The sequence below is a fragment of the Bos indicus x Bos taurus genome, chromosome 3 (assembly GCF_003369695.1).
Source record: "Bos indicus x Bos taurus breed Angus x Brahman F1 hybrid chromosome 3, Bos_hybrid_MaternalHap_v2.0, whole genome shotgun sequence".
Lineage (NCBI taxonomy): Eukaryota > Metazoa > Chordata > Mammalia > Artiodactyla > Bovidae > Bos > Bos indicus x Bos taurus.
In genome coordinates this window covers 8,886,891-8,958,979 of record NC_040078.1, presented here as the reverse complement: position 1 = coordinate 8,958,979, position 72,089 = coordinate 8,886,891, and the positions used below count along the sequence as shown (strand labels likewise).

Here is a 72,089-nt window from a genome sequence, read left to right as displayed (position 1 = left end):
TAGACTATAATCTGCATGAAGACTAGGGATGTGTCTGTCTTTTTATGTGCTATATCAGGATGGTGTTTGAATCATAGCAGCTGCTAAATAAATACACATAACCACTTTTTAAAATAGTCTGAACTTGATTGGTTGGGAGCTAACATCTAAGACTGAGTACCCTTTACATCAGGACTATGTCAAACTGCCTTCTGTCACTTAAGGATGTTTTAGAAAAATCCCTCAGTTTCATTTTTATCACTTCTAGTAACTTAACAGTACAGTTCAATGTAAAACTCCCCTTTAACCTCTTCCTGTCACTCCAGCTCAGGCTTATCTCATGGTCCAAAAATCTATAATAGGGAGGTGGATATGGTTTGAACACCCCCACATCCTCCTAGTTTGCCTCATCCATTTCCAGCTTCTGACGTGGTTTCAAGTCAGGGAAGAATGGGCCAAACTCTATCTTAGTTACTTGGCTTCTTCGTTATCTCTGTTTCTCTGGTAGGGATGATGCTGAGGGGCCTGGGCAAGGGACCGTGCTGCATAGCTTACCCAGCCAGAGCACGGGAGAACGGGCAGAGCAGCTGGTGAAAGACAGTAACACTGATCCACTATAGACGGCTTCTCTGACACATGCCTGAATGCTGGCTGTTGTGTGGAGCATGAGTTGGAGAGCCTTGGCAGTGGTGGGGGTGAGGCGCCTTCCACTGAAGAGTGCCGATGTGGGAGATGTCCTCTGGCGTGGCTGCTTCCTGCCTTCTCCCAACTCAGCTCCCACTGATGGTGTACTATACACCCTCTCGGTGCTGAGATCTGCCTTCCTGGTGGCCAAGGTGGCAAAACAACTAAGACCAGGTACTGTCTGCCAAGTCCATTGTGGAAACTCCTACATATCAAGCTGTGAGTATATAGGCTGCTTTTTCATCTAGCTGCAATGAAGCCCATCCGCACTAGAGGCCATGCTCCACGACAAGAGAAGCCACTGCAATGGGAAGCCCACACACTGAAGCTAGAGAGTAGCCCCACACTCTCCGCAACTAGAGAATGCCCATGTGCAATAGTGAAGGACCAGCATAGCTAAAAATAAACAAAATTTAAAAAGAAGTGGGGTGAAGAGTGCTGGGGTGATTGCTGAGGCAGCAAAGTCAGTTCACAGTCATCCCTGACTAAGCCTAGACATTTGCTGTCCCTGACTTATTTGTAGCTCTCTTTATTTTTTTTAAATTTTTTTTAAATTTTATTTTTAAACTTAACGTAATTGTATTAGTTTTGCCAAATATCAAAATGTAGCTCTCTTTAGAATGTGAGATCTCTTTCTGTTTCTAAATCTGAGACATTTGGAAAAATTCTGCCAGGATATCACCCTCCTTTCCTTCTCAAGTTAAATTTTCCAGATATCAGTTGAGAGGATAAGCCAATGTGTTTGTTGTGCTGTCTGTTCCATCCTCTGCCCCAGCTGGGCTCCCACGCACAGAGGTCACTGTGGTGGGAAGCATTTATGGGGGGGGGGTCACATTTCTTATTTCATTAAGGAGGAAAAGAATCCATCCAAGGCACTGACTATCAGGAGATGTACAGACTCTCATCAGCAGATGGAACATCAGAGGCAGAAATGTCTGGGTAAAAGGCAGGAGTGATGACAGAAACAATCAGTAGGGTGAGGTAGAACAGAGGAATGAAAAATTAAGAGATGGGAAAATGGAATAGAAAATGAGGGTGACAGAAATTTGGAAAGAGAGAAGATAACAGAGGAGAGAGGAGGGAAGACTAAGAGATGGGGTGATGCTGAGGGGCCTGGGCAAAGGGGCTGTGCTAAATCGCTTACCCAGCTGGAGCATGGGAGGATGGGCAGAGCAGCTGGTGAAAGACTGTAAGGGCCTGTGGTTGCCACTTTCCAGCTGGTGCAGGTGATTATGGGCTAAATTTTCCCCTGCCCACCATGCAATCTGCTGAGAAGCTGCAGGGAGTAAGGGAGAAAAGCAGGAGGTTGAGGGAGGGGAGAGCACACCTCTCCAGGTGGAGGGTCTGCCACCTTAACAAATGCACTTAAACATAACCCAGAGGCACTGGAGGAGGTTGATACTGTTGTTTCTGGACAAGAAGTAAAGATAAAAGATGGAACCTTTCTAAGACCACTTTGGTCTCAGCAAGAGTCATGTAAGTACACATGGTCAAGGAAGTTATTTAAATCCAAAACCCAGTGAAGAATTTTGGAAAGACTTCTCCCAACTCCCAGCACTGCCCCCTAAAGGAGAGTGTTCAAGAGAAGAACTCATCACAGAGCTGGGCACATAGATGACCTCCATCAATGTTAGTTCTTATTAAGCAGCTACCAACATGGAGCTTCAGCAACAAGCATGGCCAAGCACTCACTAAATATGGGCAGGGAATGAATGAACTCACTCATCCAAGAGTCCTGGTTTAGTTTGCCTGGTCCCACCGCCAGGGCCTTGTGCAGAGCCAGATATGAAAACCATATCCTCTCAGTTCATAGGAGCTCTTGGCCTTGCAAACCTTCCTTGTGCTGCCTGTTGGGACTAACTGGTCTCTAGTGGTATAGGTGATGCGCCTGAGGACACTAGGAACCTGGGAAGGACCACTGGAAAATTTAACTTGAGAAGGAAAGGAGGGTGATATCCAGGAGCAGAGCAGGGCAGGCAGTGGAAGACAGAACAAAGTCCCATGGACAGGCCTAGAACCATGAAGCTACGTTCAAAGCAAGGAAGCTTATAGACGTCTTCTTGCACCTTATGGCTCAGAAAGTGGTCCATGTACAGCAACATTAGCATCCCATAGGGGTCTTGTTAGAAATACAGAATCTTGATCTCCACCCTAGGCCTGCTGATCCAGAGTTTGCATTTTAACAAGATCCCAAGGTGATTTGCTACCGTTAAAGTGAAGGTTTGAGGAGTACTGATCTAATCCAAGGCTTTTTAAATTTAAACTTGCTTCGGTGGAGCCACCAGACAGCACTGCTTGAGACGTTGATAATCATCCCACTAAGTTTTGAAACATAGAAACATATGAGGGTCTGGGGAATACATGCTAATCTGGTTTCAGCCCTGTACTGGAACTACCAGAGAAGCAATCCCTTTGGGATAGGCTATCAGGCATCCTTGAGGCAAACTGAGCTTCATGGGCATGAAACCTAAGCAATCAAACAGGGCCCTGTGCTCAGAAGGGCTCTGCACTTCATTTAGTACTCTGTTGTCATCATCTTGAAATTCTTTTTTCCTCCCCTTTTAAAATATAATTTTTATTTTATATTAGAATATCCATACATGCTAAGTCACTTCAGTCATGTCTGACTATTTTTGACTCTATGGACTATAGCCTGCCAAGCTCCTCTGTCCATGGGATTCTCCAGGCAAGAATACTGGAGTGGGTTGCCAGTCCCTTCTCCAAGGGATCTTTCCAACCCAGAGATTGAACCCATAACTCCAATGCCTCCTGCATTGGCTTTACCACTAGCCACATGGGAAACCCATATTGAAGTATAGTTGATTTACACTGTTGTTAGTTTCAGATGTACAGCTAAGCGATTCAGTTATACCTATACATATATCCATTCTTTTTCAGATTCTTTTCCCACATAGATTGTTACAGAATACTGAATAGAATTCCATGTACTATATGGTAGGTCCCTGTTGATTATCTATTTTATATATAGTAGTGTGTATATGGCATTCCCAAACTCCTAATTTATCCCTCGCCCTATACTTCCCTACTAGCAACCACAAGTCTGCTTTCAAGGTCTGTTTCTGTTTTGCAAATAAGATTATTTGTATAGTTTTTTAAGATTCTGCTGCTGATGCTGCTAAGTCACTTCAGTCGTGTCCAACTCTGTGTGACCCCAGAGACGGAGGCCCACCAGGCTCCCCTGTCCCCGTGATTCTCTGGGCAAGAACATTGGAGTGGGTTGCCATTTCCTGATCCAATGCATGAAAGTGAAAAGTGAAAGTGAAGTCTCTCAGTCGTGTCCAATTCTTAGTGACCCCATGGACTGCAGCCTACCAGGCTCCTCCGTCCATGGGATTTTCCAGGCAAGAGTACTGGAGTGGGGTGCCATTGCCTTCTCCGAGGCAAGAGTACTACATGTAAATAATATCCTGTAATATTTGGAGTTGAAATTCCTAATAATTTTATCTTTCCATTTGTATTGTAAGTGAAGTTCACTGGAACAAGGGGGCACACTCTTCAGCAGTTCTGTACAGTATGTGTCAATAACTGTTCCTTATGGCCTCATTCATGGTACCCCATGGGTATAGGAGTTAAGTGAGACTCAAATGAGTACAAAGGAGACTCAAATTGAGTATGCATGTATGAGCTATTAAACATGAATTGAGTAATTTCAGTGATTCTACATACAAATTAAATGTTCTTATATTTCTTTCTAAGCTGACATTGCACAATACAAACAGTAAAACTCATAGTAATAATTTAAAATTTTAATTTTCCTTTACTTACAACAACATTAAATAGCAAGTTTAAAAGTACCATCCCAAGAAGAGAGCCTGAGGAAGGAAAAGACTTTATTTTGTACATTTAATGGCTTAAAGCTCAACATTCAGAAAACTAAGATCTTGGTATCCAGTCCCATCACTTCATGGCAAATAGATGGGGAAACAGTGGCTGACTATTTTTTTGAGCTCCAAAATCACTGCAGATGGTGATTGCGGCCATGAAATTAAAAGACACTTACTCCTTGGAAAAGAAGTTATGACCAACCTAGATAGCATATTAAAAAGCAGAGACATTACTTTGTCAACAAAGGTCTGTCTAGTCAAAGCTATGGTTTTTCCAGTAGTCATGTATGGATGTGAGAGTTGGACTATAAAGAAAGCTGAGCCCCAAAGAATTGATGCTTTTAAACTGTGGTGTTGGAGAAGACTCTTGAAAGTCCCTCGAACTACAAGGAGATCCAACCAGTCCATCCTAAAGGAGGCCAGTCCTGAGTGTTCATTGGAAGGACTGATGCTGAAGCTGAAACTCCAGTACTTTGGCCACCTCATGCGAAGAGTTGACTCATTGGAAAAGACCCTGATGCTGGGAGGGATTGGGGGCAGGAGGAGAAGGGGAGGACAGAGGATGCGATGGCTGGATGGCATCACCAACTCGATGGATGTGGGTTTAGGTGGACTCTGGGAGTTGGTGATGGACAGGGAGGCCTGGCGTGCCGAGGTTCATGGGTCACAAAGAGTCAGACACGACTGAGTGACTGACCTGAACTGAATGGCACTCTTTTTCTGCTTTTTGATGGTTGAATGGCATCACTGAGCCAATGAACATGAGTTTGAGCAAGCTCCAGGAAACAATGAAGGACAGGGAAACCTGGCGTGCTGCAGTTCATGGCGTTGCAAAGAGTCGAATATGACTTAGCAGCTGAAAAACAATGGCACTCTTTTTCTACTTTTTGAACAAGTATTCCCAAGTTTTCACTTTTCACTGAGCCCCATGTGTGTGTACCTGACACTGCCTCAGAGATGGGAGAGGCAGAGAAGAGTTGCTGCAGGGGCACCTAAGCTGTCTCAGGTGGGATTTGCTGCAAGTTTTAAGTAACTAGAATCAGTAGAAACATGATGCCTGGAGAAACGTGCCTGTTTCTTAGCAGCCCAGGAACATGCTAATTTATATTATAAAATGGCTTCTCTTTCTTTTTACTCTTCCTCCAAGAATTGCTCTTTTATTCCATTCATCTATATGTATGCATGCATGCCCATATGTGTGTGTGTGTATGTGTGTGTCTTTCTCCCAACAAAACTTCCTCCTCTGCCAAAATAATAGAAGGAAAAGGGGATGATGCTGCATACAGAAAGGAGAACCAGACAGTCTGATTGGAGGATGCGAGATGATTGGAGGTGAGTTTGGGATGGGTGTGCAAGCTGGTCTGAAGGAAAGAGAGGGATGTCTTAGGGAGCCCAGGCCATCTTCTTGTAACAAACAAACCCAAACTTTCTTACCATGCATGTCCAATGCAGATCAGACAGCCAGCTTCCAAACAATTGCTTGGATCCAGGTTCATTGCATTATGTGGTTCCACTTCTGAGTCCCTCACTTCTTGTTACATCAATTCCACCCACTTTCTATTGGCTAAAACCAGGCACGTGGCCCCAGTTAAATGAAAAGGGAGCTTGGAAAAAGTTTTTCTATTGATTGATGTATTAGTTAGTGTTCTCCAGAGAAATGGAACCAATAACATACCACATACACACACAAATACATACACATGCACACACATATACAGAGATTTATTATGAGGAATTGGCTCATGTAATTATGGAGGTTTACAAGTCTCAAGACCTGAGTCGGCAAGCTGGAGACCCAGGAGAGCTGATAGTGTCAGGAAAACCCAAATATCCTAGCTTGAAGACAGTCAAGAGGAGTTCTAAACTTGTGGGAGGATAAGCCTTTTTGTTCTTTTTTTGTCCTATTTTTTTTTTAAAAATTGTTTAATCGGGGGATAATTACTTTAAATATTGTGTTGGTTTCTGTCATGCATCAACATGAATCAGCCATAGGTATACATATATCCCCTTTGTCTTGAATCTCCCTCCCACCTCTCATCCCATCCAGCTCTCTGCTACTGCTGCTGCTGCTGCTGCTAAGTCGCTTCAGTCGTGTCCGACTCTGTGCAACCCCATAGATGGCAGCCCACCAGGCTCCCCCGTCCCTGGGATTCTCCAGGCAAGAACATTGGAGTGGGTTGCCATTTCCTTCTCCAATGCATGAAAGTGAAAAGTGAAAGTGAAGTCGTTCAGTCGTGTCCGACTCTTAGCGACCCCATGGACTGCAGCCCACCAGGCTCCTCCGTCCATGGGATTTTCCAGGCAAGAGTACTGGAGTGGGTTGCCATTGCCTTCTCCAATCCAACTCTCTAGGTCACCACAAAGCACTGGATTTGGGTTTCTTGCATCATACAGCAAATTCCCACTGGCTATCTATCTTACATATGGTAATATATATGTTTCAATGCTCTCACAAATAATCCTACCCTCTCCTTTCCTCACTGTGTCCAAAAGTATGTTCTTTATGTCTGTGTCTCTTTTGCTATCCTGCAAATAGGATAATCAGTATCATCTTTCCATATATATGTGTTAATATATGGTAATTGTTTTTCTCTTTCTGACTTCATCTGTATAATAGACTCTAAGTGCACCCACTTCATTAGAAATGACTCAGATGCGTCCCTTTTTATAGCTGAGTAATATTCCATTGTTTATATGTACCACATTTTCTTTATCTATTCATTTGTTGATGGACATCTAGGTTGCTTCCGTGTACTAGCTATTATAAATAGTGCTGTGATGAACACTGGGATACATGTTTGTTTGCTTTTTTAATTACGATTTCCATCAGATATATGCCCAGTAGTGGGACTGTTGAGTCATATGATAGTTTTATTCCTAGTTTTCTAAGGAATCTCCATACTGTTCTCCATAGTGGCTGTATCAATTTGCATTCCCACCAACAATGCAAGAGGGTTCCATTTTCTCCACACCCTCTCCAGCATTCATTGTTTGCAGATTTGTGAGAATGGCAATTCTGACTGGTGTGAGGTGATACCTCACTGTAGTTTGGATTTTCTTGTGCTTTTTGTTTTTCAGTTGCTAAGTCATGTCCTAATCTTTGTGACCTCATGGACTGCAGCACACCAGCCTCCCCTGTCCTTCACTATCTCCTGGAATTTGCCCAAACTCATGGCCATTGTGGAGAAGGAAATGGCAACCCACTCCAGTGTTCTTGCCTGGAGAATCTCAGAGTGGGAGGAGCCTGGTGGGCTGCCGTCTATGGGGTCGCACAGAGTCGGACATGACTGAAGCGACTTACAGCATGGCCACTGAGTCGGTGATCCTATCTAACCACCTCATCCTCTGCCACCCTCTTCTCTTTTCGCTTTCACTCTTTTCCAGCATCAGAGTCTTTTCCAATGATCTGAAGTTGGATCTCTATATCAGGCGACCGTAGTATTGGAATTTCAGCAGTCCTTTGAATGAATATTCAGGGTTGACTTCCTTTAGAATTTACTGGTTTGATCTCCTTGCTGTCAAAGGGGCTCTTGAGAGTATTCTCAAGCACCTCAATTCAAAGGCATTAATTCTTCAGCACTCAGCCTTCTTTATGATCCAAATCTCACATCCATACATGACTACTGGAAAACCTTGGCTTTGACTATGCAAACTTTTGTTGGCAAGGTGATGTCTTTGCTTTTTAATATGCTGTCTAGGTCTGTCATAGCTTTCCTTTCAAGGAGCAAGCATCTTTTAATTTCATGGATGCAATCACTGTCCAGTGATTTTGGAGCCCAGGAAAAAAAAATCTGTCACTGTTTCCCCCTTTTTCCCTTCAATTTTCCATAAAGTGATGGGACCAGATGCCATGATCTTAGTTTTTTGAATGTTGAGTTTTAAGCCAGCTTTGAATTTCTCTAATAATGTGTGATTTTGAGCATATTTTCAGTCATCTGTATGTTTTCTTTAGAGAAATATCTGTTTAGGTCTTCTGCCTACTTTTTGATTGAGCTGTTTGTTTTTCTGGTATTGAGCAGAATGAACTGTTTGTATATTTTAGAAACTAATCCTTTGTTAGTTGTTTCATTTGCCATTATTTTCTCCCATTCTGAGGGTTGTCTCTTGCTTATATTTTTCTTCACTATGCAAAAGTTTTTAGGTTTAATTAGGTTCAGTTCAGTTCAGTTCAGTCGTTCAGTCGCGTCCGACTCTTTGCGACCCCATGAATCGAAGCATGCCAGGCCTCCCTGTCCATCACCAACTCCCAGAGTTCACCCAGACTCACGTCCATCGAGTCAGTGATGCCATTCAGCCATCTCATCCTCTGTCGTCCCTTTCTCCTCCTGCCCCCAATCCCTCCCAGCATCAGGGTCTTTTCCAATAAGTCAACTCTTCACATGAGGTGGCCAAAGTACTGGAGCTTCAGCTTTAGCATCATTCCTTCCAAAGAAATCCCAGGGCTGATCTCCTTCAGAATGGACTGGTTGGATCTCCTTGCAGTCCAAGGGACTCTCAAGAGTCTTCTCCAACACCACAGTTCAAAAGCATCAATTCATTGGTGCTCAGCCTTCTTCACAGTCCAACTCTCACATCCATACATGACCACAGGAAAAACCATAGCCTTGACTAGATGGACCTTTGTTGGCAAAGTAATGTCTCTGCTTTTGAATATGCTATTTAGGTTGGTCATAACTTTCCTTCCAAGGAGTAAGCATCTTTTAATTTCATGGCTGCAGTCACCATCTGCAGTGATTTTGGAGCCCCCCCAAATAAAGTCTGACACTGTTTCCACTGTTTCCCCAGCTATTTGCCATGAAGTGATGGGACCGGATGCCATAATCTTCATTTTCTGAATGTTGAGCTTTAAGCCAACTTTTTCACTCTCCACTTTCACTTTCATCAAGAGGCTTTTTAGTTCCTCTTCACTTTCTGCCATAAGGTTACATTTGTTTATTTTTGTTTTTATTTACATTACTCTAGGAGGTGTGGTTTTTCCAGTGGTATGGATGTGAGAGTTGGACTGTGAAGAAAGCTGAGCACCAAAGAATTGATGCTTTTGAACTGTGGTGTTGAAGAAGACTCTTGAGAGTCCCTTGGACTGCAAGGAGATCTAACCAGTCCATCCTAAAGGAGACCAGTCCTGGGTGTTCATTGGAAGGACTGATGCTGAAGCTGAAACTCCAGTACTTTGGCCACCTCATGCAAAGAGTTGACTCATTGAAAAAGACCCTGATGCTGGGAAGGATTGAGGGCAGGAGGAGAAGGGGACGACAGAGGATGAAATGGCTGGATGGCATCACCAACTCTATGCACGTGAGTGTGGGTGAACTCCAGGAGTTGGTGATGTACAGGGAGGCCTGGCATGCTTCGATTCATGGTGTCACAAAGAGTCGGAGACGACTGAACTGACTGAGGAGGTGGGTCATAGAGGATCTTGCTGTAATTTGTGTCAAATAGTGTTCTGCTTATGTTTTCCTCTAAGAGGTTTATAGTTTCTGGTCTTTTACATCTATAATCCATTTTGAGTTCACTTTTGTGTATGATGTTAAGAATTGTTCTAATTTTATTATTTTACACATAGGTGACCAGTTTTCCCAGCACCAGTTATTGACGAGACTGTCTTTTCTCCATTTTATTAATATATTTTTGCCTCATATGTCAAAGATAAGGTGCTCATAAGTGCATGGATTTATCTCTGGATTTTCCATCTGGTTCCATTGATCTATATTTCTGTATTTGTGTCAGTACCATATTGTCTTGATGACTTTAGCTTTGTAACATTGTCTGAAGTCAGGAGGGTTGATTCCTCTAGCTCCACTCTTCTTTCTCAAGATTGCTTTGGCGTCTTTTGTGTTTCCGTACAAGTTGTGAAATTAATTCTTTTAGTTCCATGAAAAATATACCATTGGTAGTTTGATAGGGATTGTCTTGAATGTATAGATTGCTTTGGCTAGTATTTTCACTTTCACAGTATTGATTCTTCCAATCCAAGAACATGGTATATCTCTCTATCTCTTTGTGTCATCTTTGACTTCTTTCATCAATGTCTTATAGTTTTCTGTCTTTTGCCTCTTTAGACAGATTTATTCCTAAGTATTTTATTATTTTTGTTGCAGTGGTGAATGGGATTGTTTCTTTAATTTTTATTTTTGATTTTTCATTGTTAGTGTATAGGAATGCAGGAGATTTCTGTGTATTAATTTTATACCCTGCAAATTTACTGTATTCATTGATTAGCTCTAGTAATTTTCTGGTGGCATCTTTAGGGGTTTATATGTATAGTATCACGTCATCTGCAAACAGTGAAAGTTTTAATTTTTCTTTTCCAATCTCAATTTCTTTTATTTCTTTTCCTTTTCTGATTGCTGTGGCTAGGATTTTTAAAACTCTGTTGAATAATAGTGGTCATAGTTGGTACCTTGTCTTGTTCCAGATTTTAAATGAAATGCTTTCAGTTTTTCACCATTGAGAAGAATGTTTGCTGTAGGTTTGTCACATATGGTCTTTATTCTGTTGAGGTATGGTCCTTCTGTGCCTGCTTCTGGAGAATGTTTATCTTAAATGATTGTTGAAGTTTGTCAAAAGCTTTCTCTGCATCTATTGAGATTATCATATGGTTTTTATCTTTCAATTTGTTAATATGGTATATCACATTGATTGATTTCCATATATTAAAGAATCTTTACATCCCTGGGATAAAACTGACTTGATTATGATATGTAATTCTTTTTATGTTGTGTTGGATTCTGATTTCTAAACTTTTGTTGGGGATTTTTGCATCTATGTTCATCAGTGATATTGTTCTGTAATTTTCTATTCTTGTGGCATCTTTGGTTTTGGGATCAGTGTGATGGTGGCCTCATAGAATGGATTTGGGAGTTTTCCTTCCTCTGCGATTTTCCTGAAGGGTTTGAGCATGAAACCTGTTAGGTCTTCTCTAACCTTTTGGTAGAATTTGCCTGAAGCCATCTGGCCCTGGGCTTTTGTTTTCTGAAAGACTTTTTATTATAGTTTCAATTTCCATGTTTGTGATTGGTCTGTTCATATTTTCTATTTCTTCCTGGTTCAGTTTTTGAAGGTTACATTTTTCTAAGAATCTGTCCATTTCTGCCAGTTTGTCTATTTTATTAGTATATAAGAGTCTTATGATCTCATAAGAGTCTTATCTTTTATCTTTTGAATTTCTGTGTTGTTCATTGTAACTTCTCCTTTTTCATTTCTAGTCTTATTGATTTGAATCTTACCCTTTTTTTCTTAATGAGTCTGGCTAATGGTTTGTCAATTTTGTTCATCTTTTCAAAGAACCATCTTTTAGTTTTATTTATCTTTGTTATTGTCTCCTTCACTTCTTTTTCACTTATTTAAGCTCTGATCTTTATGATTTATTTCTTCTACTGACTTTGGGGTTTTTTAATCTTCTTTTACTAGTTGCTTTAGGTGTGAAGTTAGGTTCTTTAGTTGTTGTTTCTCTTGTTTCTTGAGGTAGGCTTGTATTCTTGTTAACTTCCCTCTTAGCATTGCTTTTATTCATCCCACAGGTTTTGAGTTGTCATGTTTTCATTGTCATTTGTTTCTAGGCATATCTTCATTTCCTTTTTTATTTCTTCAGTGATCTGTTGGTTATTCAGAATAGTATGGTTTAGGCTCCACGTGTTTGTGTTTTTTTACAGGTTTTTTTTTTTTTTTTTTCCTGTAGTTGGTATCTAATCTTATAAATACCATTGTGGTCAGAAATGATGCTTGAAATGATTTCAGTTTTTAAAAATTTACCAAGATGTGATAAACCCTGGAGAATGTTCCAAATGCACTTAAGAAAGAAAGGAAATCTATCATTTTGGGGTTAAATGTCCTGTAGATATCTACCAGGTCTAACTGGTTCAATGTATCATTTAAAGCTTGTGCTTATTAATTTTCTGTCTGGCTGATCTGTCCATTGGTGTAAGTGGGGTGTTAAAGTCCCCTACTATTATTGTGTTACTATCAATTTCCATTTTAATAGTTGCTAGCATTTGCCTTATATATTGAGGTGCTCGTATGTTGGGTGCATATATATTTATAATTGCTATATCTTCTTCTTGGATTGACCCCTTGATCATTTTGTAGTGTTCTCTGTTGTCTCTTGTATTGGTCTTTATTTTAAAGTCTATTTTATCTGGTGTGAGTAGTCCTCCCATTTTCTTTTGATTTCCATTTGCATGGAATATCTTTTTCCAACCCCTTACTTTCAGTTTTTATGTGTCCCTAGGTCTGAGGTGGGTCTCTTATTGACAGTATATATAGTTCAGTTCAGTTAAATTCAGTCATTCAATTGTGTCCAACTGAGACTCCATGGACTGAAGCACACCAGGCTTCCCTGTCCTTCACCAACTCCCAGAGTTTCCTCAAACTCATGTCCATTGAATTGGTGATGCCATCCAACCATCTCATCCTCTGTCATCCCCTTCTTCTCCTGCCTTCAATCTTTCCCAGCATCAGGGTCTTTTCCAGTGACTCAGTTCTTCATATCAGGTGGCCAAAGTATTGGAGTTTCAGCTTCAGCATTAGTCCTTCCAATGAATATTCAGGGCTGATTTCCTTTTGGATGAACTGATTTGATCTCCTTGCAGTCCAAGGGACTCTCAAGAGTCTTCTCCAGCACCACAGTTTAAAAGCATCAATTCTTCGGTGCTCAGCTTTCTTTATGGTCCAACTCTCACATCCATACATGACTACTGGAAAAACCATAGCTTATAGGTTTTTTTTTGTTTTTGTTTTTGTTTTTTTCTTTTCATCACTTTAAGTATATCCTGCTACTCTATTCTGGACTACAAAGTTTCTGTTGAAAAATCAACTATTGGCCTTATGGAGATCCCCTTGTATGTTATTTGTTGTTTTCACTTGCTGCTTTTAATATTTGCTCTTTGTGTTTAATTTTTGTTCATTTGATTAATATGTGTCTTCGTGTATCTCTCCTTGGGTTTATTCTGTGTGGGATTCTCTGGTCTTCCTGGACTTGGGTGGCCATTTTCTTTCCCATTTTAGGGAAGCTTTTGACTATAATCTTCTCAAAGATTTTCTTATACCTTTTCTTTTTGTCCTCTTCTTCTGGGACCCCTGTGATTCAAATATTGGGCCACTTAATGTTGTCCCAAAAGTCTCTGAGACTGTCCTCATTTCTTTTTATCCTGTTTTCTTCATGTTGCTCTGTTTCAGTTATTTTTGCTATTCTATCTTCCAGCTCACTTCTATGGCCTGCTGCTTCTCTCATTCTGCTATTGGTTCCCTCTAATGCTTTTCATCTCAGTTATTGTGTTCATTTCTGATTGTCTGTTCTTTAAATCTTCTGGGTCCTTGGTAAACATTTCTTGTATATTCTCAATCTGTGCCTCCAACCTGTTTATCTGTGCCTCTATTTTATTTCCAAGATTTTAGGTCATCTTTACTATCATTATTCTGGATTTATTTTCATGTAGACTGCTTATTTCTTCATTTGTTTGGTCTTTTGGGTTTTCACCATGTCCCTTCAGCTGCTGCATGCTTCTATGTCATTTCATTTTGCTTACTTTACTGTGTTTGGGGGTCTCCTGGCTATAGGTTGGAAGTTGTAGTTCCTTTTAATTATGGTGTCTTCCCCCTGCCCCTTGGGGTAGCTGTGATTCCTGGGGTTGGTCCGGTGCCTAATGAAGTTTTCCTGATAGGGGGACTTGTGTCTGTGTTCTGGTGGATGGAGCTGGATCTTGTCTCTCTGAAAGGTAGTGCTGTGTTCAGTGGTGTGTTTTGGAGTGTCTATGAGCTTGGTGTGTTTGGGGGCAGCCTTTCTGCAAATGGGCAGGTTTGTGTTCCTACTTTGCTAAAGATTTGGCATGAGGCATCTGGAACTAGAGCTTGCAGGCCTTTGAGTGGGGCTTGGTCTTAGATTTGATACAAAGACTTTTGAGAGGGCTCTCACCTATTAATATTCCATGGTGTCGGGAGTTCTCTGGTGATCCAAAGTCCTAAACTTGGGTATCCAACCTCTGGGGTTCAGGCCCATCCCCTTACTGTAGCACCAAGATTTCACAGGCCACACAGCACAGAAAACAAAATCCCAAGACTAATGGTGAAATAACAGTCAGCAGCCAAGAACACCCAAAGAGACACACACTTGCAAAGAGAAGAGAGAAGGAGAAAATAAAGGAAGTCAAAAAAGAAGAGAGCAATCAAGCCAATAATCAAGCCCCTAAGTGAAAATGGATACTAAAAATTAGAATCTCAAAAATACAAAATAAAAAACATGGAAAAAATTGCAGTGTAACTAAGCAGTACTAAGGAGTAGAAATAGGAAAAAATAAAATGAATTTATTTAAAAATAAGGTGTTTTTAAAAAAGGAAAAAGTAAGTTATAAAAAATTAAAATTAAAGGAGTAATAAAGAACATTATTAGAACAATATAAAAAAGGGGGGAGGGAAAATATATAGAATGGTAGTGATAAAAATGTCCATGTGCTTCCTCTGTTTTCCTGCTCCAGTCAATTTTCCTACTGAGAAACCCCTCCAGTATTTCTAGGAACATCTGTGGACCTGTTGCGGGCAGTGTGGGGTTAGTTCAGACTAGATCTTGCCTTGCTCTAGCTTGTATTTGCTCTAAAATTCTATGTGTGTGCATGCATGCTAAGTTGCTTCAGTTGTGTCTGACTCTTTGCAGCCCTATGTACCGTAGTCTGCCAGGCTCCTCCGTCCATGGGATTCTCCAGGCAAGAACATTGGAGTGGGTTGCCATGCCCTCTATAGAGAAAGAGCAAATGAGCCAAGATGGCATGGTCAGGCTTTCTTGTCCCACATTTTGTAAACAATGATTATGTAACAGCTGAGGTCAATACAAGCTAGAGCAAGGCAAGATCTGAGTCTCAACTAATATCTGTGTTGCATTAGTGCCATCAGAGTATCTTCATGGCAGTTAACCCTGGTTCTTTCCCTGAGGTCCAACTCTCAAAACCTGAGCCTCTGCAACCCAGCCCCCACTCTCCACAGCGGGCATGAGCATGTGAGCCTATTCTCAGCTGGAAAGTGCTGCTCCGCATGATCTCTGTGGTGAACTCTCTCCGTTTTGCCTTTTGAGCATGTGCTGTTTCGCTGCCCTCTGAAGTTCCAAAGCTGAACCCACCTGTGAGAGGGTTTCCTAGTGTACGGACTTCTCTTCTTCACTACTCACTCCCTGGGGGTGCAGGTCCCCAATCTGATATTCCTTGTCTCCCTTTTCATCTTTAACTTTTCCCCTACCTCATTCTGAGGGGACTGGTTTGCCTTTTTGGAAGTCTAGGATCCTCTGCCAGCATCCAGAAGATGTTCTGTATAAGCTGTTTCACATGCACATGAGTTTTTGATGTATTTGTTGGGGGGAAGGTGGTCTCTGTTTTATTCCTCCATCAACTTGAAAGTGTCCCCTGCCTTTTTGTGCTTTTCAAGACTTCAACTGATAGGGTGAGACTACCCCACCCCCCACCCCCACTCCCCAAACTGGAAAGGATAATCTACTTTACTAAGCCTATTAATTCAAATGTTAATCTCACCCAGAAACACCCTCAGGGACACCCAGAATAAGGTTTGACCAATGATCGGGTACCTCTGTGGCCCAGTCAAATTTACACGTAAAATTAACCATCAAAGTCCAGGAAGAAAATGAAAGGGTTTGATGAACACATAGTATTGTCTCTGCCACAGAAGTGATAAGGGGAGGGAAAGATAAGCTTGGTTTGATGTTAAGAGGAAGTGATCTGTGATAGGACAGTTTGTTGAAAGGGAAACTTATCTTTTAGTGACCCTATCAGCTCCAGGCCCATGAAGAACCACAGAGGAGGCAAACAAAGAGCAAAAATTCCCATTGTTATGCTAGTGGTGGGCCTGGGAGCTCTTGCCATCCTGTGATGAAAGACCATGGTGAGAGAGCTTAGTCGATTTGTTGGGTTTTTTGGATCCTAGGATTCAACAATCAATTTTGACAATTATAGCATTGTTTACTGAAACAAAAAAACATTGCAGAATACATTCTTGCCCACTTTTTATGGGAAAGTACATATGTACATATATGCTACAAAAACAATTAGAAAATACAAAATAAAATATTACTGAGATTATACAAATTTTATTTGAATCTCCTTTTAAACATCTCAGTCCTTTCCCCTATTCCATATAGCCAGAGCTTCGGTCCTGGTTAATAGCCGATTGCCAATGAGGGAAAAATCTTGCATTCTTGAAGTTTCACTCTAGTTAGCTCTTCTCAGATCCATAGGAGATTGAGAAGAGTGGTTACAATGATCACTAGCCAAGTTGCTGTCCGAGCTACTTCAGAGGAGGAGGCTGAAAGAGTAAGAAAATGCAAGACATTTAGGTGTCCTGATTAATTTGTTGAGAAGGGGAAGGGGTGCTGGACATTGGCATGGGAGCTTCTATAGCAAGGGAATGTATTTCCTTTCTGAATCCAGACACAGTGTCCCCTGCACATCCTTTTTCCCAGATGAGCAAGAGCTCAACCTCCCAGATGTAAAGTAGAAAGAACACAGAAATCCTTTCAATATTACTGGTTTAGCTGAGTCCTGTACATGAAGATTATCTTGGCATGTCTGTGGGCCTAGAAAAGAATCATTCTCCTACACTGGACAGCAGTTAAGTAGGGCAGACCTTCAAGTGCAGTAGTTCATATGTATGCTAAGTTTAGGGGAGAAAGGTTTGCCTGTTTATCCACACTACCAACCATCAGTACCAACTCAGTGGGGAAGGAAAAAAAAAAAAGGAAACTAAGAGATATAGAAGTATAAAGCAAGGGAGAGGAGGAGAGGAGAGTGATAAATATGGAAGGGCAATTAAGGATGCTCTTCTAGGATAATTTGGGTAGCTGAAAAGTAACAAGATGGGCTTAGACCTTCAAAAAAGAAATGTATTATTGCTTTCATCCTCTCTGTGAATGGGCAGTCACTTTCATTCTATAAAGAACAAGGACTGTGTCTCTTCCTTTTTCTGGATCTCAGGATATGGTGTTGATGTAAAGGTGATTTTAGAACCACTCAGCCAACTGGTGGTCTCATGGTCAGACACCAAAGTCTTATATTGGATCTTCGGTGGTGGAAAAGCAGGGTGTATCATGAAAGACTAGAAGAGACATGACCACTTGGTTGGGAAGAACACAGAACTTATAGTTTCTATAGTTCATGTATGGGAGCAGAGGCAAAGAAATCAGTGTAGGTGAGCAGAGTAGACTGGGTCCAGGAAGACCATGGAAGAGCCATGTTCCCAGGAGCAACGATCCCTAGTGACTGGGTGTGAAAAGGATCTCAGGTAAATGTTGGCACCACAGGTATGAGTTATTCTGGAGAGATTTATACACCAGGGCTTGGGGATGTGATTTCAGGGGTGTGAAGAGTACAGGGCCTAGAATGCTGAAGAGAGTGATTCAAATTTATCAAGTGGCCCCCCAAATCCCTAGAGTCTCTATAATTAAAAGGACTTGGTGGATCTAATTTAACTACCACTCACTGAAGGCTTCTTAGATACTGTGGTAGGTAGTTACCTGTATTGTCTAATTTAATTCTCAGAACAGTACGCGATAAGAACTATTATTTTGTCTTATTTAAGAAGGACATGACTTGGAGAAGCTAAGTCACTTGTTTAGCTAATAAGTAATAGTCACAGGATTAATCCCAGGTGTGATTGATTCCAAAATCTATAATTGTAGCTACCCCACAATGGGACCTGTGTAGGCTTGAGAGAGAGCCAGGAGTGATGCTCTATTGAGTGGGGCCTCCCAGGAGACAGAGAAATCTGAAACATGAAACCCAGAGTTTGCCTTTCCAACTTTATCAAGGGGCATACACCTGGGGAAGAGCAGAAAATCTCAGTCTTAAGGCCAGGTTCTCTTGCTCACCACTCGTTCCCACTCATGTTCATCCACTTGGCCCTTCTTTCTTTTGCTCCTCACTCCTGATTAACCATTTCTTGGCCCTTCTTTCCTTTGCTGTCTACCAGAAACACATTTATGTTGCTGCACAACAGTATCTGGACTGTTCCTCTACTTGCCTTTTTCCTCCCTACTCACCTTGAAATCTCAGATTATCCTGCAAGGACCCTGCCCTCAGATTCCAGGACCATGCACTTATTAAAGCAGGGAAGGAAAAGGGGACATGAGAGCCCTTTGCAGGTGAGGACACTGAGCTCCACAAAGGTGAGGGAAGCTTGCTGGGAGACCATGTCAGAGACACAAGAGAACCCAAGTCTACCACACCTCACTAGTTCCTTTGGGATTCTCCATCAAACTCTATGACAAGTGGATGGAAAAGATCCCTACACTTTTCTTCATTCAAGAGAAAACTAGTTACCCTGTGCCCACCTCAGCTCCCTTGGCAGTGTCTCTTACCTTGTACACAGGGTGAAGTGAAGTTGATTGTGCTGTTTTGGCTGCTTACAGGATTGCTGACTTGGCAGGTATAAGACTTTGAGTAGTTTTCTGGCGTGTGGACCACTTGAAGCACACTGCCCTGTAGCTGTTTTGGAAAGGACCCTGATTCCCAATACCAAGTGTAGTTTACAGATTGGTCCTGGATCACACAGGATAGCATCAGTTTGCAGTTGTTCATTTCCCATAGCTTCTTGACTGTTATGACAGGCTTCTGTACAGGGTCTGAAGATGAAGATGTTATAAGATGAGACAATAGGTTTATGCATTTATGAAGCTTTTATGCTGGGAGGTTTTAGCCAACAAAGTGCAAAGGGAGGTCCTGAGGAGCAGCCATGGAGAAGAGGGCCCTGTAGAGGGAGCTAGTGAGCAGCTTTGACCTCTGTAGGCTTCAAAGGGAAAGAGCTACTCCTTGGCGTGAAGCTAAACTGGATCCAGAAGAGGGAGCCAGTTACCCAGAAACAAAATGGAGTTATGCCCATCTGTGGGCCAGAAAGAACAGCAGAGTTTTAGCACAGAGATCAGCTAGAGTTGAACTTGATATCCCAACTGGCTGAGCTACTCAGGGCCCCTTCTCTAGAAATGACCCACACTTGGCACCTTAGCCCATCAGTCAATCCTTCAAGAGTTCTTGGGCTCAGACACAGTGAGAGTCCTGGGGTAAGAGATACTGCTCTACACCTTTCCTGAACTCTGGCAGAACTACAGAGAACCTCATGGACCTCCTGGTGCAAGCTGGTAGTGATGAATTGCATCTGTTAACTTTGGTATCTCAGTGCCTGCCACAGAGCAGGTATTTTGATGAAAGGGAAAGGTGAATGGATGTAGGGATGGATGTGTGTAGGGATGAAGCAATTATGCAATAGAAAAGACAAAATACTCACTTTACAGTGAGACAAGCTTGGGTCCTGGACTTGACTCTGAGAGAGTGGCTCTGAGAGGCAAGACAACTAACCCTCTGAACTCCTTCTCAAATGTAAAATGACCCTACTTCATAGCACAATGTTAGTAAGATACAGTGCCATCATCTATGAGTAAGTGCTTTTGCTGGGTGTGATGTATGCATGTTGAAGGTCACAGCATCATCACTGATTTCATCCTGCAGGCAGATGGGTTGAGATGTAATCCCATCATATGCTCCTTCCTTGACTAGGACTGCTTTACCTGAAATCCTCTGAGGTCTTTTCCTTCTGGTCAAGGGTAAAACACCTACAGAATCAATGCAGCTCAGAAGTCATAGGATTAAAATGTAGCAGAGAATTGACCCAATCAGAGCTGACTTCTGAGTTGTAGGTCTGTGAGGGGCAATGGAAGCTCTACCAATCTGACCTCCTGAACTCTAGTTCCATCTCCTCCATGAAACCTTATCACATTGCTGGACTCCTCTTGCATACTTTACATAAGCAGTATTCATATGCTTACTCATTTCCTATGGTCTGGCCTCAAGTCTTATAAACCTTCCGCATTTCCCATAGTAAGCAGTTCAGCCCTGAGCACTCCAGAGCCAGATGGAGCAGTCTGGTTCCAAGATGCCCCCTTTGAGCTTTAGAAATTCCTGAGCTGGACAGAAGGATGATCCTTCCACTAATCGCATCCTCAGAGCCTTATCCAGAGGCAAGTGTACTAAAGCCACATAAGCTTATGGCTTGTAGGATATTCAGAAATTTTGTAAGTTGGTTGTGAAATGAAACCGATAGCAGTTTACAGTTGGCTGTGATGGGAATATTTGCCACAAAATCTGGTAAATGATGTATATTTCAGATTTTTTTTTTTTTTTTGAAAATCACTGTAGGAACCTTTGAATATTTCCTGTTGCTAGTACATCTTGCAGTTTTAGGACATATGATATGCAGGAAGTGAGCAAGAAGGCAATTCTAGCCTCTTAGACCAGGGACCATCATGACCCATGTTAGTGGGACATGAATATATACAATTTCTTCATTCTTTGCAGCATTTTAGCATTTTTAAGGCTCCTCACCAGACACAAAATCTTCTGGCACATTTTTTTTGGTTATAATTTTATTATTTTTGACTGTACCATGTGGCATGTGGGGTCTTTGTTCCTCAACCAGGAATTGAACTCAGCACGCCCCCTGCAGTGGAAATATAGAGTCTTAACCACTGGACCACAAGGGAAGTTCCAGCATTTTAAAAGTGTTTTCACTTTCATTATCTACTTTGATTCTCATAACATCCTAAAAAGATATAATTATCCTCACAATATGATGAGGAACACAAGGATCTGAGGGGCACATCTCCCTTGGATGTCTGCCCAGCCCTCCTCCTCTAATAATTGACAATCTCCCCAAGAACCAAGTTTCTGCCTTATAAGCTGACTCTTTGGACCATAAGAGTTTAAATCACATACCTGAACCAAGATGGGCTAGTCAATTTCTCTTTCTTGAGAATTTAAACTAAGAGATATGAAAGCCTAGAGAGAGATAGTCTGTACTGGCAGGGATCCACTTTCACACTAAAGATTCCAGTGGCTAGAGGCTCTAGACTGGGCCAGGGTCTCATTCTTCCTCATCTTCAGTCATTTTCAACTCTTCTAAACTTCTTTCATTGCTTTAAGAAGTCATAGCTTTAAAAAAAAAATCTCCTCTTTTCTAAAGGTATATCAAGTTGGCCTCCATTACTTGCCATCAACAGAATCTTACCTAATGGGACAGAGATGTCAAGATCTATCTCCAAGGTCACACAGCCAGTAAGTGTGGTCCAGTGGTTAAGAATCTGCCTGCCAATGCAGGGGACATGGGTTCCATCCCTAGTCTGGAAAGATCCCACATACTGCAGAGCAACTAAGCCCATGCATTACAACTACTGAAGCCCACACATCCTAGGGCCAGCAAGCTGCAGCTACTAAAGCCCACATGCCTAGAACCCATGCTCCACAACCAGAGACCACCACATTGAGAAGCCCATGCACTGCAACAAAGAGTAACCCCCACTTGCCACAATTCAAGAAAGTCTGCATGGAGCAATGAAGACCCAGTACAACCAAAAAATCAGTTAAAAAAGAAGAACTCAGAACTTATTTGGATTGACCACAAGAGAACATGAAGAGAATAGAAAGGAAACCATCTTTATTGTCTCCTTCCTCTTCAAATCTTAGACTCTCTAATGTCAGAAGAGGTTTTAAATGTCCCAAAGTTATCTACTTTTGGGTCTGCTGGCCCAGACTCACTTCCAAGTGGAACTGGCTCCAGGAGAAATGGATTAAGCCTGTCCTGAGGTTTTTTTCTCCCCCTCCCATGGAGAGTCCCCAGAATCACCAGGAAGCTTTCCAGTGATCTGTCTGGGTCCCCAGAGTGGCGACTAGCCCTTTGGTTACCCTAACTCACCAAGCACCATTAGTGAGATCTTCCATTCCTTCTCGTCTCCATTGTCCTTCAGCACCCTCAGGAGGTAAGTACTGCTATCTTCCTTCTGGATATTGCGGATGAGCAGTGCGCCACTTTGAGGATGAAGCGTGGCCCTGTTCTTAAATTTAGTATTGAAGTACATAGGCTCATCAAATTCCCACTCTACAATCTTCTGGTCAGTAGTATAAAACCAGGTGAGTGACTTGTGGTTCTTAGGCAGATTGGAGATGTGTAGAGTCACATTGTCGCCAGGGATTGCATATTTTGAATGGCCTGCCAATGAAAGTCAGAATGAGTGAGACCCATTTTAGAGAAAGCAGAGCTGCCCAGTAGCCCAAAGCCTGGGCTGGTGGAACAAGGAAGAAGGGAGAGATTTTTGCTTGGGAGGAGAGAGTATGATCTTTATCAGAGGACCTGACCCCTGATAGGGAATTCAGTGAAAGCTAGAGCTTGAGAAGTGGGCATGGGGATAGGCAACGTGCTTATAATCCATCTAATTCTACCCTAGATGATAAAGAAAAGGGACACTGAGCTGGCCCTGCCTCCCTTCCTTACTCTCATACCAGAACATTTTCAAATAAAATTATAAGTCACATTTCCCCTCTGTGCTTGTGATCCCTGTGACTCAATTTAGTTCCCTAGCAGTGGCTTCCCAGTTGGCATTAGTGGCAGCTAGAATACACGTGCCAATGCAGCAGACACAAGAGACACGAGTTCGATCCCTGGGTTGGAAGACCCCCTGGAATAGGAAATGGCAAACCACTCCAGTATTCTTGTCTGGAAACTTCCATGGACAGAGGAGCCTAGCGGATCCATGTGGCTGCAAAGAGTCAGACATGGCTGAACAACGGAGCACACACAGCACTAGGCAAGAAGTAAAGGAGACACAAGGTTTGAAATGAAGGGGAATGAGAGTTATTCAGTGACAAAGTATTATAGAAGAGTGAGCATTTTACTAATAAAAATATCGTGCTATTTTTCTGGCTTTTGTGATCTTTGTATTTGTCAGCTTTTTAAAAACTTGTGACACATTGGGACTTCTGTTCTCATTCTAACTACATTTATTTTTGTTCCTATTTGTATTTACAGTTCTATTCTTTTTCTCGTGAGAGCACTCCAAATTGTATAAGCCTCAGTTCTAAAAGACCTGATTTCATGAAGGCAAGAAGAAAAGGATGATAGCCAGAAAATAAAGATGAAGGGAGGTCTGCTGACTCTTTTGTGAATGAAAGAAATCTATGTATAAATGTATAGAGTGAGAAAGAGCAGTGAGTGCTCAGTCACTTCAGTCATGTCTGATTCTTTGCAACCCTATGGACTGTAGCCCACCAGACACTTCTGTCCATGGGGATTCTCCAGGCAAGAATATTGGAGTTGACATGCACTTCTTTAGGAGATATTCCCGACCCAGGGATCAAACCCATGTCTCTTATGTTTCTTGCATTGAGAAATAGCAGTAGAAAGAAGCTAATAGGAAAGAGGAAAGGGGAAAGAGGAAAGAGGAAAGAAGCTAATAGGAAAGAGGAAAGGGAAAGAGAGTGCGGGGAGCGAGCTCCGCCTCTGGCAAAGGTCATGAGGAAGGAGGCTTGGCATACGCAAAGGCGGGATCAAGCCTCAGGAGTCTCCCTGGAAATTCTCGAGCAATCTACCCCCAAAACCAGAGTCTGCCTACTTTCTGCTTTGTGCTTTCACCTACACCTCTGACTTTACGGGGGGCTGTCCCCCACTACCTCTCTGAAAAAAGTTAGCTTACAGCTCCAGTTAATAATTCCTGGGTGTGACAGTGTTTAACCTACAAACTCCTTTGGAAATCCTCTAGCCTGCCTGAATAGGTTTTTCCGGCCTCATGTGATTGTTCAGAGCCTCCCAACTGTGAGAGGCAGGAGATGTTCTAAACTGTCTAAACACAGATTCTTTTGAGTAGTTAAAAGATTGATTAGAAATTGTATTGGTGAAGGGATTTTCACTTGTTGGGCCAATGTTTGCTGCTAAGTTTCCATATCCCTTACCTGCTGTGTCCCTGGCAGTGTATTGATTAATATAATTGGTGAAAGTAGTAGCTTTAATGTTTGTAACCTGGGACCCTTGAGTTAATTCTTTTTCTTGTTATAGCCCACCACACCTTTGCGCTGTAGGAATGCAACTTTATCTAATGCTTTTGGAGGGTGGCTCCTGACCAATCACCTTTAGAGAAAAATAAGTTTTCTGAAGAAAAGGTCTTAAAATGTTAACAGGCCTCCGGGCCAGAAGATGATGCAAATCACCTAACTTTTGCATATGGTAAGTTTGCAGGAAGAAAGCCTGGCTTGCTGCCTGACTCTACCCCTTCCCCCATTATCCTTTATGCATAACTTAAGGTATAAAAGCTACTTTGGAAAATAAAGTATGGGCCTTGTTCACCGAAACTTGGTCTCACCATGTCGTTCTTTCTCTTACCTTCTGGCTGAATTATTCAGCCTCTTTTCTCCACTGAATTTCCTCACTGAGCTATCCTTATTTCAGCCTCTTTTCTTCACTGAATTTTACTGAGCTATCCTCATTCTATTACTCTTTATATCCTTAATTAACATTTAATTAAGCAATTGTTTCCTGATCTTCGCCTACGCCGTCTCTCCTTCGAATACCCTGGATCAGCCGGGGCTGGTCCCCGGCAGGTGGCGCCCGAGACAGGGATTTTCGAAGGTAAGCTCCCCAAAGCAATCAGAGCCATCAGCCCTATTGCTCCCCGTTCTCGGAACAACTGGGTCACCAGCCCTCTTGTTCCCCCATGGAGCAGTTTGGGTGACCAGCCCTACTGCTCCTCCCTCGGAACAGTTTGGGCCATCAGCCTACTGTTCCTCCCCCGGAACAATCTGGGTCACCAGCCCTATTGTTCTTCCAGTGTTCGGGACGGCTAGGACCCCACTCAAGGGTGCCGCGGACCCCCCTGTAGGATAGACAGGGCGAGAGGAGTGGGAAGTGTTGAAAGTGTTAAAAGAGTTAGACTTAGAGAGAGAAAACGGTTTCTGAAGTTAAAAGGCCAAAGAAGAGCCTGATCTTTTAAAAGCTAAAAGCTTTATCTTCTATTATACTTAATTTTCTGACATGGGTAACACGAAACTAAGAATGGCAACTCTTTATGTAATCTTGAAACTGTTAAAGAGGCTACTGTTAATTTAGATACTTGGGTGAAGGTAAAAAACAACTAAAAACTTATCCTATAAATATGATTAAAAATGTTCTGGACCCTCGTCATGAGGCCGTGGGATAGTCTATGGGAGAGGCTATAGCGGTGGATGGTAGTGGGTCTCCACCTTCTGCGCAGATCATATTTTCTGCCATTGACGAAGAAAAGGAGGGAGACTGTGCTCTACCTCCGGAGGAAGGAGAGGGCTTACAGGACTCTGCAGCCGGGCGCCCTGGAGAGCCCCCTCCCCCTCTACACAAACCTTTAAAAATTTATCCAACAATTTCTGGTTTAAGGCGACTACTCCACCTCCGCTTGCACCTCCCAGGGCCTAAAAATTCCCCAGTTTACATCCAAAGTCTCCCAGAGCATTGCATAAGGCTGAAAAAGATAAAAAAGATTTCTTTTAAACAAAGGAGCTTTTTTAAAAAAAAATACACAATATACAGAGCCTGCTCCTTGCAGAAAACCCCCTCAGGGGGGCCTCACCCAAGCAAAAAAAAAGAAAAACAAACAAACAAAAAAAAAAGTGAAAAAGAAAAAAGGAAAGAAAATAGAGAAAGATCTAAAGATAGAGAAAGAGCTAGAGTGAAAAGGAGAGGAACGGAGAAGGAAGGAATCAGGGAACACAGCAAGATAGAGAAAGAAAGTTTAAAAAGGAGATAACAGAGAAAAAGATAGGGAGAAAGAAAAAAAAAGATTAGGGAAGAGAAGAGGGTAAAGGGAAAGAAACAAAAGAAAGAGAAGGGTAGCGAAAAATGAAGGGGGAGAAAAAAGTGAGAAAAGCAGGAAGAGAGGAAGAGAGAGACTGTAAGAGACGCTGTGACCAGGTGCCCTGGCGAGCTCCCCCCCCCACCCCCCCTGCGCAAATCTTAAAAAAAAAAAAAAAAAAAAAACCAACTTATCCACCACTTTCTGATTTAAGGCCATTGCTGCCGCCTCCGTTTGCACCTTCCAGGGCCCAAGAGTTCCCCACTTTGCCCCCAAAGCTTCTCAAAGTGTTGCCTAAGCCTGAGGAAGATAAAAAGTTTTTTGAACAGTGGAGATTTTAAAACAGACTGCGTGCACAATATGCAGTGCTCCTTCACCCAGGCTAAGAAAAAAGCGGACAGTAAAGGGATTTAGCAACAATATTAACCCCGATAGGATTCCAATGGGAGTGGCTGGCCCCCTGCCTGAGGGCATTGTAGGACTTGTGCTAGGGTGTAGCTCGCTTTCCTTTCAAGAAATTTCGGTGGTGTATGGTGTGGTAGATTCTGATTATATTGGAGAAATTATAGTTTTGATCTCGCCGCTTACCAAAACTGCAAATTAATAAAGGTCAAAGAATAACACAGTTTTTGCTTTTACCTTATCAGGCAGGAAAAAACTTGACTTCTCAAGCTAAGAGCCACAGAGCATTTAGATTTAGTGATCTAGCTTTTTGGGTGCAGGAAATTACAGCTCCAAGGCCTTTAAAAGATCTTTTAATTCAAGAAAATAAAATGTCAGGGCTATTAGACACAGGAACAGACGTCTCTTAACATTGCTGGGAAAGACTGACCCAGCTCCTGGCCAACACATACTACTGAAAATGAGTTGAGATTAGAGAAACTGGTATGCGGGGTGGGAATGCTGTAGAGAAAAAGGCGAGGGAGAGTTTAAAACCTTGAAGAGTAGTGAGTTCCCCGTTGCTGGAAGTATTCAAGCAAATATTAGATGGTTGCTTGTCATCTAAAAAGCTATAGACCAGATTTAGGTTACAAAACGATAACTGGAGAAGCTTATAAACATGTTGTGCAACACCTCTTTACTTACTTCTCATATTTGGGTCAGCCAAAAGTTTTAAAAAACTGATAATGCCCCTTTGAAGCTGCGGAGAGATTGTTTACTAACTTTAAATGATTTCCAAAAATTATTAGGGGACATTAATTGGATATGCCCACATTTAAAACTGACTACTGCAGATTTAAAGCCTTTGTTTAATTGCTTAAAAAGCGATCCTAATTCCAGTTCTAAGAGAAAGTTGACTAATAAGACAGACGGCTCTTGTTAAAGTAGATGAGACTTTAAATGATCAGTTAATTAGGATTAATATTACCAAAAGATGAGATTAAATTATTCTTCCCACAAAACATACACCTACAGGATGCTTGTGACAAAAAGGCCCATTGGTTCCATCTACCAGTGACCCCAAGAAAAATAGTTTTATCTTATCCCCGCTTGGTGGCACAATTAATTATAAAAGGAGGAAAAAAGAAGTGTGGAACTTTTTAGAAAAGAAGTAGCAAATATAATAATTTCACTCCATAAGGATCAACTGCAAGTCTTTTATAAAATAGTGATCATTGGCAAGTTGCCCTGATAGATTTCAGGGGTCGAATTTTGTTTCATTTGCCCTCAAGCCCCCACGGTAGTTAAAAGTTCAAAAATGTTAGATTGGCAGTTTGAGGATACCTGTGGAACTTTCCAACCGTATGTAGTTCCTATGCTCCCCTTTACCCTATGGGGGAGGGACGTGCTGTCTCAAATAGGAGATACTCAGAGGAGGGTTTTCTCAATTTCTTAGTTATCAACAGGTGGTACAATGAACAATACTTTATATATTGTTATAAATACGTAATATAAATATATTTGCCTAACTACAGTTTGCCTAATTAGGTATGGGTATAAATAAAACAAAATAAAGGTATACCTAATTCTCTTTATAGATCTATACTTACTTAATTTGTATATAAATCAATATATGTATTATATATATACTGTATAATTAAATGTATATTGCAGTAATATAATGTGTGTGGCTGATATTAATTGGTATGGATTGATGTGCTGTGATGATATATGTTCTGTATGCTGTATAATTATATATGTGTGACATGTATTACTGCAGTACATTGGTTTGTGTTGGTTGGTATTGGCTGTGTGCGTGTTGTATTGCTGTAATATATATGAATTAATATATTAATTATAAGATTAATTCAAGTATATTGATTTATATATATTGTATGTCAATAAGTTTATCCTTGTTGCCATATATAAATACATTTTGCATTTAGGTATATCTGTATACCAAAATGAGATAAGGAGGTTATACATTTATTTAAATTTATAGAGACCTAAACTAAACATTAGACCTAAATTAACATATCTCTAAATTTATATTGTTAAAATGTAAATTTTAAAAATTAAATTGACAACTGCTTGACAATTCCTTTGCCATAAAACCCCCATAGGTGTAATTGGGGTGGCCAGACAAAAAATTGGTTTTATAGCAAAACGGCCCCCTAGAGTGGGTCCATCTTCCCGCTCAAACTAAAAAGGTAGTGGCTTCTTATCCGGGATTGATAGCTACTTTGATATTAAAGGAAAAAAGTGGAGCATTAAATTATTTGGTAAAGAGCCATCAGAAATTGTAATTCCATGTAATAAAGAACAACTTGATGCTCTTCTAATGTTTGATGAGGACTGGCAGGTTGCCATAGGAAATTATTGTGGTCAAATTCTGCATCATTTACCTTCGCATGTTTTGCTAAATTTTATATCCAGACATCCAGTTATTTTTCCTGTCAGATGTAAACAATCTCCTATTCCAAATGCTCAAATAGTTTTTACTGATGGGTCAGCAAATGGTAAAGCCTCCATAGTTACTAAAAATCACCAAAAGGTTTTAGAAACACAGGAAACTTCAGCTCAAAGCGCTGAAATAACAGCAGTCATAGAGGCTTTTCCAATGTTTGCAGATGAGGAATTTAACCTTTATTCTGATTCTCAGTATATTGTCAGGTTGTTTCCACACATTGAAACTGCGGGTTTTGTCTGAAAATAAAACTACCATATTTCATTTGTTAACTAAATTACAGCAACAAATTTGGAAAACAAATAAAATATTTTTCATTGGACACATTTGGGCTCATTCCAGATTGCCCGGCCCTTAAAATGCCTTTAATGATTTGGCTAACTTGTTAACCAGAAATACAGTGGCTACTGTGATTGAAGAGGCCAGAGCCTCTCACTCACTTCATCATCAATACGCTACTGCTTTAAGATATCAATTCCACATTCCCAGAGAGACTGCTCAAGAAATTGTGCGTTCTTGCTTATATTGCCCCACTGTTTATAATAGTCTACCTATGGGAGTTAATCCTCGCGGTCTCAAACCTAACATATTCTGACAAATGGATGTAACTCATATCTCTTCATTTGGAAAACTTTTCTTTGTTCATGTAACTGCAGATACCTTTTCTCATGTCATTATTGCAACGTCTCGTACCGGAGAGGCAGTTAAAGATGTGATACAACATTTCTTTACTTGTTTTTCATATTTGAGCCTGCTAAAAGCTCTGAAAACTGACAATGCTCCTGCGTCTAAGTCTTTTCAGGAATTTTGTATAAAGTTTCAAATTAAACATAATACAGGTATCTCTTATAATCCCCAGGGACAGGCCATTGTTTAAAGAGCGCATCAAACATTAAAAATCCAAATTCAAAAACTAAAAGAAGGGGAGTTTAAGTATAGTTCTCCCCATCAAATCTTGCAACGTGCTCTTTTCGTAATAAATATTCTAAATACTGATCTGGCTGGACTACTGCAATGCTTCGTCATTGGTGCCTGGAGCAATTAAATGCAAAACCATTAGTCAAATGGAAGGACCTCCTCTCAGGACAATGGAAGGGTCCTGACCCATTATTAACTAGCGGTCGAGGATGTGCTTGTATTTTTCCACAGGATGCAGATTCTCCAATTTAGATCCAAGACAGGTTGATTCGCCATGTTGCAGACCCCCAGACATCCAGTTCCCCCATTGCTTCGATCACAAAAGAGAAGCCCGCCAGAAGGGGAGACAAGATAAACATTGAGATCCTGGCATGACCGATGGGGCTGCTGCAGCGCGAACTCCAACCAGAAAAATAATTCTACTTATTCTGTTTTGGCTTGTCTACCCTCTCCTTATGTGTTTCTCTTTACCAATGGTTCTGGAAAACTTAATGTACATGTGACTTTCACTGGTGGACCCAATGTAGTGACTTGTGAACAATGCATGCTCTCATTTTGTTTAAACCCTCAATATAATGTTTGCTCTTTGGTAGTGTTACAATGTCCACCTTATCTTATGATGTAACCACTTATTGATATAACTATAGTCTTGCTGTGTTACAACAACTACAAGATTTAATGTGATCGCGACGATTTGTGGGCCTTACTTATTTTAGGAATATCAGCTTTAATAGCAGCAATTGCTTCTGTTACTGTGGCAGCAATATCATTGACTCAACAAGTGCATACTGCCCAATATGTTGATGCTATGTCTAAAAATGTCTCTTTAAGTCTAGCAACACAGGAAGTTATAGATAGAAAATTGGAGATGAGAGTAGACGCCTTAGAAGAGGCAATAATGCATATTGGGACTGAGTTACAGGCTTTAAAAGTGAAAATGGCTCTGTCTTGCCACGCTGATTACTGGTGGATATGCGTGACACCTTTAAAGGTAAACGAGACAGATTATGAATGGGAAAAAATCAAAAATCGTATCTCAGGTGTTTGGAAGAGCTCTGACATTGGCCTGGACTTAGGGAAATTTCATAATCAAATACAGACCCTGGAACACTCTCGACTGGATTTTACCACCGCTGGAGCAGCTAATGACTTATTTCACACCTTCTCTAACTTTACTTCTGGAAAAAAACATTCTGTCTAATATCTTTAGTTCTAGTTTTGCTTCTCATAATCATTCTTCCTTGTATTGTCAGGATTCTTCAGCAGAACATTCAAAAGCTCGCGACTGAGCTGCCTCTGGCTGTTTTAAGAAATAAAAAAGGGGGAGGTGTGGGGAGCGAGCTCCGCCTCTGGCAAAGGTCATGAGGAAGGAGGCTTGGCATACGCAAAGGCGGGATCAAGCCTCAGGAGTCTCCCTGGAAATTCTCGAGCAATCTACCCCCAAAACCAGAGTCTGCCTACTTTCTGCTTTGTGCTTTCACCTACACCTCTGACTTTACGGGGGGCTGTCCCCCACTACCTCTCTGAAAAAAGTTAGCTTACAGCTCCAGTTAATAATTCCTGGGTGTGACAGTGTTTAACCTACAAACTCCTTTGGAAATCCTCTAGCCTGCCTGAATAGGTTTTTCCGGCCTCATGTGATTGTTCAGAGCCTCCAACTGTGAGAGGCAGGAGATGTTCTAAACTGTCTAAACACAGATTCTTTTGAGTAGTTAAAAGATTGATTAGAAATTGTATTGGTGAAGGGATTTTCACTTGTTGGGCCAATGTTTGCTGCTAAGTTTCCATATCCCTTACCTGCTGTGTCCCTGGCAGTGTATTGATTAATATAATTGGTGAAAGTAGTAGCTTTAATGTTTGTAACCTGGGACCCTTGAGTTAATTCTTTTTCTTGTTATAGCCCACCACACCTTTGCGCTGTAGGAATGCAACTTTATCTAATGCTTTTGGAGGGTGGCTCCTGACCAATCACCTTTAGAGAAAAATAAGTTTTCTGAAGAAAAGGTCTTAAAATGTTAACAGGCCTCCGGGCCAGAAGATGATGCAAATCACCTAACTTTTGCATATGGTAAGTTTGCAGGAAGAAAGCCTGGCTTGCTGCCTGACTCTACCCCTTCCCCCATTATCCTTTATGCATAACTTAAGGTATAAAAGCTACTTTGGAAAATAAAGTATGGGCCTTGTTCACCGAAACTTGGTCTCACCATGTCGTTCTTTCTCTTACCTTCTGGCTGAATTATTCAGCCTCTTTTCTCCACTGAATTTCCTCACTGAGCTATCCTTATTTCAGCCTCTTTTCTTCACTGAATTTTACTGAGCTATCCTCATTCTATTACTCTTTATATCCTTAATTAACATTTAATTAAGCAATTGTTTCCTGATCTTCGCCTACGCCGTCTCTCCTTCGAATACCCTGGATCAGCCGGGGCTGGTCCCCGGCAAGAGAGGAAAGAGGAAATAAATCTCTATCACTCTTACCTCATGTACTGATACACAAAACCTCACATTGCTTAGCATTGTATTTACACCTACTTTTTGGGTTGGCCAAAAAGTTCATTTAGGTTTTCCCATAGGCTGTTACTTTCCACATGTCTATCATTTACAAAAATATTCTTTTGAATAAAAATTAAAAATGCCTATGTCCCCAGGTCTTTCAAGTTCCTAGTCATTAATCTTTCCAACTATCCATTGAACAGTTAGTTATGGAGCATTTAACCTATGCCTGTTTCATTCACAGACACATGTAGGCATTAATTTCCACAGTGCTTCTGATTGGTCCATCCCATACTCTATAATCTCTGTGACATAATCAATCAGTCCAAACAATGCTGGGAGCCAGCACGGGAGTTCCCACCCATGACAAGGTCATGCGGGAGAGCTGACAGGCAAGGCGAGTCCAGGGCTCAAGGGCCCCCCTGGTCTGCCTGAGCGTCTACCCCAAAACCAGAATCTGTCTGTTTTATTATTTCATGATTTTCACCAACTCTTCTGACATTAACGGGGGGCTATCCCCGACCACCTTTCCCTGAAGAAAATTAACTTAGAGCTCTAGTTAATAATTTTCCTGGGCATAATAGGAGTGTTTCAATTCAAACCCCTCTGATGACTTTCTAGCTTGCCTGACAGGTTTGTTTGGACTCTTGCAGCTACGCATGTGATTGTTCATAGCCTCCCAACCATGAGAGGCATGGGACCCTTAAGATATTCTAACAATGCAGAGCTTCTCAGAGAGTTAAAATTGTTAGAATAGAACTAGTAGAGGATTTCTTTGTTGAGCTAATGCTTGCTGCCAAGTTTCCATATCCCTTACCTACTGTGTCTCTGGGAGTGTATTTATTAATATAGTTGGTATATAGAAATGTAAGTAGTAGCTTTAATGTTTGTAACCTTTGACCCTGGAGTTAATTCTTTTCTTGTTATAACCCATCACACTTTTGCCCTATAGGAATGCAACTTTATCTAATGCTTTCAGAGGGTGGCGCCTGACTTTAGAATAATCACCTTTAGAGAAAAATAAGTTTTCTGAAGAAAGGGTCATAAAATGTTAACAAGCCTCCTGGCCAGAAGGTGATGTAAATCACCTAAAGCTTTTGCATATGATAAGTTTGCAGAAAGAAAGCCTGGCTTCGATAAGGATCAAGGACTGCTGACCTTGCATGACTCTACCCCTCCCCCCCCATTATCCTCTATGCACAACTTAAGGTATAAAAACTACTTTGGAAAATAAAGTGTGGGCCATGCTCATCAAGCTTGGTCTCCCCATGTTGTTCTTTCTCTTTCCTTTTCCTTTTCAGGCTGATTCCCTGGAGTGCAGGGGCCCTCTGCCTTCACTTTCCTGCCTGGGCTTCTAAGACCCACTCGAGAAGGTGCCTAAGGTGGGGTACATTCAGCTATTCGAGAGGGCGCCTGCGGCCTACGTGAACAGAGCAAGTCCCGTGCTGGGGCTTTATTGGCTTTCTGCATAAACCAAGGAATATCAGCCTCTTTTCTCTCCTCTATTTTCTTAACTGCAAATATCTTTCCTTATCTCTTTCTCTATTTCTCTCAGTCGCTGACGCCGTCCTCCTGAGGGAACCCCTGATCCAGCCAGGGCAGGACCCCGGCAAAACAACAATATTTGAACAATGACTACATGCCAGGTCATGTGCTAGGCTCCAACACCAGCAATGTAGACTGTCTCTCACCTCTTAGACCATACATTCTCTTTAGGATTTCAAAATTACTGGACATGTATTCTAGACTTGTTCTCATTCCATTGCTTGTTTCCATATGAATTAATAAAAGTGGTGATAATAGACAGCCTAGGTCAGTGTTTTTCAGCCTTGGCACTATTGACATTTTGGGCCGGAGAATTCCTTGTGCAGAGACGTCTTTGTGTATTGTAAGATGTGTAGTAGCCTCCCTGGCCTCAGCTCACTAGATGCCAGTAACATCATTCCAGTTGTGATCTTCAAAAATGTCTCCAGACAATGCCAAATGCTCCCGGGGAGGCAAAAATCTTACCACCTTCATTCTGGTTGAAAACTGTTGGCTTAGGCATCCTTGGTAGACTTTCCATTGAGTCTCAAAAATATGCTGAAGAATATAACACAACCCACAATTAACCACTTTATTTCTAAGTAGGAAGTCACCGCCATCTACCAGGATGGCTTTTTTTTTTTTTTAATCATTACTCATACGTGGTAAAGGAAGGGGGAAGGAAAGCTGCAACATCCTGTTCATGCCTATATCTTAAAACTCATATCATATTAAAGTAATCCATTTAATACCGATTACTTGCCTTTATCACCAGACTCGGAGAAGGCAATGGCACCCTACTCCAGTACTTTTGCCTGGAAAATCCCTAGAAGCTTCCTAAAGACAGAAAATGAGTCTTATGAATTAAACTCATTTCCATTGTAGTATGATAGTTAAGAACATGGGCTCTGGAATGAGACTATTCAAATCCTGACCCTGTCACTTATTAGCCGTGTAACTGCGAACATTTTACCTGACCTCTCTGCCTTCATTTTAGTTTATCTTACAGAGTTTGTGATGGTGAAGTTCATGTATCAAGTTTACTGAGTTAAAGGATGCCCAGATAGCTGGTAAAACACTCTTTCTGGATGGTCTGTAAGGTTTTTTCTAGCAGAGATTAGCATTTGAATCAGTAATTCAAATTTGACTGGGTAAAAAAGAAGATCACCCTCACCAATGTGGGTGAGCATCATCCAACCTGCTGAGTCCCAGAATTGGACTAAAAAGAAAGAATAAAAGCAAATTTCTTTCTTCTGTGAGCTGGGGTATTCCATCTTCTACCCTTGAACATCAGTGTCCCTGGTCCTTGGACCTTAGGACTTGAACTACAACCTAGACCACTGGCTTCCCTGAAGCCTCTTTGTGGAAGGATGAATGAAGTTGAGTCTACTGAGAATGAAGATTACAGAGTGTATAAACTAAAATTGTGAGTCTATATATTCTCAGATCTGTGGATTTCTATTGAAACTACACAAGTAACTTTCTTGGCCTTCATCTTACAGATGGCAGATCATGGGACTTCTCCAGAGAAGTACAGAATATGGATTATGCTTCCATAACCATGTGTGTGTGCTAAGTCACTTCAGTCATGTCTGACTCTGTGTGACCTCATGGACTGTAGCCCTCCAGGCGCCTCTGTCCCTGTCTATTCTCCAGGCAAGAATACTAGAGTGGATTGCCATTCCCTTCTCCAGGGTATCTTCCCGACCCAGGGATCAAACTGACATCTCTTATGTCTGACCTGCTATGGCAGGCGAGTTCTTTACAACTAGCACCACCTGGGAAACTGTGTGAGACTCATTCTATATATTTGTATATACCCCATTGATTCTTTTTCTCTAAAGAACCCTGACCCAGAGTAACACAAATAAAATGCTTAGGATATAATTTGATTAATTCAAATAATCAATACACATAAAATACTTAGTATAATACTTGGAAGATTCAGTTCAGTTCAGTCACTCAGTTGTGTCTGACTCTCTGCGACCCCATGAATCGCAGCACACCAGGTCTCCCTGTCCATCACCAACTCCTGGAGTTCATTCAAACTCATGTCCATCGAGTTGGTGATGCCATCCAGCCATCTCATCCTCTGTTGTCCCCTTCTCCTCCTGCCCCCAATCCTTCCCAGCATTCAGGGTCTTTTGCAATGAGTCAACTCTTCTCATGAGGTGGCCAAAGTACTGGAGTTTCAGCTTTAGCATCAGTCCTTCCAATGAATATTCAGGACTGATCTCCTTTAGGATGGACTGGTTGGGTCTCCTTGCAGTCCAAGGGACTCTCAAGAGTCTTCTCCAACACCACAGTTCAAAAGCATCAATTCTTCAGCACTCAGCTTTCTTCACAGTCCAACTTTCACATCCATACATGACCACTGGAAAAACCATAGCCTTGACTAGACTGACCTTTGTTGGCAAAGTAATGTCTCTGCTTTTTAATATGCTATCTAGGTTGGTCATAACTTTTGGTTAGTAGATAATAAATGTCATGTATTGATTATTATTATTACCTACATTATTTTTGTATCCATAAATTCTATACTATGTATAAATTATTGAGATGTTTAACACCTGCCATTGAACTCATTTTATTGTGCCAAAACAGTGGTAAAATAAGGACTAGAACTTTTTTAGGAACGAATGCCTATCTGTGAATCTGAAAGTGTAGAATGTGGTGGAAGGGGGCAAAAAAAAAAAAAAAAAAAAAAAATTGCAGCAACTCCTGTAGAGGCTTTTACTTATAAGCTAAATCTAGTAAAATACATAAGCATGCACAAAAGACAAACAAACCAGGTCTTTGGTTAGGACATGTGATGATAAGAAAGAGTCCCCAGCACCATGGTAAGACCAGAGAACTTACCTGAAACTTCCCTGGGCAAAGAAAAATGGGAATGAACTCAATAAGGAATAAAGAATACAGGGCATATAGACTGAAGTTATGATTTAAACTCAGTTATAATATACATTATTTATCCATGTGAAAATGAAGTCTGCTTTATAATAATAAAGCAGGGAACATTTCATGCAAAGACAGGCACAATAAAGGACAGAAATGGTATGGTCCTAACAGAAGCAGAAGATATTGAGAAGAGGTGGCAAGAACACTCAGAAGAACTATACGAAAAAGATCTTAATGACCCAGATAACCACAATGGTGTGATCACTCATCTAGAGCCAGAATTCTGGAATGCGAAGTCAAGTGGGCTTAGGAAGCATGACTTAGAACAAAGCTAGTGGAGGCAATAGAATTCCAGTTGAGCTAACCCTAAAAGATGATGCTGTGAAAGTGCTGCACTCAATACACCAGCAAATTTGGAAAACTCAGCAGTGGCCACCAGACTGGAAAATGTCAGTTTTCATCCCAATCCCAAAGAAAGGCAATGTCAAAGAATGTTTGAACTACCGCACAATTGCACTCATCTCACACGACTTGCAAAGTAATGCTCAAAATTCTCGAAGGGAGGCTTCAACAGTATGTGAACCAAGAACTTCCAGATATTCAAGCTGGATTTAGAAAAGACAAAGGAACCAGAGATCAAATTGCCAACATCTATTGGATCATAGAAAAAGCAAAAGAATTCCAGAAAAACATCTACTTCTGCTTTATTGACTACACCAAAGCCTTGACTGTGTGGATCACAACAAACTGTGGAAAATTCTGAAAGAGATGGGAATACCAGACCACCTTACCTGCTTCCTGAGAAACCTGTATGCAGATCAAGAAGCAACAGTTAGAACTGGACATGAAACAATGAACTGGTTCAAAATTGAGAAAGGAGTACATCAAAGCTGTATATTGTCACCCTGCTTATTTAACTTATATGCAGAGTACATCATGAGAAATGCCGGGCTGGATGAAACCCAAGTAGGAATCAAGATTGCCAGGAGAAATATCAATAACCTCATATATGCAGATGATACCACTGTTATGGCAGAAAACGAAGAGAAACTGAAGAGCCTCTTGATGAAAAGTGAAAGAGGAGAATGAAAAAGTTGGCTTAAAACTCAACACTCAAAAAACTAAGACCATGGCATCTAATCCCATCACTTCATGGCAAATAGATGGGGAAAAAATGGAAAAAATGTTTCTTGGGCTCCAAAATCATTGCAGATGGTGACTGCAGCCATGAAATTAAAAGACGCTTGCTCCTTGGAAGAAAAGCTATGACAGACCTAGACAGTATATTAAAAGGCAGAGACATCACTTTTCCGACAGACTTCCGTCTAGTCAAAGCTATGGTTTTTCCGGTAGTTCAAAGCTATAGTTTTTCCAGTAGTCAAGTATGAATATGAGAGTTGGACCATAAAGAAGGCTGAGTGCCGAATAATTGATGCTTTTGAATGGTGGTGCTGTAGAAGACTCTTGAGAGTCCCTTGGACCACAGGGAGATCAAACCAGCCAATCCTAAAGGAAATCAACCCTGAATATTCATTGGAAGGACTGATGCTGAAGCTGAAACTCCAATACTTTGGCCACCTGATGCAAAGAGCTGACTCTTGGAAAAGACCCTAATGCTGGGAAAGATTGAAGGCAGGAAGAGAAGGGGATGACAGAGGATGAGGTGATTGGATGGCATCATTGACTCAAAGGACATGAGTTTGAGCAACCTCCAAGAGTTGGTGAAGGACAGGGAAGCCTGGCATGCTGCAGTCCATGGGGTCACAAAGAGTCAGACATGACTGAGCGACTGAACTGAATTTACAACATTAAGATCTTGTTTGTCCAGGATATCCCCAACACATTCCAAAGAACTTCAAACTAAAGTGTGAGGAGGAGGGAGAAGCTATAACAGAGTCACTGAAATTGTGAACATTTCAAAGGTGAACACCATGTCTTACTCAATTTTGAATCCCCAGAATACTTGGCCCACATTTATTGTTTAGTATAGAATGGATGGGACAAAAATCCATACATAAGTGCTTCCATTCATCTCCTCATAACCTCCAAGTAGTCATATTTTTATCCCACTTAGCTTCCTTTTGCTTGGTATGTGTGTGTGTTAGTTGCTCAGTCATGTCTGACTCTTTGCAGGCTCTTCTGTCCATGGGATTTTCCAGGCAAGAATACTGGAATGGGTTGCTGTTTCCTCCTCCAGGGGATCTTCTTGACCCAGAGATCAAACCTGTGTCTCTGCATTGCAGGTGGATTCTTTATCACTGGGCCATCTAGGAAGCCCTCCTCTTGCTTATTTCTTAAGATTTGTTTGACATTTATGAGGAACCACTCGAGTTGGTTTAGAAAATAGAGGTTCTATAACATTATGGCTCAAGAGAATGAGAATCTCTGAGCTGCAGAGGAATGGAATAGTTTGAGAAGACTGAAGAGGGCAGATAAGTGTATGATAGGAAGTATTGCTATAGCTTATAAATTGGATTCCTTTTAACATCTTTTGAGAGACTTCAGGTAGAAATTTGAGTTATTTTTAATTACTTATGAACAATGAACTGTGTTTCTTAAGTATCATAATGTGCCCACCTGGGCCAGTGTAGCAGCCCTGTCTTATGGTTGTGTGTGTGAGTCACTTAGTTGTGTCCAACTCTCTGTAACCCCATGGATTGTAGCCTGCCAGGCTCCTCTGTCAATGGTATTCCCAAGCAAGAATATTGGAGTCAGTAGACATTCCCTTCTTTAGGGGATCTTCCTGTCCCAGGGATTGAACCTGGGACTCTGGCACTGCGGGCAGATTCTCTACCATCTGAGGCACCAGGGAAGTCTTATGGTTGGGTCCTGGATAAAAGGATAAAAGATGACTATTATGACATATACAGCAGAGGAGCAGTGAAGAAGCTGCCCAGAAAGTTATTTCTCAAAAGAACAACATAAAAGAGAGCTTAGTCTATCATTCATGGTTTTAGACATCTACAAATCAATGAAAAGCAGCTAAGAGAAACCTTGAAATAAAAACCCAGCAGCCTCAAATGGGCTGAGACTCATGCTTGAGAATAGCAAAGGAAAAGTGAGTTTTGGGGAAAGGATATGAAAAAAGAAAGAATATAGGTATACATATAGCTTCCCTGGTAGCTCAGCTGGTAAAGAATCCACCTGCAATGTGGGAGACCTGGGTTTGATCCCTGAGTTGGGAAAATTCCCTGGAGAAGGGAAAGGCTACCCACACCAGTATTCTGGCCTGGAGAATTCCATGGGTTGTATAGTCCATGGGGTTGCAAAGAGTCGGACACGACTGAGCAACTTTCACTTTCACTTTCATATGTATAGTAGAATCACTTCACTGTACACCTGAAGCTAACACAATATTGTAAATCAACTATACTCCAATATAAAATAAAAATTAATTTAAAAAGGAGAAGTAAGTTTTGTTATGAAATGTCTAATGAAAGTGTGGCCTTAAAAAGCCACATAAAGATAGAAACAGTAGAAAGAATACTTGATTAACCATTAAAAAATGGAAAAAATTCTACTCTTCTAAAAGGATCCTATAATCCAGTCACAAGTTGAATAAAGATGCATTAATATTACTATTATAATATAGATTGCAAAAATTAACATACAGACATTGTAGTGCAATTTGAGATATCAAAGTGGTGGTTTAGTCTATTACAGAGGATTTTCTAGTAAATTCAGATAAATTCATTGATATTTTCCTTTTATTGTTGTTATTGTTCAGTCACTCAGTCATGTCTGACTCTTTGCGACCCCATGGACTGCAGCACTCCAGGCTTCCCTGTCCTTTACCATCTCCCAGAGCTTGTTCAAACTCATGTCCATTGAGTTGGTGATGCCATCAAACCATATTGTCCTCTGTCATCCCCTTCTTCTCCTGCTTTCCATCTTTCCCAGCATCAGGGTCTTTTCTAATAAGTCAGCCCTTTGCATTAAGTGGCCAAAGTATTGGAGTTTCAGCTTTAGCATCAGTCCTTCCAATGAATATTCAGGGTTGATTTCTTTTAGGATTGACTGGTTTGATCTCCTTGCAGTCCAAGGGACTCTCAAGAGTCTTCTCCAGCACCACAGTTCAAAAGCATTGGTTCTTCAGTGCTCAGCTTTCTTTATAGTCCAACTCTCACATCCATACATGACCACTGGAAAAACCATAGCTTTGACTAGATGGACTTTTGTCAGCAAAGTAATGTCTCTGCTTTTTAATATGGTTTGTCATAGCTTTTATTCCAAGGAGCAAGCTCTTTTAATATCATGACTGCAGTTACTATCTTCAGTGATTTTGGAGCTCAAGAAGATAAAGTCCGTCACTTTTTCCATTTTTTCCCCATCTATTTGCCATGAATAGATGGGACCAGATGCCATGATCTTAGTTTTTTGAATGTTGAGTTTTAAGCCAGTTTTTCACTTTCCCCTTTTCCCTTCATCACGTGGCTCTTTAACTCCTCTTTGCTTTCTGCCATAAGGGTGGTGTCATCAGCATATCTGAGGTTATTTATATTTCTCCCAGCAATCTTGATTCCTGCTTGTGCTTCATCCAGCCAAGCATTTCACATGATGTACTTTGCATATAAGTTAAATAAGCAGGGTGACAGTATATAGTCTTGACGTATTCTTTTCTCAATTTTGAACCAGTCCATTATTCCATGTCCAGTTCTAACTGTTGCCTCTTGACCTGCATACAGGTTTCTCAGGAAGCAGGTAAGATGATCTGGTGTTCCTATCTCCTTAACAGTTTTCCAAAGTTTATTGTGATCCACACAGTCAAAGGTTGTGTCAATGAACCATAGTCAATGAAGCAAAAGTAGATGTTTTTCTGGAATTCTCTTGCTTTTTCTATGATCCAATGAATGTTGGCAATTTGATCTTTGGTTCCTCTGCCTTTTTTAAATCCAGCTTGAATATCTGGAAATTCTCGGTTCACATACTGTTGAAGCCTCCCTTCGAGAATTTTGAGCATTACTTTGCTAGTGTGTGAGATGAATACAATGGTGTGGTAGTTCAAACATTTTTTGGCATTGCCTTTCTTTGGGACTGGAAGAAAAACACCTTTTCCAGTCCTGAGGCCACTAATGAGTTTTCCAAATTTGCTTGCATATTGAGTGCAGCACTCTCACAGCATCATCTTTCAGGATTTGAAATAGCTCAGCTCAAATTCCATTACTTCCACTAGCTTTGTTTGTAGTGATGCTTCCTAAGGTCCACTTGACTTCACACTCCAGGATGTCTGGCTCTAGATGAGTGATCACACCATCATGGTTTTTCTGGATCATTAAGATCTTTTTTGTATAGTTCCTCTGTGTATTTTTTGCCACCTCTTCTTAATATCTTTTGCCTCTGTTAGGTCCATACCATTTCTGTACTTTATTTTGGCCATCTTTGCCAAATGAAATGTTCCCTTGATATCTCTAATTTTCTTGAAGAGATCTCTAGTCTCTCCTATTCTATTGTTTTCCTCTATTTCTTTACTTTGATCACTTTAGGAAGGGTTTCATGTTTCTCCTTGCTATTCTTTGGAACTCTGCATTCAGATGGGTGTATCTTTCCTTTTCTCCTTTGCCTTTCAGTTCTCTTCTTTTCACAGCTTTTTGTAAGGCCTCCTCAGACAACCATTTTGCATTGTTGCATTTCTTTTTCTTGGAGACGGTTTTGATCACCACCTCCTGTACAATGTTATGAACCTCCATCCATAGTTCCTCAGGCACTCTGTCTATCAGATCTAATCCCTTGAATATATTTGTCACTTCCACTGTACAATTGCAAGGGATTTAATTTAGGTCATACCTGCATGGCCTGGTAATTTTCCCTACTTTCTTCAACTTACTTCTGAATTTTGCAATAAGGATTTCATGATCTAAGCCACAGTCAGCTCCCAGTCTTGTTTTTGCTGATTGTATAGAGCTTCTTCATCTTCAGCTACAAATAATATAATCATTCTGATTTCAGTATTGACCATCTGGTGATGTCCGTGTGTAGAGTTGTCTCTTGTGTTGTTGGAAGAAGGTGTTTGTTATGAGCAGTGTGTTCTTTTGGCAGAACTCTGTTGGACTTCTCCCTGCTTCATTTTGTACTCCAAAGCTAAACTTGCCTGCCTCTTCAGGTCTCTCTTGACTTCCTACTTATAAATAAATATATATATATTTTTTATATATATTTTTATATATATATTTATTTATATTATAAATATATTATAATAATTATATATATTAAATAAATAATTATATATTAAATAAATTATATATTATATTATATATATATAATAAATTATATATTAAATAAAAATATATATAAAATTATATATATTATAATATTTTATTATATTTATTTATAATATATTATATTATATATATTATTATTATTATTATATTATTATTATATTATTATATATATATAATATAATTAAATAATATAATATAATTAATTATATTAATATAATAATATATTATTAATATATTAATATATATATTATATATATAATATTATATATATAATATATAATATAAATATAATATATTTATTATATATTTTTATATAAATAAATATATATATATTTCTTTTTATAATATATTTGTTTTTTTTAGTTTTTAAAGTAAATTGAAAAATATTTTTATTTGCCTTTTAACAATTCCATATTTTATTAGATAGAAAACTACTTAAAGTACTACTTTGATTTAATTCTAACAATAAGTAGTTGTTCATGTATCTGAATGCTTAGGATAAAGTAACTGTATTTATGTGCAGTTTATAAATGAGGCAGACCTTTCCTATGCTTACGCATGTTTCTTGTCTATAGAAAAGTAAAACTGAAATGGTATAGGGGAGGGGAATCAGATCAAAAGAAGTAGTAATTTCATACAAAAAAGTCTACCCAGGGAGAAGAAGGAAGTGCTAAAGGGGAAATTCTAAAGCAAGTCATGTCATTTCTCGTAAAATTTTAAGAACCAAAAGAGATGTTTTAAAGATACTGACATGGAGTTATATGCAACTCTTTAGTGAGATAAACTGTTTAGCAAACCTGTACAAACCTTTCAGAGAAGCAATTTCGCAACAGACATCAAGAGTTCAGATGTGTGTCATGGGGGCAAGATGAAGAATGCAGTGCTGTTTCCTGAGATGGGAAGTCTCATGAATTTAATTGGCCAGATGACAGTGACCAAATGCATAGTGAGGAAGCCCCAGGTTTGTGGAGGCTTATTACACAGCAATAGATAGCTGGAACAAAGATGAGGAGTTAGATTTTGGAAATGTGCTTGAAGATGTTTAAAAAGCAGAGATTCAGTTCTGTGGCCCAGGAGAGAGCACTGGGCTTTGGAATTTCCTTATGATATTCCTGGGTCTTATCTATCTCAAATTGTATGTGGTCACAATCACAGAGCATTTTCACATTCTTTATTTCATTGATCTTAATAATAAACCCTTGAAAAAATGGGGAGCGTATCATTATACCCATAATAGAGTTGAGAAAATTGAGACTCAGGAAGATTTTACAATTTATAGGAAACCCCATGGCTTAGAACTCAGAACATAGGTCTTAAAGCAATTATCCTCCAATTGATAATAAAATTAAGAAAAAAGAAGATAAGTCTTCTGATTCCCAGAAAAGGCTATTTCTACTGCACTTTGTTGTGCTAGAGGGAGACAGGGAAGATGCCTGCCAGTGAGGAGTGGGCCCAGAGATCAGAGAGCTGAGAAACTCAAGTCTGAGGAGGGCCAAAGGAGGAGATTTAAAAAATACTTCTCAAATTTCTCCACAAAAACATCCATTACTGGGAAAGAAACAATAATGATACCCCCAGGAAGATCTGGACAGATAGCCTGAAAGGAAGTTCTTTGATGTCATTCATTCATAGGATTAACAATTATTTATTGAGCCCATGCCACGTGTTAGGCACTGTATTAGGTTCAGCAATGGACAAGGTCCCTGCGGTCACAGAGCTCCAGGAAACAGACAACCAAGCAGTTCACCAATCATAACCTGGAACCTGAGGCTTCTAGGAGGAAGTGACACAAGAATGGGCGGAGCTGGAGAGGGGGCATGCAGGGCATTTCAGGCAGAAGGAAAGGCATGTATATTGGCCTAGAGGCAGGAGAGAAAGCACCTCCTCCAAGGCAAACAGCAAAGTTAAATTCAGATGAAATGTGGTTATGGGGTGTTGTTTTATCACTCAGTCATGTCCAACTCTTTTGTGACCCCATGGACTGTTGTCCACCAGGCTCCTGAGCCCTTGAGTTTTCCCAGGCAAGAATACTGGAGTAGGTTGCCATTTCCTTCTCCAGGAGATCTTCCTGACCCAGGGATTGAACCCACATCTCCTGCATTGGCAGGTGGGTTTTTTGTAAAACCACTGTGCCACCAGGCTTTGGGATGAGGGAATCATAAACCGAAGATAAAAGAACTATCTGTAGGCATACTCTGGACATGAAGAGATTTAGACACAATGGCCTCATGTCTAAAGAAAGTGCTGAAATAGCCCGCTTCTCTTGGCATTTCTATCTTCCCCAACTATTGGATGAATACTTCATACCAGCCCCTACTCCCAAGATCATATTAGTGACCTATGAGTTGAGTAAGCCCCATGGAGCTCTCACATAGCAACAAGCAGCCTGAAGATATCTTGTCTCTAGACTTAGTGTAGGGGAGCAGAATGTGCCACACTAATATACGTCTCTTTGGCATATTAATTGTTTTAAGCTGGTTGTTTTCTAAGGAAATAGCAGACATGGTAAACATTCTGAAAACCTTGTACGAGTTACCCTTTCGTAAGAAACATTTATATTTGTAAGGGAAATCTCCATTAATAAAGGTGTCTCCCTCTCTGTACCAGAAGAGGAGGAGGACCAAATCTCTAGAAACTCTTATCAGTGGAGAAGGCACTAACTTAAATCTGCCTAACAAACTTACCCTTATTTGCTGTGCTTTTCCTGATAACCTCCCAGAACTGTCACCCTCAACATTCTCTTTCGTCTTCAGCAGAGGATGGTACTTAAGATGAGGGCTTCAGCCATTTTAGCGAGTTACTTGTTTTTTCTGGGTTTCACCCATGTACACAATATTAAACTCTGATTTTCTCTTGTTAGCTTATCTCATGTCAATTTAATTCTTACACCACTCAGAGATCCTAGAAGGGCAGAGAAAATTTTCTTCCTCCCCCAAAGCCAGTCATAAACCAGATCCAATGTTCTGCCACCCTGAGAGGCCTTGCATGAGTAGCCAACAGGATTTCCTTTAAGTATTGCTATCTCATCTGCCTCAGAATCACATACTATCATAATTTTAAAATGCTATTTTGTTTCCCATGCTCAAACTCACTTTTACTCATTTTTTCCATAGTAGTGAACATTAAAGCACCTTTAATGAAAAAGACATAAATATTTATTAGGGGAAATAGCGAGAAAGGCAATAGCTTAGTTCTCAGTTCTCAGCTGACCTAGGAAGACAGGTAGTGGAGGGCTGGACAACTGTAACAGGAAAAGGAAAGTTGCCACACAGGGGATCAGAACACAACCATGGCAGGATGAACCTTAACTCTTAATCAGATGTTCCAGGGTTTCCCTGCTACTGAGGCCTCTGCTCAGACTCTCACTCAGTGACCCTAGACAGAGCCATCCTTCCCAAGTTTCCTTTCCCACAATTTTGATTTCTCTCTGGAGCAATGACATTATTTACTTTTGCTCATGAAACAACTCCTTGCATAGACAGAGGTCTCAAAGAATGCCTCAAGGATCACGGCACCCCTGAGCCTACAATGTGGCAGCTACCCATGCAGCTTTCTGTTATTTGTTATGCAAAGAGACTTCACAGATGACAAACCATAGCACTAAATGTGAGAGGACTACTTCTCCATCTCACCAAAGTTCTATTTTTGTTGCTTCCCCTTGAGAAAAGAGATGGAGCCTGATTTTCCAAAGCTTAAGGAAGAATCCCCAACCCCGCTGCCAGGATGCAAATCCTTGCTGCCTGGAACCACTACTCCACTTCAGGTGGAGACACGCCCCGTATTCCCTTTTCCATCTGACTGGGCCTCCAGTGCACAGTTACAGGCAGACAATCTGTGGAAAGTACCTTGTATGCTGATTGCCAGGAACAAGTGAGGCAGCAGTAGAATTTCCAGACTCAGAGACCACTCCCGCCTTCTGGAGCACATACTCCTCTTCTCCAGAACTTTACGGGAACTCTGGACACAGACCAGAGCCAAGCCAGAAAGAGACCAAAGGCACCTTTAATTCAAGGCTTAAGGTTAGACGTCTCCACCCAGAAACTCATGGGTGGGGCCTGGGGACCAAAAACAGGAAGCCCCATCGCTTTTTTTTTTTTTTTTAATTAAACCACTAAGAAACTAAGAAACTAAGAACAGACTTGCGGATATGGTGGCAGAGGGAGAGGGTGGGACGAATTGAGAGAGTAGCTCTGAAACACCCATTTGCCGGGGTCCGGCCCCGGTGGATCCAGGGAATTCGAAGTGGGGACGGCGTCGGCGAGGATCAGGAAACAATTGCTTAATTAAACGTTAATTAAGGATATAAAGAGTAATAGAATGAGGATAGCTCAGTGAGGAAATTCAGTGGAGAAAAGAAGCTGAAATAAGGATAGCTCAGTGAGGAAATTCAGTGGAGAAAAGAGGCTGAATAATTCAGCCAGAAGGTAAGAGAAAGAACGACATGGTGAGACCAAGTTTCGGTGAACAAGGCCCGCACTTTAATTTCCAAAGTAGTTTTTATACCTTAAGTTATGCATAGAGGATAATGGGGGAAGGGGTAGAGTCATGCAGTAAGCCAGGCTTTCTTCCTGCAAACTTATCATATGCAAAAGTTTAGGTGATTTGCATCATCTTCTGGCCCGGAGGCCTTTTTCTCTAAAGGTGATTATTCTAAAGTCAGGCGCCAGCCTCCAAAAAGCATTAGATAAAGTTGCATTCCTACAGAGCAAAGGTGTGGTGGGGTATAACAAGAAAAATAATTAATTCAAGGGTCCCAGGTTACAAACATTAAAGCTACTATTTCCACCAATTATATTAATCAATACACTGCCAGGGACACAGCAGGTAAGGGATATGGAGACTTAGCAGCAAACATTGGCCCAACAAGTGAAAATCCCTTCACCAATACAATTTCTAATCAATCTTTTAACTGCTCAAAGGAATCTGTATTTAGACAGTTTAGAACATCTCATGCCTCTCACAGTTTGGAGGCTCTGAGCAATCACATGTGGCCGGAAAAACCTATTCAGGCAGGCTAGAGGACTTCCAAGGGAGTTTGTAGGTTGAAACACTGTCACACCCAGGAGTTATTAACTGGAGCTGTAAGCTAACTCTTTTTTCAGAGAGGTAGTGGGGGACAGCCCCCCGTAAAGTCAGAGGTGTAGGTGAAAGCACAAAGCAGAAAGTAGGCAGACTCTGGTTTTGGGGGTAGATTGCTTGAGAATTTCCAGGGAGACTCCTGAGGCTTGATCCCGCCTTTGCGTATGCCAAGCCTCCTTCCTCATGACCTTTGCCAGGGGCGGAGCTCGCTCCCCGCACCCATTACCATATGGAAAACTAGACAGTTGGTGGACATTTTCAGTATGACTCAGGGAGCAAATGACAACCTAGAGGGGTGGGATGGGGTGAGAGGTGGGAGGGAGGGCCACGAGGGTGGAAATATACATATACATGTAGCTGGTTCATGTTGATATATGGTGGAAATGAACACAATGTTGTAACGCAATTATCCTTCAATTTAAAATAAATTTAAATTAAAAAAAAAAAACAATTTTGTTTGAATGTGTGTTAGTTTTCTTTTCTGGTGAGAGGATCCATAGATTCCAATGGTTTTCAGAGGGATTGGTACTCAGGAAAGGTTAAAGACCCCTGATAGTGAATATCTGCTTTTGGTTTCCCAGCCAGGAAACACCCTGATTAACCAGAGTACCCACCCAAGGGGATTTCTGACCTGAGCCAACTCTAAATCACGTGAGGAGTAGAAAGTAGATCATGTGTGGCATAGGCTGGTTGCACAAAATGTGGGAAATCAGACCTACACAGTTTGAGTACTGGTCTCCCCCACCCACACCCAGGCTCTTCCTGCCTTTTGGGTAAGTTCACTATTTAAACCTTTACATTGGCCTACCCACTGAACATTAGTATTATTATTATTAACCTATATTCAAATATTGTATTACTAACCTATTATCAAAGGTTATTTGACCCAAATGAATGTATTCTGCACCCTTGTGGTCAAAGAGTTTCAGGCCCATCCCTCTTGAATCTAAATGAATTAGTCGCCCACCCAGGACACTTTGAAGACCCATAAGGAAAGTCACAGTCCCTGATATACCATATTTGTAGCAATTTCAGACTGGGGACATTTCTGATTTTCAACATGGAGATGACCAATAAAAACACCACTCTCCTCAATCTGTGAACTCCTGTCTTGGAAGTAGTTACCCTCCCCAAAATATCAGCATGGGGAAATGGAGTCAGCTCACTACTGGAAACTGCGTATGACACCCTATTTACCTGATCATATTGGAGCCCTGTGAGGTGAGGAAACAGGTATTACTACTTGTATTTTATAACTGAAACTCAGGGTCAGATTTTCCTGAGGTCATGTGCAGCTCCAGTCAACCCCAGTCTTCTTCACTCAGCTCTTCCCCTCATGTAAGCTACAGTAAATCTTTGGACTAGAAGAAAAGATGAGACTGAAGTAGAATGAGCAAGATCAAAGTGAGGTTAACTACTGCTACTGCTGCTAAGTCACTTCAGTCGTGTTGGGCTCTGTGCGACCCCACTGATGGCAGCCCACCAGGCTCCCCCGTCCCTGGGATTCTCCAGGCAAGAACACTGGAGTGGGTTGCCATTTCCTTCTCCAATGCAGGAAAGTGAAAAGTGAGAGTGAAGTCGCTCAGTCATGTCCGACTCTTCGCGACCCCATGGACTGCAGCCCACCAGGCTCTTCCGTCCATAGGATTTTCCAGGCAAGAGTACTGGAGTGGGGTGCCATCGCCTTCTCTGGAGGTTAACTAAGGAAGACTTAAAAGCAAACCATGAAAAAGAAGCTGAGAAGGAGTGTTCTTTACCACTAGTGCCACCTGGGAAGCCATCTGAGAAGGAGTAGGGCAAATGACAGAACAAGGTAAGGGACAGAAGTGAACTGAACGTGGGCTTTGCTCGGACTTTGGCTCCTCTGGGGATTTTGCAAAAGGGCTGTTGTCCAGTGTTTTGCTGAAGCATTTGAGATCTTAACCAGCAGAGAATAGCAAGATCTATTCCCAACCACCTAGGATGAAAGGTGGGACCTCCCAGTTGGCACTAGTGGTAAAGAACCCACCTGCCAATGCAGGAGACACAAGATACGTGGGTTTGATCCCTGGGTTGGGAAGATCGCCTGTAGGAGAGCATGGAAACTCAACTCCAGTATTCTTGCCTGGAGAATCCTATGGACAGAGGAGCCTGGCAGGCTACAGTTCATGGGATCACACAGAGTGGGACACGACTGAAGTGACTTAACACACACCCATGCAGGATGAAAGCGAAAGGAAATGGCAACCCACTCCAGTGGAGAACCCCAGGGACGGGGGAGCCTGGTGGGCTGCCGTCTATGGGGTCGCACAGAGTCGAACACGACTGAAGTGACTTAGCAGCAGCAGCAGCACATGCAGGATGAAGGGTACTATTGCTGGCTGACTTCTTGCTGATTCCAGTAGGGGGCAGTACAGCACTGCAGGTGTTCCTTCCTCCCTATATCTATTGGATATTTCTAGAGCTACAAATGAGGATGTAGAAATAAAAGCTACACTCTTGTCTACTTTTAAGCAGCTTGCAATCCCATGAAGGAACCAGATAAAGAAGAAAAGCATTAAAATGTAGTGGTGAAACTACGGGGTCACTTAGAAAGACCACATAAATACAAACTATGTTATGAGAGGAGGCTACTGAGAGATGAGTGAATAGGTGCAACTCCTTTTAAGAATGATGAAAGTATGTTACATAAGGAAGATGAACACGGGTAATATCTGAGAAACTAGAGAACTTGGCTATGGAGAAGGAAATGGCAACCCACTCCAGTATTCTTGCCTGGAGAATCCCATGGACGGAGGATCCTGGTAGGCTACAGTCCATAGGGTCGCTAAGAGTCAGACACGACTGAGCGACTTCACTTTCACTTTTCACTTTCATGCATTGGAGAAGGAAATGGCAACCCACTCCAGTGTTCTTGCCTGGAGAATCCCAGGGATGGGGGAGCCTGGTGGGCTGCCGTCTGTGGGGTCGCACAGAGTCGGACACGACTGAAGCGACTTAGCAGCAGCAGCAGCACAGAACTTGGCTGTTCAGGAAACTGAGGATATTTTAATGTGGCTGAAATAAAAGGAAAGAAAAACAGGTCTATAGTGTTAAGGTTTTAGCGAGCATAGATTAGGAGCTTGGATTTTATACTGAAGCCTTTCAAGGAGGTGTAAATAAAAGATTTGGGGCATAGGAGTATTCTACTTCAATTCAGAGGTTAGAAAGAAATCTGAAGAAGAGGATAATGAGACTAGAAGCAAGGAGATATTCCAAGGGTATTGGAAGAATTCATCTAACATTAATGAAGACCTGAGCTGCAGGGTGCGGCAGATGAAGAGAAGTCAGATTCAGCAAAACTTGATTTTTTATATGCAGGTTGACAGAGAGGGAGAAGAAAGAGTCTGGTTGCTGGCTTGAGTGATCAACCCAAGATAGGAGAAGGGATAAACTGGAACACGAGAAATGGTAAATTCAGTGTGGGATATGTTAAGATTAAGATGCCTAAGACAGAGTTGAATATTTGGATGTGGGGCTCAAGAGAGCGATCTGAGCTACCTACCAAGTACATGATTATGCAGCACATAAATTGTGATTGAGGTGATACCATGTGCTAGAAGGATCTCTCTCAGAAAGAGTATGTAAAGTGAAAAGGGGGTTGAGGGTTGAGGAGGGGCATCCCCTGTAGCCTATTCATGCCAGCCACCATGTCAGAAATACCATAGGCTGTATGGCTTAAAGGACATACGTTTACTTCTCACAGTTCAGAAGGCTGGGAAGTATAAGATCAGGGCACCAACAGACTCAGTGTCTAGAGAGAGTCCACTTACTGATTTAGAGATGAGCATCTTCACACTGGAAGATGTCCACTGTCCTTACATGGCAGAAGAGAAGAGGGAACTCTCTGAGAGAACTCTCTTTTAAAAGAGTCTTACTCTACAGTGAGGCCAAGATAGCGGAGTAGGAAGACCTTGAGCTCATGGGTATATCAAAATTATAACTATTTATAGAGTAACTATTAATGAGAAAAAAAATAAGACTAGCAGAAAAGATCTCCTACAAATAAAGATGTAAAGAAGAAGACACAATGAGACAGTAGAGAGTGAAAATGTGCTATGGTCAAGACCCATAACCCCAGGTGGGAGGATGGGGGTTATTAAATGGGAGGATTATTACAATTGTAGGGGTTCTTCCCAAGGATCACATGGTCTGAGCTCCACATACACTGGGCTTCCCAGCCCTGGGGTCCTGCACCTGGAAGATGAACCCCCAGAATATTTGACTTGGAAAGCCAATGGAGCTTGCTCTCAGGAGAGTGAGAAGGCTATGAAAGTAGACTTTCCAGTCTTACAAGGTTCTTAGAAACAAAACTTCATGTACTCTGGGACTCAGGGAATAGGCAGTAATTTGAAAGGAGCCTGTATCAGACCCACCTGCTAATCTTGGGGAGCCCCCTGGTGAGTAAGGAGGCAACTGCAGCTCACCCTGGGAACATAGACACTGGAGATGGCCATTTTGAGGAGCTCATTCTACCACGAGGACACTGTGCTGGCAAGCACCGTTTGTAGTTCTTCCTCTAGCTCATTAACACCAGAGCCTGGCCTAGCACACCAGACTCTCAGCACCAGTACTGGGGTTCCTCGGGCCAAGCAGCAAGCTGAGTGGGAACACAGCCCCACCCACCAGCAGAGCTTCTATCTTAAGGCTTCCTGAGACCACAGCCATCCCAGGATTGGGCATTGTCCACCAGAGGACCCAAGACCTCACCTCACTCACCAGTGCGTCAACACTAGCCCTGGGAACCCCAGGGCCCTGCCGTCAGAGGCCCTGGGACCTGGTTGGGCCACCAGGCTGGTACCATCAGGGTACACCAGGGCCATTCTCACCCTCCAGTGGATAGACACCAGCTCCAGGAGCCCCTGGCCTTGGCCTTGCCCACCAGCAAGCCAAAACCAGCTCCAACATACCGTGAACCCCTCAACCAGCTGCACTGGGGTCCGGTCCCACTCATCAGAGGGCCAACACCAGTTCTGAGACAACCTGGATGCCACAGCTAGTTGTGTCAGGAACTGGCCCCACTTGCCAGTAGACTGACATCAGGTTCGGAACCCTTGGGTTCACAGCCAGCCATGCCAGAACCGGGCTCTGCCTAACAGTGGACCAGAGCTAGACCTAAGACCCCTTGGGGTCCCATAGCCAGCAGCCTCATAACAGCCCTGACAACCAGGGGCCAGCAGCCTCTACACAAGGCAGGACCAACCAACTGCACTGGGGGCCAGCCACACCTACCAGATCACCCACAGTAGTCAGCCTGCCACAACAGAAGGACCAACACCAGCCCAAGTAGGGGCAATCCTCAAGCTAGAGCTCATGGAGGGGAGTATACTGCTGGGAGGCGTAGGAAAGCTCCTGTAAAAGCCACTTCTCCAAGAACAGGAAACATAACCAACCTGCCAATTAAATAGAAATAAAAAACAGTAAATTGGGCAAAATGAGGCTATAGAGGGTTATCTTCCAAATGAAGGAAAAGGATAAAATTCCAGAAGAAGAACTAGTGAAGTAGAGATAGGCAATCTACCCTATAGAGAGTTCAAGTTAATAATCATAAAGATGTTCAAAGAACTCAGAAGAAGATTGGATGAACAGAGTAAGAAGTTGGAATTTTTTAACAAGGTTAGAAAATATAAAGAAGAACCAGAGATGAAGAATACAATAGCTTAAATGAAAAATACACTAGAAGTAATCAACAGTAGATGAGATGATACAGAGGAATAGATCAATAAGGTAGAATACAGAGTAAGGGAAATCAGTATAAAGGAACAGAGAAAAAAGAGAATAAAAAGAAATGAAGGCAGTTTAAGAGACCTCCAGGATAACATCAAGCATACCAGCATTCCCCTTAGAAGGATCTCAGAAGAAGAGAGAGAAAGGGGCAGAGAACACATTTAAAGTCATAATAGCTGAAAACTTCCCTAACCTGAGAAAGGAAACAGATGTCTGTGTCCAGGAAGCCAGAGAGTCCCAAACAGGATCAGCTCAAAGAGGAACACAAGATGCACTGTAATTAAAATGTCAAAAGTTAAAGAGAGAATATTAAAAGCAGCAAGGGAAAAGCAACAAGCTTCATACCAGGGAACTCCCATAAGGCTGCTGCTGCTGCTGCTAAATCGCTTCAGTCATGTCTGACTCTGTGCGACCCCATAGACGGCAGCCCATCAGGCTCCCCTGTCCCTGGGATTCTCCAGGCAAGAACAGTGGAGCGGGTTGCCATTTCCTTCTCCAATGCATGAAAGTGAAAAGTGAGAGTGAAGTCTCTCAGTCGTGTCCGACTCTTCGCGACCCCATGGACTGCAGCCTACCAGGCTCCTCTGTCCATGGGATTTTCCAGGCAAGAGTACTGGAGTGGGGTGCCATCACCTTCTCCGCTCATAAGGCTATCAGCTGACTTTTCAGCAGAAACTCTGTAGGGCAAAACAGAGTGACCCAAAATACGTAAAGTGACAAAGGGAAAACCCACAATCAAGAACAACCAAAAATACTTTAGTCAGCGAGGCTTTTAGTCAGATTTGATGCAAAATCAAAAGTGCTACAGACAAGCAAAAGCTAAAGAGTTCATACCATACCAACTTCATAAGAAATGTTAAAGGGACTTCTCTAAGTGAAAAAGGCCACAACAAGAAATGTGAAAATTATGAAAGGAAAAAAATCTCATTAATAAAGGCAAATATACAATAAAGGTAGTAAATTAGCTGTGTGTAAAGTTAGGAGAGAGGGTAAAAGACGAAGGTAGTAAAATTGTGTATACCTGCAATAAGTAATTAAGAGATACACAAAACAAAAAGATATAAAATTCTCCAGGCAAGAATAGTGGAGTGGGGTAGCCATTCCCTTCTCCAGGGGATCTTCCCAACCCAGGGATCCAACCTGGGTCTCCTGAATTGCAGGCAGATTCTCTACTGTCTGAGCCACCAGGGAAGCCCCAAAATATTAAACATGATGTCAAAAACACTGCATTGGGGGTATAAAAAGGAAGAGTTGTTAAAATGCATTTGAACTTAAGAGATCAGGAACGTGTGTGTGTGTGTATATGTATATATACATATACCAATGTATATAGATATAGATAGTTATGTACAATGGGGGGAATACAATAAATACCTAATATATTTGAATGATGACATCATAACCAGACTGATTGTGGTAATCATTTTTAAATGTAGAGAAATGCCAAACTGCTATGTTGTGGAACAGGAACTAACATAGTATTGTAGATCAATTGCACTTCAAAAGCAAACAAACAAACTCATAGAAAAATATCAGATTTGTGGTGACCAGAGGCTGGAACTGGGGGGAGGGGAATTGAATGAAGGTGTTAAAAAGCTGCAAACTACCAGTTACAAGATAAATAAGTACTAGGAATGTAATGTACAACAAGATAAATATAATTAATGTTGCTGTATGTTAAATATGAAAGCTTCAAAGAGAGTAAATCCTAAGAGTTCTCATCACTAGAAAAAAATTTTGTCTATTTCTTTATTTCTGTATCTATATGAGATGATAGGTGTTCCCTAAATTTGTGTAATAATCATTCATGATGTATAAAAGTCAAATTTGTGTACCCCTTAAACTTATACAATGCGATATGTCAATTACATCTCAATGAAATTTGAAGGTAAAAAAGAGCACTAATCCCACTATGAGGGCTCCACCCTCATGATCTGAACATCTGCCAAAAACCCCATCTTCTAAGAGACTGTTGTTGTTGTTCAGTCACTCAGCCATTTCTGAGTCTTTGTGACCCCATGAACTGCAGTACACCAGGCTTCCCTGTCCTTCACTATCTACCAGAGTATGCTCAAACTCAAGTCCATTGAGTCAGTTATGCCATCCAGTCATCTCATCTTCTGTTGCCCCATTCTCCTCCTGTCCTCAATGTTTCCCAGCATCAGGGTCTTTTGCATGAGTTGGCTCTTCACATCAGGTGGCCAAAGTATTGGAGCTTCAGCTTCAGCATCAGTCCTTCCAATGAGATTCAGAGTTGATTTCCCTTAGGACTGTCTGGTTTGATCTCCTTGCTGTCCAAGTGACTCTCAAGGGTCTTCTCCAACACCACAGTATGAAAGCCTCAATTCTTTGGCATTCAGCCTGCTTTATGGTCCAACTCTCAATCCATACATGACCACTGGAAAAACCATAGCTTTGACTATGTGGACGTTTGTAGGTGAAGTGATATCTCTGCATTTTAATACACTGTCTAGATTCGTCATAGCTTTTCTTCCGAGGAGCAAGCATCTTTTAATTTTGTGGCTGCAGTCACAGTCCACAGTGATTTTGGAGCCCCCCAAAATAAAGTCTGACACTGTTTCCACTGTTTCCCCATCTATTAGTCATGAAGTGGTGGGACTGGATGCCATGATCTTATTTTTTTAAATGTTGAGTGTTAAGCCAGCTTTTTCATTCTCCTGTTTCACCTTCTTCAAGAGGCTCTTTAGTTCCTCTTTGCTCTCTGCCATTAAGGTGGTATCATCTGCATACCTGAGGTTATTGGTATTTCTCCTGACAATCTTGATTCCAGCTTGTGCTTCATCCAGCCAGGCATTTCACATGATATACTCTGCATATAAGTTAAATACGCAGGGTGACAGTATACAGTCTTGACCTACACCTTTCCCAACTTTGAACCAGTCAACTGTTCCATGTCTGAGTCTAACTATTGCTTCTTGACCTGCATACAGGTTTCTCAGGAGGCAGGTAAGGTGGTCTGGTATTCCCATCTCTTGAAGAATTTTCCACAGTGTGTTGTGATCCACACAGTCAAAGGCTTTAGCAATTAAAAGATTAAGATTAAACAAAAGACCTAAGGTGTAGGGAGGACACACAGACAACCAGTTTATAGCATGCTAGCAACACTAACATTCAAAGACTTGTAAAGGAAGAGACATACACAAAGGAGACTGACAACAATTCCTTAGAAGAGTGAGAAAAAAAATTTTAAGTTTTTAAAGGAGTTCAGAGAAGACAAGATGTCAGAGGAGTAGGTGGATGTGGAGTACATCTCTCTCCAAGGATGCATCATGACTATACCTTCAGATGCAGAAGACCTCACAGAGCACCAGCTGAGTACTGGCAGGAGTCACTGGCCACTGGAAAGGAATATAAAGACTCATACAAAACTTGGTAGGATGAAGGTAGGAAGGGAAAAAGAGGAGGAGAATGAGCAGGATGGCCTGCAGCCAGATAGTAGGGGAGCTGAAGCAAGGGTGAGATCCCCATATCCAGGGCAATTGTTTAGGACAGAAAGGAAGCATCTGAGGCTGACAGAGAGTGAAGCAGCTAATCTGTGAAAGTCTGAATGATGTGTGAACCACACAGATAATCCGGACCACAGCCCTTTGTACACCACACAGGGATGCAAGTCCACAGGAATGCATAGTGGCTGGGAGCTGGAGTGTGGGGGATTGGAGAACAATACCAGGCCAAGAACTGCTGTTGACTTTGGGGAGACAGCTGAGGGGATGGGAGGAAGGAAATCCACATGGGGAATGCCCTTAGAGGAAAGCTGGGAGGCCACGGAGGTAGGGCACTACTACAGGGAGTTGAGCTGTCACTGTAGCCTCTCTCTCCCCACATGCCAGTGCCAACAGCTGACCAATACAGAAAGACCTCAGTGAGGGTGGCACATTGAGCACCTGACATGTGGAGCAACAGAGAAGAACCCCAACCATGGTTGCCCTTTGAGCACCTCCTGTGCTGAGTGATAGAGAAGAACTGGCAAGAGAGGCCTTTTGAGCACCAGCTGCCAGAGTTTAGAAATGAACTCTAATAGTGCCATATCTTCTGTGTCTGTGGCCTCCTGCTTGCCTGCACACCTGGCACCACTGGGGTCCATATGATCCAAGCAGCAGTGACCCTGCACAGCCAGTCCTCACTGGATCAGACCCAAGTCATCCAGGGCAACTTCAGCAGCAAACTTCTATGGATGACCCACATGCAGAGGTGGAGACAAAATCACAATTGAGCTCCAAGAGTGGAGTGGTTAAGCAAGAGGATCAAAAACTTTTCCACCAGCTATACAAGCTGCAGATTAAATCCACATAATCCGCTATGTAGACTCTATGTCTATGGAATATATAAAAGGACAATGAATGTTCCCACAAAAGAAAATGCTCTGTCTCTAGCAGCTGTGGACATTGGAGGCAAGAACACACAGGAGTAGGGCCAGATCAGAGTCTGAGCTGTCCCACAGCAGGTCTAGAGTGCAGCCCTCTCCAGTATTGGAGGGCTTCCTAGGAAGGTGGAGGTGGACTGTGGCTCACAGCAGAGGAAAGGACACTGACAGCTGAGAACCAAGAAAAGCATTAATTATTATTCCTTTATTTTGATTCATTCTGTAGTTGATTCTAAATTTTTTCTCTTCTCTTCTTTTTCTCTGTTGCTGTGGTTGTTGTTTTTATTATTATACCCATTTAAGCTTTTGGAATCTTTTTTTTTTTTTTTTTGCAGCTTGTAAATGGAACCTTTTTAAAAATCACACTTTTAATTTCTTTTATATATTTCTACTTCTACTTTGGCTTTCTGCAATTCTCTGGGGGGTTTTGTTGTTGTTCTAGAGCTAATCAATGAATTTAGTAGACACACAGGATACAAAGTCAATACACAGAAATCTCTTTCATTCCTATACACTGACAAAAAAAAAACTGGAGCGAGAAATTAATAGAATCATTCCATTCAGCACTTCAACAAAAAAATCAAATACCTATCAAATCACAGAACTAGAACCAAACATTTCACAATTTGTATGGAAACACAAAAGACTCTGAATATCCAAAGCAATAGCAATCAACCTTCCTGACTTCAGACAAAACAAAAGCTACCTACAAAGCTACAGTCATCAAGACAATGTGGTACTGGCACAAAAACAGAAATAGTTTCCAGTGGAACAAAATATAAAACCCAGAGATCAACCCACATACCTATGTGTACCTTATCTTTGACATGGGAGGCAAGAATATACAATGAAGAATAAACAGCCTCTTCAATAAGTGGTAATGGGAAAACTAGACAACTACCTGTAAAAGAATGAAATTAGAACACTTCCTAACACCATGCACAAAAATAAACCCAAAACAGATTAAAGACCTAAATGTAAGGCCAGAAACTATAAAACCCTTAGAAGGAAATATAGGCAGAACACTATGACACAAATCACAGCAAGATCCTCTTTGACCCACCTCCTAGAGTAGTGGAATGAAAAAGAAACAAGTGGGACCTAATTAAATTTAAAGTCTTTTGCACAACAAAAGAAATCATAAATAAGACAGACAGCCCTAAGAATGGCGGAAAATAATTGCAAAAGGATCAACTGACAAAGGATTAGTTTCCAAAATATATAAGCAGCTCATGAAGCTCAATACCAGAAAAACAATCAATCAAAAAATGGATGGGAAACATAACAGGAAATTTCTCCAAAGACATACAGTTGGCCAACAAGCACATAAAAAGATGCTCAACATTGCTTATTATTGGAGAAATGCAAATCAAAACTACAATGAAGTATCATATCACACCAGCCAGAATGGACATCATCAAAATATCTAAAAAACAATAAATGATGAAGAGGGTGTGGGAAAAAGGAATCCCTCTTGCACTGTTGGTAAGAATGTAAATTAATACAGACACTCTGGAAAACAGGATGGAGATTCCTTTTAAAAGGCTAGGAATAAAACTATCATATGACCCAACAATCCTACTCCTGGGCATATACTCTGAGAAAACCATAACTTAAAAAGATGCACGTACTCCAGTCTTCAATGCAGCAGTATTTACAATAGCTAGAACATGGAAGCAACCTAGATATCTGTCGACAGTTGAATGGATAAAGTTGTGGTACATATATAAATGGAATATTACTCAGCCATTTTTTAAAAATGAATTTAAGTCAGTGAGATGGACAGGGTTTTCCCAGTGGTTCAGCAATAAAGAATCTGCCTGCAGGAGATGTGAGTTCAACCCCTGGGTTGGGAAGATTCCCTAGAGGATGGCATGACAACTCACTTCAGTATTCTTTCCTAGAGAATTTCATGGACAGAGGAGCCTGCTGGGCTATAGTCCACAGGGTTGCAAAGAGTTGGACATGACTGAGGCAAGTTGGACATGCACTGCGTGCATGCTCACAGTGAGGTGGATGAGCCCAGAGGCTATTATACAGAGTGAAGTAAGTCAGAAAGAAAAAATATTGTATATTAATGTATGTGCATATATAGAATCTAGGAAAATGGTACAGATGAACCTGATTACAGGGAAGGAACAGAGATGTAGACAGAGAACTAACTTGTGGACACAGTTGTAGATGTGTCTTGTAACGAAAGTAAAATCTGACGCTGTAAAGAACAGCATTGCATGGGAACCTGGAATGTTAGGTTCATAAATCAAGGTAAATTCGACGTGGTCAAGCAGGAGATGGCAAGAATTAGCATCAGTATCTTAGGAATCAGTGAACTAAAATGGATGGCAATGAGTGAATTTAACTCAGATGACTATTATATCAGGGATTCCGTGGTGGCTCAGATAGTAAAGAGTCCACCTGAAATGTGGGAGACCTGGGTTTGATCCCTGGCTTGGGAAAATCCCCTGGAGGATGGCATGGCAACCCGCTCCAGTATTCTTTGCCTGGAGAATCCTCACAGACAGAGGAGCCTCGTGGGCTACAGTCCATGGGGTCACAAAGAGTTGGACACAACTGAGTGACTAAGAACAGCACAACATTATATCTACTACTGTGGGCAGGAATCCCATAGAAGAAATGGAGTAGCCCTCATAATTAACACAAGAGTCCGAAATGCAGTAGTTGTGTTCAACCTCAAAAACGACAGAATGATCTCAGTTCGTTTCCAAGGAAAACCATTCAACATCACAGTAATCCAACTATCAATGCTGAAGAAGCTGAAGTTGATCAGTTCTATGAAAACCTACAAGACTTCCTAGAACTAATACCAAAAAAGATGTCCTATTCACCTATTTACCAGGGGATTGGAATGCAAAAGTAGGAAGTCAAGAGATAACCTGGAGTAACTGGGAAGTTTAGTCTTGGAGTACAAAATGAAGCAGGGCAAAGGATAACAGATTCTGCCAAGGGAATGCACTGGTCATAGCAAAACCCTTTTTCAACAACAGAAGACACGACTTTACACATGGACATCACCAAATCGTCAATACTGAAATCAAATTGATTACATTCTTTGTAGCCAAAGATGGAGAAGCTGTATACAGTCAGCAAAAACAAGACCTTGTGGCTCAGACCATCAGCTACTTATGGCAAAATTCACGCTTAAACTAAAGAAAGTGGGTAAAACTACTAGGTCAATCAGGGACAACCTAAATCAAATTCCCTATGATTATACAGTTGGAAGGAAAGTTATGACCAACCTAGATAGCATATTGAAAAGCAGAGACATTACTTTGCCAACAAAGGTTCATCTAGTCAAGGCTGTGGTTTTTCCTGTGGTCACGTATGGATGTGAGAGTTGGACTGTGAAGAAGGCTGAGCACTGAAGAATTGATGCTTTTGAACTGTGGTGTTGGAGAAGACTCTTGAGAGTCCCTTGGACTGCAAGGAGATCCAACCAGTCCATTGTGAAGGAGATCAGCCCTGGGATTTCTTTGGAAGGAATGATGCTAAAGCTGAAACTCCAGTACTTTGGCCACCTCATGCGAAGAGTTGACTCATTGGAAAAGACTCTGATGCTGGGAGGGATTGGGGGCAGGAGGAGAAAGGGACGACAGAGGATGAGATGGCTGGATGGCATCACTGACTCGATGCACATGAGTCTCAGTGAACTCTGGGAGTTGGTGATGGACAGGGAGGCCTGGCGTGCTGCAATTCATGGGGTCGCAAAGAGTCGGACACGACTGAGTGACTGATCTGATCTGATCTGACCATAGGTCACCTGCATCAGAATCTGTATGAATGAAGCCCAGGCTTATGTTTTATAATTTCTCAGATGATTTTCAAAGTGCTTTGATAACTACTGCTTTGTGTCATGTATGAACACTGTTGATGGTCTTTTTATTTTTAACATTTGACTTTAGGTTAACTATTATTGTTTCCCTCTTAAGATATCTTTGATACAGTGGAGGTGAGGAATAGCGTCAATGTATTAGATCTAGCAAACAGTGTGCCTGAAGAACTATGGACAGAAGTTCACAATATTGTATAAGAGGCAGTGAACAAAACCATCCCAAAGAAAAAGAAATCCAAGAAGGCAAAGTGTTACAAATACCTGAGGAAAGGAGAGAAGTGAAAAGAAAGGGAGAAAGGGAAAGATATACCCAACTGAATGCAGAGTTCCAAAGAATAGCAAGGAGAAACAAGGCCCTCTTCAATGTACAATGCAAAGAAATAGAGGAAAACAACAAAAAGGGCAAGACTAGAGTTCTCTTCAAGAAAATTGGAGATATCAAAAGAATATTTCATGCAAAGATGGGCACAAGAAGGACAGAAACAGTAAAGACGTAATAGAAGCAGAAGAGATCAAGAGATGGCAAGAATACAAAGAATAACTACACAAAAAAGATTTTTATGACCCAAATAACCACGATGGTGTGGCCACTCACCCAAAAGCCAGACATTCTGGAATGTAAAGTCAAGTGGGCCTTAGGAAGCACCGCTGCCAATAAAGCTAGCTGAGATGATTGAATTCCAGCAGAGTTATTTAAAATCCTAAAAGATGATGCTATATGTCAGCAAATTTGGAAAACCCAGCAGTGGCCACAGGACTGGAAAAGGTCAATCATTATCCCAATTCCTCAGCAGGGCAGAACTAAAGAATGTTCAAACTCTCGGACAATTGCATTCACCTCCCACACTAGTAAGAGTATGCCCAAAATCCTTCAAGCTAGGTTTCAGCAATATGTGGACCAAGAACTCCCAGATATTCCAGCTGGGTTTAGAAGAGGCAGAGTTCAAATCGCCAACATTCGCTGAATCATAGAGAAAGCAAGGGAATTGCAGAAAAATATCTACTTCTCTTTCATTGATTACTCTAATGTCTTTGACTGTATGGGTCATAACAAACTGTGGAAAACTCTTAAAAAGATGGGAATAACAGACTATCTCACCTGTCTCAACAACCAGTTGAGACAACTGGTCAACCAGTCAGTTTTTTGTGTAGGGTTCTAACTCTTCCTTCTTGACCTGCATACAGGTTTCTGAGGAAGAGTTAGAACTTTACACGAAACAAATGACTGGTTCAGGATTGAGAAAGAAGTATGACAAGGCTTTTGTTGTTGTTGTTGTTGTCCTGTTTATTTAACTTATATGCAGAGCACATCATGAAACATGCTGAGCTGGATGAGTTACAAGCTGGTATCAAGACTTCCAGGAGAAATATCAACAACCTCAGAAATGCAGATGATACTACTCTAATGGCAGAAAGTGAAAAGGAACTAAAGAGCCTCTTGATGAGGCTGAAAGAGGAAAGTGAAAAAGCCAGCTTAAAATTCAGTATTAAAAAACCAAGGTCATGGCATCTGTTCCCAATAATTCATGGCAAATATAAGGAGAAAAGGTGGAAGTAGTGGTAGATTTCCTTTTTTTGAGCTCTAAAGTCACCATGGATAGTGACTGCAGCCATGAAATTAGATGATTGCTTCTTGGCAGGAAAGCTATGATAAACCTAGATAGTGTATTAAAAAGTAAAGACATCACTTTGCTGAAAAGGTCCATATAGTCAAGGCTACGGTCTTCCCAGTAGTCATGTACGGATGTGAGAGTTGAACCATAAAGCAGGCTGAATGCCAAAGAATTGAGGCTTTCATACTGTGGTGTTGGAGAAGACCCTTGAGAGTTGCTTGGATAGCAAGGAGATCAAACCAGACAATCCTAAAGGAAATCAACCCTGAATCTCATTGGAAGGACTGATGCTGAAGCTGAAGCTCCAATACTTTGGCCACCTGATGTGAAGAGCCAACTCATGGAAAAGACCCTGATGATGGAAAACATTAAGGACAGGAGGAGAATAGGGCAACAAAAGATGAAATGACTGGATGGCATCATTGACTCAATGGACTTGAGTTTGAGCATACTCTGGGAGATGGTGAAGGACAGGGAAGCCTGGCATACTGCAGTTCATGGGGTCACAAAGACGCAGACATGGCTGAGCAACTGAATAACAACAACAATCTCTTAGAAGATGGGGTATTTGGCAGATGTTTAGATCCTGAGGGTTGAGCCCTTATTGTGGATAAGTACTCTTTTTTACTTTCAAGTTTCATTGACGTGAAGCAATGAAATTGACATGTAGCATTGTATAAGCTTAAGGAGTACATCATAAATTTGACTTTTATACATCATGAATAATTATTACACAGAAATGGCAACCCACTCCAGTATTCTTGCCTGGAGAATCCCATGGACAGAGGAGTTTGGTGGGCTACAGTCCACGGGTTGCAAAGAGTCGGACATGACTGAGTGACTTCACTTCACTTTCACTTTCACTATCATCTCATATAGGTACAGAAATAAAGAAATAAAATAAATCAGGTTCGATGCATGATACAGGATGCTTGGGGCTAGTGCACTGGGATGACCCAGAGGGATGGTATGAGGAGGGAGGTGGGAGGGGGGTTCAGGATGAGGAACATGTGTACACCCATGGCAGATTCATGTTGATGTATGGCAAAACCAATACAAATTGTAAAGTAATTAGCCTCCAATTAAAATAAATAAGTTTGTATTAAAAAAAGAATAAATCATGGTATTAATATGCTGTGGGACAATATGAGGCTATAATATAGAATGAAACAGAAAAGAACATATTGATCTAAAAGAAATCTGTTACATATCATTGAGAAAAAATTGTAAACAAATACACATGAGACCTTTTTTAAATTTATTTTATTGAAATATAGTTAATTTACAGGGTTGTGTTAATTTCTGCTGTAGAAAAAATGATTCAGCTATAAATAGATATTTTTTTTAATATTCTTTTTGAATTAAGTTTTATTTGGGGTAAAATGAGGACCTTATCTCAGGATTTATCATAGGATACTGAATATAGTTGGGTTTCCTTGGTGAATCAGTGGTAAAAAGAAACCATATGCCAATGCAGGAGACACAGATTCAGTCCCTGGGTTGGGAATATCCCCTGGAGAAGGAAATGGAAATCCACTCCAGTATTCATCAGAAACCCCATGATCAGAAGAACCTGGTGGGCTATAGTTCATGGGGTCATTAAAGAGTCAGACATGACTTCTCAACTAAACAACAATAATTGAGTATAGTTCTCTGTGCTGGATAGTAGGACCTCATTGTTTATCCATTCTATATGTAACAGTTTGCATCTACTAATCCAAAGTTCCCATACCTGTTTTATTTCACCTCTCTGATTCTATTTCTTGTGTTCATTTTTATTATTGGTAGTTCCCAGAACTGTATCCTTCATCCTTTCTCTTCTCACATATGGCCCCTGAATGACTTACTCTTTTATAGTGGCTTCATCTACACCCTATCATGTTTATATTCATGATAGAATTTTTCTAATATCAAGATGATAATGTTGGAATAGCTGTTGATGCAAGAACCCACAAATTTATAGAACAAAATTATTAAAAGAAAATAAGATACTGTTGATATCATATAGGCAATTGGCATACCAGTCTAAACATGCATTGAATCTAGCTCATTCAGTTACAACTTCACAAAAGTGGCATATTTTTCATGTATCCAAGAATGCTCCTCCTTTTCCCTTGTACTAAATGCTGACTTGAAATGGCTATAGAGTTCTTGGGTCATCACCTGCACCTTCCTCAACTGTGTAGATGTTATTCAAGTCTTTTATGACATTTTTGAGGCAGAAAGTAGAACTTTCAGCCTTTGTGGTGCTCCCCTATCCAGCTGACTATAGAAATCACCACCATTTACCTCCTCAATATATAGTTCTCTCATAAGTGAGTGAATCTTAAGGCAGGCCTCACTGTACCCTCACTGTTGTCTGGTTAACACAGTTTTCTCTCTCTAACAAGCAAGCCCAGTCAAAGATGGTTTTCCTCCAATTCTGAGAGGTAATCTCTAAACCCTTGGATGTTGTCAAGCATGATAGGAGTGTCTGGGGGCTTGCAGCTCCAGATAATAATAATATGATTTAGGGCTGGGGATTTAAGCCACATCAAAAATATGATTCAAGATGGGGGCTTTGGATCATACATATCAACTCAATTTCCTGAAAGGGTGAAAATTGAAATCAGCCATATTGGCGCCTAAATGATAGAACCCCAACAGTACTGAGTGTACATGCCAAGACTGGAGTAAGCATCTCTGATTGACAATACTTCACGCATATTGTCATACATGACTGCCAGGAAGAGTCAACACTGTCTGTGGCTCCAAGGCAAAGAACTATTGGAAAATCCATGTTTAAAATCCTTCTGCACACTGCCAGAAACATCTCTCTCTCTTTTTTGGGGGGGGGGGGGGGGCTTATCTTAATCTGTATCCTTTCCCTATAATAAACTGTAATCATGAGTATAGAAGCTCTCAGGGAATTTTTTTTAACAAATGGAGAGAGAGACTCAGAAAGATCAGCAGAACAAGAAGCTCACACAGTGGCCGAGTGGGCAGAGCCAGGATTCAATACCAAGCCCTGCCCTGTGCACTAATTCCTTGGGTCCAGTGCTGTTCTTGTTAACAGGGGCTTGTGATGCTGAGGTTCATATCTGCCGCCTTGGTTTGAGTACAGAACCACCTGGAGAGCCTGATATTTCCACGTGGTCACAAATCAAGAACCTTTCTCGTGAATTCTAATGAGTTATCAAAATAGAGTACAGTTTTGGGAAACGCCTCAAGTTGAAGTATCAGAAGTAAGGAAATTCTCAGGGACTGCCCCCTTCACAGTTGGCTAACCTTCACAGAGACTCTTTGGAAACTGAGAAAGTGTAGGCTGCAGTCCATGGGGTCGCTAAGAGTCGGACACAACTGAGCGACTTCACTTTCATTTTCACTTTCATGCATTGGAGAAGGAAATGGCAACCCACTCCAGTGTTCTTGCCTGGAGAATCCGAGGGACGGGGGAGCCTGGTGGGCTGCCGTCTATGGGGTCGCACAGAGTCGGACTCGACTGAAGTGACTTAGCAGCAGCAACAGACTGAAGTCCCAACGCCTTCTCCCCTATTGGATCTCTCAGAATTGCAGACAAGCTTATCACTGGTGTGGGAATCATAGCTATAGGGTTAAAACAAAGGTTTTCTACTTTTCTGTGAATATTCTGGAAGATATTATATTCCATTCATTTATCACACTATTCTCTAGTCATTCATCACCACTCCCATTATTTGAGTAGAATAGTTTATAACTCTGACTGTGCTGTAATGTTCTTGGGAGGTAAAATTCTTGTACGTTCCAATAAATGTGCCATCTCCCTTAAGAACAGATAGACAAACCTTTATCTAGACTAAGAAAAAAAGAAAGGTGATTCAAATAATTCAAACAAATGAAGTAGTGGACATTACAACCGGCACCACAGGAATACAAAACATCATAAGAGTCTGCTATGAACTACTATACACCAACAAACTAGATAACCCAGAGGCAATCAATAAATTCCCAGACATGTGCAACCTGTCAAGACTGAATAATAAAGAGATAGAAAATTTGAACTTCCCCTATATCTCAGGGAGGTTTCCCTGGTGGCTCAGACTGTAAAGAATCTGACTGCAATGCAGATGACTTGGATTCAATCCCTGGGTTGGGCAGATTCCCTGAAGGAGGGCATGGAAATCCACTCCAGAATTCTTGCCTGGAGAATCCCCATGGACAGAGGAGCCTAGTGGGTTAACAGTCTATGGGGTAGCAAAGAGTCAGATACAACTGAGTGACTAAATAGAGAAAATTTGGACGAACCAATAACAAGAAAGGTGATTGACTCAGTAATCAAAAACTTCTCAACAAAGAAAAAGCCAAACAGATAGCTTCACTGGTTATTTCTACCAAACATTTAAAAAAGAATTAACCGCAATTCTTCTCAAACTCTTCCCCAAAAACTGAAGAGGAAGGAACATCCCTAAATTCATTTTTATTACACTAGCATTACCCTGATACCAAAACCACATAAGGAACCAAAGGAAAAGAAAGCTACAGGCCCACATTCCTCATGAATATAGATGCAAAGAGTCTCAACAAAATACTAGCACACCAAATTCAACAACATATTAAAAGACTTATACACCATAATCAAGCAGAATTTATCCCTAGGATTTCAATACATGTTAATAAATAAATGTGATAAATTATATTAATAGGATGAAAGATAAAAATAATATAATCATCTTAATAGATGCAGAAAAAACATTTGAAAAAAACCAGCATTTTTTTCATAAGAAAACTCGCAACAAATGGGGTATAAAGGAATATATCTCAACATAGGAAAGCCATATATGACAAAATCACAGCTAACATTACACTCAATGGTGAAAGGTTGAAAGCTTTCCTGACAACACTAAGAATAAAACAATGGTGCCCATACCAACCAGTCTCATTCACCATAGAGCTGAAAGTCCTAGCCAGATCCATTAGACAAGAAGAAGAAATAAATGTATCCAGTTGGAAAGCAAGAAGTAAATTTGTCTGAATTGTCTTAAAGACTCCACCAAAAAACTATTAGAACTAATAAAGGAATTTAGCTAAGTTGCAGTATACAAAATCAGCATATAAAAACCAATTGCATTTTTTCACTACCCACAAAATTTTATTGTACATCAATCTTTCTGAAGAATTATTTGAGCTATTCATTTGATGGTTATGAACATGTCAGGAGCTGTTTTATGAGCATATTTTTTATTTGTTTGTCAAGGGAAATTCATGAGTCATTTTTATATAACAATGAACTAACCAAAAAATAAAGAAAACAATCTTATTTGTGACAGAATCAAAAATAATGAACTATTTAGGAGCAAATTTAACAAGGGGTAGATTTGTATACTGAAAATTGTAAGATTTTGATGAAAGAAATTGAAGACACACAAAAAAATTCTGTGTTCATGAATTGGAAGATTTAATATTGTTAAAATATTTGCATTACCCAAAACCACCTATAGATTCAGTACAATCCCTAACAAAATTCCAATAGCATTTTTCACAGAAATAGAAAAATTTACATAAAACCAGAAGACCATAGCAATCCTGAGAAAATATACATAGGAATCCTGAGAAAGGAGAACAGATTTGGAGACAACACATGTCTGATTTCAAACTTTATTACAAAACCATAGTAAGCAAAACACTGTACTATACTGTACTGGCATAAAAAACAAACATATAGACCAGTGGAACAGAATTGAGAATCCAAGGATAAATCCATGTAAATACCGTCAACTAATATTTAACTAGGGAGCCAAGAATACTCAATGGAAGAATAGTTCTCAATAAATGGTGCTGAGAAAACTGATTATTCACATGCCAAAGAATGAAATTAGATCCCGACCTTATACCACTCACAAAAACTGTGAAAATGGATTAAAGATTTAAATACAAAACTGTGAAACTCCTATAAGAAAACATAGGGGAACGTCTCCTTGAAGTTGCTTTGGTAATGATTTTTTTTTCAATATGACAGCAGTAGCACAAATAATAAAAGCAAAAATAAACAAGTGGGGCTACATCAAACTAGAAAGCTTCTGTACAGCAAAAGAAACCATCAGCTAATTGAAAAGGCAACCTACTGAATGGAAGTAAGTATTTGAATACCATCTATCTGATAAGGGATTAACATCTAAATATTTAAGAAATTCATGCAACCCACACACCATTTGTTCATTGCAGCAATATTTACAATACCATAATATGGAAGCAACCTAAAAATCCATCAACAGAAGATTGGATAAAGAAGATGTAGTACATATATGCAGTGGAATATTAGCCATAAAAAGAACAAAACGCTATTTGCAGCAACGTGGATGGACCCAGAGGTTGTCATAGTGAGTAAAGGAAGTCAGACAGAGAACATAGATACACTCCTATAAGAAAACATAGGGGAAAATCTCCTTAATGTTGGTGTTGATAATGAATTTTTTAATATGACAGCAATAGCATAATAACAAAAGCAAAAATAAACAATATCATATGATATCACTTATATGTGGAATCTAAAAAATGATATGAATGAACTTACTTACAAAATAAATAGAGTCACAGAAGTGTAAAACAGTCATGTGGTTACCAGGGAAGAGAGGAGGGGAAAAATAAATTGGGAAACTGGGATTGACATATACATACTGTTGCTGCTGCTGCTGCTGCTAAGTCGCTTCAGTCGTGTCCAACTCTGTGCCCACTAGGCTCCCCCATCCCTGGGATTCTCCAGGCAAGAACACTGGAGTGGGTTGCCATTTCCTTCTCCAATGCATGAAAGTGAAAAGTGAACGTAAAGTGCTCAGTTGTGTCCCACTCGCAGCAACCCCGTGGACTACAGCCTTCCAGGCTCCTCTTCCATCCATGGGATTTTCCAGGCAAGAGTACTGGAGTGGGGTGCCGTTGCCTTCTCCCATATACATACTACTATATATAAAATAGATAATTGATAATGACCTGCTATACAGCACAGGGAACTCTACTCAATATTATGTAATGGCTACATAGAAAAAGAATTTAATAAAGAGTGGATATGTGTATAGTGTATTCACTTTGTTGTATAGCAGAAAGTAACACAACATACCAGAAATGGTATGGATCTAACAGAAGCAGAAGATATAAAGAAGAGGTGGCAAGAATACACAGAAGAACTGTACAAAAAAGATCTTCATGACCAAGATAATCACGATGGTATGACCACTCACCTAGAGCCAGACATCCTGGAATATGAAGTCAAGTGGGCCTTAGAAAGTATCACTACGAGCAAAGCTAGTGGAGGTGATGGAATTCCAGTTGAGCTATTTCAAAGCCTGAAAGATGGTGCTGTGAAAGTGCTGCACTCAATATGCCAGCAAATTTGGAAAACTCAGCAGTGGCCACAGGACAGGGAAAGGTCAGTTTTCATTCCAATCCCAAAGAAAGGCAATGCCAAAGAATGCTCAAACTACCGCACAATTGCACTCATCTCACACGCTAGTGAAGTAATGCTCAAAATTCTTCAAGCCAGGCTTCAGCAATACGTGAACCGTGAACTTCCAGATGTTCAAGCTGGTTTTAGAAAAGGCAGAGGAACCAGAGATCAAATTGCCAACATCCGTTGGATCATGGAAAAAGCAAGAGAGTTCCAGAAAAACATCTATTGCTGCTTTATTGACTGTGCCAAAGCCGTTGACTGTGTGGATCACAATAAACTGTGGAAAATTCTAAAAGAGATGGGAATACCAGACCACCTGACCTGCCTCTTGAGAAACCTATATGCAGGTTAGGAAGCAACAGTTAGAACTGGACATGGAACAACAGACTGGTTCCAAATAGGAAAAGGAGTACATCAAGGCTGTATATTGTCACCCTGTTTATTTAACTTACATGCAGAGTATATCATGAGAAAGGCTGGGCTGGAAGAAGCACAAGCTGGAATCAAGATTGCTGGGAGAAATATCAATAACCTCAGATATGCAGATGACACCACCCTTATGGCAGAAAGTGAAGAGGAACTCAAAAGCCTCTTGATGAAAGGGAAAGAGGAGAGTGAAAATGTTGGCTTAAAGCTCAACATTCAGGAAACGAAGATCATGGCATCCGGTCCCATCACTTCATGGGAAATAGATGGGGAAACAGTGGAAACAGTATCAGACATTATTTTTGGGGAGGGGCTTCAAAATCACTGCAGATGGTGACTGCAGCCATGATATTAAAAGGCGCTTACTCCTTGGAAGAATAGTTGTGACCAACCTAGATAGCATATTCAAAAGCAGAGACATTACTTTGCCAACAAAGGTCTGTCTAGTCAAGGCTATGGTTTTTCCAGTGGTCATGTATGGATGTGAGAGTTGGACTGTGAAGAAGGCTGAGCACTGAAGAATTGATGCTTTTGAACTGTGGTGTTGGAGAAGACTCT

General features: G+C 41.0%; 1 protein-coding gene across 1 annotated transcript; it reads right to left on the bottom strand.

The window, feature by feature from the left end:
• Nucleotides 1-16,568: 16,568 nt before the first annotated feature.
• Nucleotides 16,569-47,072, bottom strand: CD48 (CD48 molecule). The gene is made up of 4 exons (XM_027528430.1): nt 46,881-47,072; nt 22,239-22,532; nt 18,856-19,119; nt 16,569-16,805 (listed from the first exon to the last, which is right to left on the bottom strand). The coding sequence occupies exons 1-4, from the start codon at nt 46,960-46,962 to the stop codon at nt 16,726-16,728; spliced, it is 720 nt and encodes a 239-aa protein (XP_027384231.1). The 5' UTR covers nt 46,963-47,072; the 3' UTR covers nt 16,569-16,725.
• Between the last annotated feature and the right edge of the window lie 25,017 nt (nt 47,073-72,089).

Excerpts from the sequence above, each read along its gene's own strand:
- CD48 (XM_027528430.1), bottom strand. The coding sequence starts at position 46,962 with ATGTGCTCCAGAAGGCGGGAGTGGTCTCTGAGTCTGGAAATTCTACTG. Across the intron at positions 22,533-46,880 it reads CCTGGCAATCAGCATACAAG|GCCATTCAAAATATGCAATC; the intron begins GTACTTTCCACA and ends TTTCATTGGCAG. Across the intron at positions 19,120-22,238 it reads GATCTCACTAATGGTGCTTG|ACCCTGTACAGAAGCCTGTC; the intron begins GTGAGTTAGGGT and ends CTTCATCTTCAG.